Here is a 63,212-nt window from a genome sequence, read left to right on the forward strand (position 1 = left end):
ACAAACTGGGGGTGGTACCTCCCAAACTCACACTCGTCCACACTCCTAAAGTGACACTCTCCTCTAAAGTTCACTCCTGCATTAAAAGCAGCGATGACATTTGGAAAGGTGTCATTTGGGAGGCCTGAGCTGTTAGGGGCAGGGCCACGTCTCTGGAGGCGACACAGTGCGCCCCCCCACCCCACTCTCTCTCTCCCTCTGTCCGCTAAGTCTGACCTTAATTTAATATGCGACTACATTTCAGTCCATGACAGGAAGCCTTATTTCCCGGAGAGGCTTTAGCAGTGTTTTAGGCCTTCCTGCAGTAGCTACCATAAAACAACCTGTTTAAAGGAGCAAATTGCTATTAGACAGCTGTGCGTGCCCAGAATGCTAAGCGGAGGGTCAGTTTTGCCGGTATCGTCACAGACACAGATGACATAATGAGGGTGGTTAATGCAACCAGTAGCAGTGGCAGCGCTCAGTATACAGAACTAAACTGCAGCTCCATTTAAATATAGGCAATACGAATCCAGGAACAGCTAACAGTCTAATCATTTCAAACCATATATAGATGTAGCAGTAACGCATGATTTATGTTGAATATGCAAAACAGCATGCAGACATGGTATGTACAACGATATTAAAAAACCCTGTGGAATGCAGCTGGTTTGTGATTGATGTCGACAAGTCCTGTAACATGGCATGCCTCTGGAACAGCAGGAGTGAGATAAGAATCAAACCGGCCTTTGTGTTTGGCGTGCAGATTCATTCAACCCTAGATATTGGGGACACACTTTCATTATTTCATCAGTAATGGCTGGAGTGGAAACTCATCTGGAATGCCAGATTCCTGGTATTTTCCATTCTCACCACAATGCTCGATGGTTGGGCTTCACTCCTCCAGGCTAGACACTCTGGAGCCACAGGTCAGATGATTCAAACAGAAAACAGAGCAGCTAAATCAAATACTACCAAAAACAAAAAACAGCACCTATAAAATAAATCTGTAGTCTACATTTGAATGTAGCTAAAACTTAATGTAAATTATGCACAGCAAAATATGTTGTAACTACATTAAAAGTTACTTTCTTTGATATCTGATTCTTTGTAAATTCCTACCGGGGCTGATAACTTTTATTGACAAGTTCTTGTCCTCTTGACAACACCTCAGTATGCGTCTAGTCAGTAGGACAGGAATTACCGTAAACTCTTTCACCTGTGATGCGCCAACTTTTTGTAATCCCTCAGTAAACCTCCCTGGGCTGCACATTTCAAGCCACAGCGCAAAAGTCCGATTCTTTAGTCACAGTTATGGGCAAAATACTCTCGTGACATAATCTGGGCCGTCAGCAATTAAGAGCGAAAGAAAGGGAATAAAAGCACTGCTGGCAGAACGTTTGATCAAGGCTGCGCTGTGAAATGAAGCTGACTTTGGAGACGCTCCTGTGATGCCAAACTACAAACCCTGTGAAGGGTAATTACCTCGAAGTGGGTAGCATGGACACACACACACACACACACACATTTTGAAAGAGGTTATGATTTTCCTCCCAAAGTCAGCTTGTGCCCACATATTGTGCAAAGATGCAATGAAGCAGTTATACATACAAGGCAAAAATATCATTATTTTTTTAAAAATGAACCTAATATACTGGTTCCTTAACTAGCACTCTCTAAACTGGTCCCGCCCATTATTACCTGATGTCTTCAAATCAAGTTTCAAGAAATATTACTAATTAAAATGAAGATTTTTTTTTTTTTTCTGAAACAGGAACTTTTGACTTTCTTGAATGTTTAGTTTTTACAGACCAACACTAAGACAACCAAGAAGGGGAAAGAAAAGCTGAAGGAACAAGATTTGCAGACGTGGGAATAGAAAAGGAGAACCTGAAATGAAAGTGGCCCAGGGGGCAAAGTCAGACAAACCTGCTACAGTATTTAAATCAATATTTAGCTTTTATTCTCCTGTACCGCAACGTTCTCAGATTAAATCTTATCTGTAAAAAAAAACAAAACCAAAACAAAGAATGAATTACAGCTCCAGAAATGACTCCCCTCTCTTATTCCTCTTTGCCCACCCCCTCAGGTATATGCTGTAGAGGTGAAGGTAGTCATGACCCAGGCATGTACGAGCAAGAAACGGCCCACCCTCCATAAAGATGCCGCCCTCTCCTGTGTGATCCATAACCTGACCGATAAAAACTCTCCACTCTCTTTGTGCAGTCACTCCCAGCTCGATCGCTAAGAAAGCGCAGGGATCTCGGACTACCGACGCCACAGCACACTGAACAGGTGATTCGGGTTTTGCGTCTTGGACTGGCATTCAAAAAGCCAACGCAGCAGCAAGCAGACGGGACCACACAGGTTTGGAGTGCTCAGAACCAAGCTGTCTGCCCAAACCCGATGCCATATTAATTCTTGATCAGTTCTGGTTTCAGCTGGGTTGAGATAAGGGTAGTGAAAGGTGGAGGATATGATTCATAAGCATGCATCTTATTATTCTATTAATTATATGAAATATGTTATTAAACAGGTTAATCCACTGGCATTTATTACTTAAATGCTTTTAGAGGGAGAGAAAGAGAGAGAGAGACAAGATGCAAACGTGTACTCTCTTTCTAATCATGGCTGCTCTGCCTACAGGACCAGGAGGTAAGGAGGACCTCATTTAAATTAAATGCATGTTTCCCTAATTAATCTTCTTTTCTGAAATTCCTCATGTTCCTTTTTCTGCTTTCATTCCTTCACTTTCAGTACACTGTTACAGTGTAACCGAGTCGTTAGATATAGTGCAATATACAGAGTAACACTGCACAACAAAGCAGTGATACACTCTCTCCTTAAATAATGGAAAACAAAGTATCAGTGTACACAGAGTAAGTACAGAGTGAGATCAATGTATCAAACCTGATACATGGTACATATTGTACTGTTATTAATAGCAGTTACACTGTAATAGTGTATTTGCACAGCTTTTTTATTTTCCTTACTCAGTATCAGTATCTGTTACATGCCCACAAAACAAACCCGAGTTCGGCGTAGACCGTGATGACCTTTGGAACTGCATTGCACATATAACTTAAGAGTCTCATTCAGACACTAGGTTTGGTCCGCTGTAGCTCCCAGCTGTGCTGAGGCAGATCTTAGGGACAGCGGATTACTGTTCAGTCCAGCGCTGAACAGTAATGGAGGACGTGTATTTCATTACTCTAAGTACAGATCTAGCTTCTGCATGTGAAGTATTTCAACTTCCAGAAGTACTTCCATTCTGAGAGACTTTTTACTCTGGCACCATTACATTTTAAAGTGAAATATCCTTCTTTCTGCAGAGTGTTATTATTTATTACTTTAAATTAGGAGAAAAGTGGACTGTGTAAAATACCCCAAATAATATTAAAACAAACTCAGAAGAATAAGAGTAAGATCAAAGTGAAGCAAGCCAATCCCTAACACACTAGTGCCCTGTCCTATTGGCTCATGTGTTTGGTCAGTTGGACCAAAAAAGATTTTAAAAAATTAATTGTAGCAATATGGCTACAACTTGAAGCATAAAAACATCAGACTGGTCTAATGCATTACCTGTGAGGATCAGGTCCCTGTAGAACATCCAACTTGAGTAATGTTGCATTACCTGTGAGGATCAGGTCCCTGTAGAACATCAGACTGGTCTAATGTTGCATTACCTGTGAGGATCAGGTCCCTACAGAACATCCGACTGGAGTAATGTTGCATTACCTGTGAGGATCAGGTCTCTGTAGAACATCAGACTGGAGTAATGTTGCATTACCTGTGAGGATCAGGTCTCTGTAGAACATAAGACTGGAGTAATGTTGCATTACCTGTGAGGATCAGGTCTCTGTAGAACATAAGACTGGAGTAATGTTGCATTACCTGTGAGGATCAGGTCCCTGTAGAACATCAGATTGGAGTAATGTTGCATCACCTGTGAGGATCAGGTCTCTGTAGAACATCAGACTGGAGTAATGTTGCATTACCTGTGAGGATCAGGTCCCTGTAGAACATTAGACTGGTCTAATGAACTCCCAGAACTTTTACTTTTGATGCTTAAATACATTTAAAAGCAAGCACACTGCTATTTTAAATCAGGTCAATCAGACATAAATAACTTCAACTTTTATTTAAGTTACATTTTACGGAGAGCAAGTCTACTTGCTTTTAAGTACAGTGTTTATGGGCATTGTCCAGTGCTGGAGGCAGATGAGTTGGCAGCAGTAGTGAAAGGAACCTGTTCTCGAACGAGAATCTCCCTCTCCGGCAAAAATGTGCCATTTCGGTTTGACAGCTAAGTCCTGGCTTTGGCCCTGATGTGCTCGAGTGTTTTCCCCTCCAGCTACAATTCAGGTGCACCAGCTAGTCAAGAAGCCCAAGCACTGCCACAGTGTGGCATCTCTGCTGTGTACAATCACAGAGCAGGAGAAGGAGTTCAGCATTGTGTCCATCGCCTGGATAAAGGACTCCGGAACTCTCTGCAAGGAACCAAACCAATACACCACAGCAACAGACCACCGCATCTACTGCCATTATGAGCCTTTCAAACACTTAAATCTGACCATAAATAACCTCACCGAGACCGACAACGGCTCATACACATGCAAGCTGATGTCCAACTCAAAACATATGATTAAGAACTTCACACTGAACCTCACAGGTGCGTATCAACCTGGAAACGCTAACCAATGAACCTCTGTGATAAGGAAGACTAGACCTAGGTCTAGTCTGTGATGTTCTTATGACCTCAGATGTTGAGTCTCCAGCACCATTTGATATTAAGGTTGGCGCAAGGAGCAGCTTTTAGCAGTTAAGACTTTTCTTATGGCATAATTCATGTGAAACATAGTGACATCATGTCAGGTATAAAATGTATATGAATTCTTTGTGAGATCAAGTTAAATGCTTTCCAGTACATTCGTGGCATCTCTGCCTGCTCTGTGATATAGCCTTAGACTTCCCTCTTCTTGCAGTGTGCTCTCCAGAAAACGAACCCAGAAAAGACCCCAGGAGAAACAAGGTCGCCACCTCAGGAGGAGGTTGGAGAACTGTTATTTTTTTATTAATGACGATATATGTCATACTTTGATCATTTTTTCCTGGACAGTACCAAAACCGATACTGCTACTGCTTGGAGTAAGATCAGATACGGATCGTTTAGACCTGCTGTTTGAACAGTGCAATCATGACTGTGTCCACGTGCTGCCGTGTTGCATGCGATGAAGACAACAAAATGACACAAGCAACATGCTGCCTTAAAACAAAAGATCTGAAGATAAAATTATTGTTTGCGGAAAGCAGCTAAATAATCTGAAATGCATTATTTTAAGTATTATTTTCAGCCAATTCTATGAATTGTAACATGACATTGGAAAATGTGTTGTAAACATGCGAGACTTTTGAGGAAGGCGATATCACACACACACACACACACATACACACACACAAACACACACACAAACACACACACACACACACACACACACACACACACACACACACACACACACCTTCTACATTATTAATCATAATAATCAGATGTGGGTGTAGCCTGTATTGGTTGGGTGTATATTTTTGGCATGTATTTGATTTAAGCATTACAGATTAACATCAATTAACAATAATTTCATTTAGAAAAATAAGATTGTATAGAATTTGTGGCCTTGCCATATGTATCTTAAACAAGTTTGTTTAAGTGACTAGAAATATAAGGTTGTATATATGTTTTGTCCTAGCGATATGTGTTATACATATTAAAGCTGTTTTTGTTATTTCTTTAAGGGATTTTAACCAGAGGATTTGCAGTTATGATTTCTGTTGTCAGATATCACAGTTGTTCAACACTGCCATCTAGTGTTGATATTCTTCCCCCTAGAAAACACAACCATGCAACAAAGCCATTGTACTCGATTGTAATCGATATTAGACATAGAGATAAATGGCTTGATTGAATATAACTCATAGCATTTTCAGTTCTTCATGCTGCTTTGTACTGTGCTATATACGAGTGAGATATTGTCCAGTTCTGCATCTGAATGTTTTATGTAGTTAGTATTAGGACATCTGATCTAAATTACGAGGACATAATCACAAAACTATATAATTACACTGTGTTCTCAGGACTGGAGTAGAAAACATCTATTACAGACAGCAAAGACTGTAATTGTTATAAAAATAACAACGCATGGACATTCAGAAATGCATGGACATTCAAGAGTTCACAGTGCCAATACTCACGTTTCTACTCCATGGGGTAATGGAGTGTTTATGAGCTAATCTTCTGCTTTTTAAAATAATATAAAATTCATGATGCTCCTCTATACAATCAGCTTGTTTCCATAGAGACAGGGGTCAGATGCTAACACTGTGTGCCAATGCTGTGAATCCATATAAACTGTTATTAATGCAAAAGTCCAGTGTGTGTTATTGGCATACGCTGATTACATGCATGGTGTATTGTGCTGTACTGTGTGGGGAGAAAAACAGATCGAATTATGGATGGTAATTGCTCATAGAGAACAATCCCGAAGTACGGATTTCTTTATTTCAAAAAAGCTCAACTCTGTGCACCTTAACCTCTTCAGACTGAACACACAGCGAGTGACTTCACTACATCAACCCGGCTTTGCCATATCACAATACTCCCTTAACGAGTAAAGTGAAATTTGCATAAGGATTTCGGAATTTTACACACATGCAGTGTGTGCACATTACACAATTCCCTTTTTGAATGGGAACAGTCCAGTGGCTCTGTCACTGCTCTCCCTGTTGTCCCAGCAAAACTCTGTCAGGAATTGCGTTTTCCTGATTGCTTGGCTCAGGTGTGCTGGAAAACGGAAACGAGCGTAATGGCAGACTGGCTGTGGGTCCCTGAAGTCTGGAGTGGAAAACTGCTCAAACGCCAAAAACACTACTCAAACATCAACATACGCTATATAATACAGACAGGCCATTGAAGACTCGTGTGTCTCTCAACTGTGCCGCACGTTCGTAACCGACACAGATATTTATATCGTCTCAAGATGGAAAAGCAGAATGAAACGTGTTTTTCTAGTTTTGCGTTTAGATTTGACTGCTGGCATTAAAACCTGAACGGCACAGGGCATGCCGTGCCATTTCCCCCGGCCAAGTCGCACCTGGTGTGGAATCAGACGGGTCGAGGGGGCGCAGGCATGACTGTTGCATGGCTGGACTTGCACAGAAAGCCTGCGAGTGTGAGAGCAGGCTCCCAGAATCCCTCAGCCCTCTCACATGAACAGAGAACACAGTAACAGCAGGGGCTTTCATTCCAGAGCACAGAGTGCTCCGATCACGTATTTTACGACTGACTAAGAGGCGGCTCTGACCCACATCAGAGGGAGGAAGCTGGAGGTATTCTGGAATCCCCCACAAATTCATAAACATGATAGGTTTTGGAAGGAGCTCTGACCAGTAACCCAATTCAACTTTTATTTAAGAGCTACTGCTCATTGCCTGCATATAGAGCGTAGTTGTTCATCTACTAACCACTTACCGAATTAGATAATCTCACATCACTTTGAACTGTACATCCCCGCAGCATGGATTTCTCTAAGGGGAAGTGGTTAGGGGAAGTCAGAGGAGGTGTGCACTCCTTCCTTACCCTACAGTTACTGCCAAACAGCTGCGTCCCACCTGAAGCTTTATCAGACAGTGCTGCTTTTAGGCCGCCCCCCCCCCCCCCCCCCCCCCCCCCACTCGTCTGATTAAGGAGGCTCGTTCACAGACTCTATACGTGATATGCAGTCCTGGGGGACTTTGACAACACCAAGCTTGGAAAGGTGTGGGTGATTTACAAGGTGCAAAGGTCCATGTGGAATTTCAATATTGCTCTTCAGTCCTCTGTCTACATCCTGCTCGATATGCCGCAACTACGTTCTGCACACTCAGAACTGGGTATCGGGAGCTGGAGAATTACTCCCTCGTTTATATGTTGTCATCATTGTGCCATCAATTGCCATTAAATACATAACATTTGCCTTTTAGTTCATAATTTTAGACAGCAGATTGTCTTGATGGTGATAACTGTGAGTAACATGAAACATGATGTAATTTTAAAATAAATTCAACAAAAATAAGAACGTAAGCCATGAAGTTATAATTTATATATATATATATACACACACACACACTCTAATATTTCATTGGACCACCTTTAGCAATGATTATGGAACGCATTCGCTGTGGCATAGTTTCCACAAGCTTCTGCAATGTCACAACATTTATTTCTGTCCAGAATTGCATTAATTTTTCCGCAAGATCTTGTAATGATGATTGGAGATTTGGACCATTGCGAAGAAGACCATTGTCTTCTCCAGCACATCTCAAAGATTCTCCATGGGGTTCAAGTCTGGACTCTGTGGTGGCCAATCCATGTGTTAAAATGATGTCTCATGCTCCCTGAGCCACTCTTTCACAATTTGAGCCCGCTGAATCCTGGCATTGTCATCTTGGAATATACCCATGCCATCAGGGAAGAAAAAATCCATTGATGGAATAACCTGGTCATTCAGTATATTCAGGTAGTCAGCTGACCTCATTCTTTGGGCACATAACATTGCTGAACCTAGACCTGACCAACTGCAGCAACCCCAGATCATAGCACTGCCCCCACAGGCTTGTACGGTAGGCTCTAGCCATGATGGGTGCATCACTTCAACTGCCTCTCTTCTTACCCTGATGCACCCATCACTCTGGAACAGGGTAAATCTGGACTCATCAGACCACATGACCTTCTTCCATTGCTCCAGAGTACAATCTTTATGCTCCAGTTAGCCTCACTGACAAGTAGTTTTCTTAAGGCAACACAGCCGTTTAGTCCCAATCTCTTGAGTTCCCTTCACATTGCGCGTGTGGAAATGCTCTTACTTTCACTATTAAACATATCCCAGAGTTCCACTGTTGTTTTTCTATTATTTGATTTCACCAGACGTTTAAGTGATCGCCGATCACGATCATTCAGGATTTTTTTCCAACTACATTCCATCCTCGAAGATGATGTTTCCCCACTGTCCTTCCACTTTTTAATAATGTGTTGGACAGTTCTTAGCCATTTTAGTAGTTTTAGAAATCTCCTTAGATGTTTTCTCTGCTTGATGCATGCCAATAAGTTAACCCTTCTGAAACAGATTAACATCTTTTCCATGATCACAGGATGTGTCTTTCGACATGGTTGTTTAACAAATGAGAAGCTACTCACTGCATCAGTTAGGGTTAAATCATTTGTTGCCAGCTGAAACATAATCACCCATCAGTAATTATCCAGTGGGAGGCTCTTACATATTTGCTTAGTTAAATCCAGGTGGTGACAGATATTATATATATATTAAAGGCTTAATTTGAAGTGAAGAAAGATTAATTTAAAAAATAATTGTATAATTTCACTAGAGGGCGCTCGTAACAAACAAGAGTACAGACAGTTTTCTCGGGAATGTGCTACCACCCAGGGCAAGCGTCACATGGTTGATTCGTCAGTTAAGATGGACGTCTCATCATCTCTAATTCCTCCTTGTTTATTTGCAGTAAATGAACCCCATAATTCAGATGTTCCTGCCCTAGCACAACACCACTCAGCGTCTTCAAGCGCCTTTGAACGTTAAAATAATCTGCATAGAATTAGGATTTGATGCCGGTTGTAAAAAGTAGCATGATATCCTGCGACTCTTCGAATTTACCGTTTCTGTCAGTGAAGATTTAAAAAAAAAGACTTTGGGGAGAAGCTTTTCTATACAGCAGTTATTCTTAAGACCTGCACGACGCATGCGCCGTGCTTTTGCATCGTTCTTGTATATCCAAAACAACTGTGTTCAGGTTAGATAATATCAGCACTGTGCACAAACCATATGCACACGCCACTTGATTACCCTTAACTGCGTTTCAGCCCTCTGGGTACCAGAGCTATTTATTGCTGTTGTAATTCTTGGTATGTATTATAAATTCTGATTTAATTACATTGGTGTTAACATGTTATTTTACATCCTCCGTGATTTATTAGACTTCGGAACAGGTCTTAAACGTCACCTCTTACCATAGAAAAACATAAAAGAGTGTGTTTTTATGTCAGCATACATAATGACAGCTGTAGCTGCTTTGCATAACTCCACTGGCAAAGAGTCATTTCAAAGAACCTCAATGAAGATATAGTTCCACGCCTGGACCAGTTCCCCACAACAAATAAATTGCTAAATCTTGAAGCATATCTGTCACTGCTAATAAGGTATTTGCATAAACAAGCCTTGTTTGCTTAATAAGGTGAAACTGTTAGCTTGTAAACCAACAGGGTCTTCTTGTTCACATTAAACAAAGCCTCCACACATTTAGAGGTTAATGGCACACCCACTCTCGGCAGATAGATAAGGGTTTGTAATAACTGGCACATTTACTGAATATCACCCACATTAAAGAAGGTGTGAGTCAGAAAAACAGCGACCTGGTTTATTTCACTTTTTTATTTAATTTTTGCAGTGTGTTTTCAAAAATTGGCTAAAGCAAGAGATTCTTAATGTGCATTAATGTTTTTTACAGGTAAAGATGATTCCATCTTAGACTGTAATACACCGTCAAAAAACATTGGCCAACTGAAAGAAACATTTTTGAAGGGCTTTTTTTTGTTATCTTAAGAGAAAATAAACTGGGTCACCACTTTGTTGACCTAAAATATCAGAGCACATCTTTGCAGGTCAGTTGGTAGGTGTGTCCAGACAGTGGGGTTAAGATAAGCATTTTATAAGATAAATCTGCACTACTCAAATGCCTTTGGTTTGACTCATGACATCACTTTCCTTGTTCGTTTTCCTCACACCTCACAACCTCCCAGTTGTGTGGGTTGTTATAAAATTTAAAAAAAAAAAAACTAAAAATAATGGTTATTATGTTCTCGTGAAAGTACAGGTGTCAAAAAGATCCAACTTAACTTTGAACACCTGGTTGTGAAATAAGGTCATATAGCTTGCCTGTGATTTTAAACCTGCCTACAAATACACCCACACCACTGACAAATGAGAGCAACTGTTGGCCCCTAACTCGCCTTTATCTGAGAGACGTCAGCCGCACCTTCATGCAACGTGGTGAGTGCAACACACCAAGCGCACGTTTACATGGACAACCCCGTCAGCACAAGGTTTAATTCCTTCAAACACTTTATTTCCAGACGTAAACGTGGGAAATCGTAGAAGAACTGGAGTGCAGTGCAACACGTATACAAATGAATTACTGCGACGGTTTACTGGCGAGTCGTAATCCATCACCGCCTTTCACTCAGGTGCAGTTATAAAATCCAAATCGTATTTGCTTAGTGCAGCTTGTTACCAAAACACCACTCCTTTGTCACTCTTGTGTCTTTTTTTATTTATTTATTTTGCTTTGAACAGACAAAGCGTGTCCGTCCATAAAGGTTTGCAAGCCTGGGCTTCAAAGCGGCCGGTTAGAGCACATCCCTCCAAACACGCGCTTCATATCTGGTTGCCATGACGGTTTCGTTCCGTGGAAAAGGACACGCTCGTCCCCGCGCTCTTCTCGGAAATCGAACCCCGTTGCCATGGGAAACCAGTCTTTCCCCCATTAGGGAAAAAAACAGGTTAACCAAACTGTGCCAGTGCACGTACCCGGACTGAGCGCGCATTTGTGGAAGATGCATCTTAACCTCCCAGAACCGCGAGCCACCATATTTACGGCGGTTCCCCTTCCCCATCCTGCTCGGGCCGTGTCTGCACGTGCAGTAAAATATTGGCTTTTATGAGATTCAGTAAAATACACAAAAATACACAGGCATCAATTACGCAAGAGACAAACGTCCTGGAATCTGACAAAAGGAAAATTCTCTAGTGCCTGCGGAACCCTTTAAGATACTGCCGATAATATGATATATGCCCTGGTTGACTGAGTTAGGCCTTATTTTTAACGTTAAAAACCCGTCCACGCAGATCTTCTGGTTGCATAGTGCCAAAGCTGGTACAGATGCTATTGTTTTGTGTATATGTGCGTTTGTGGCTAGGAGCGTGTTTGCACATCTGTGTTTAGGGATCAGCAGGGATTTTGATAATCTCACCGCAACGCTGACCGTCTATAAACTCCCTCCTGATCTCTCGTGCTTTGGCTTTAATCCGTTTGATTAGCGTCTATAAGGCTCTTTTTTCTCTTTGTGCGCGATTCAGATATGCATATTTAGATAAACATACTTGCATGTTTGAAGGAAATATACCAACCTCCCAGATAAACTGCTTCTCCGTCGCGTGGAGGACCGTCTCTCAACTTGCTTTCTAACCTTATCACGTGCGCTTTGGGAAGGGTTGTAGTGCTAATCAAGTACCAAGGTTACAGGTCGCTTTTATTTGCTTGTTTGTTTGTTTTTTAATTGTTTATAATGAGGGGATTTTTTGTGTAGATAGATAGATAGATAGATAGATAGATAGATAGATAGATAGATAGATAGATAGATAGATAGATAGATAGATAGATAGATAGATAGATAGATAGATATAGATATTGATGTGTGTGTGTGCGTGCATGCGTGCGTGCATTCATTTTCTCTATTACTCACCTGACTGATTCATTGTAGAAGCCCAGCATATGAATCTCACAAAAGCATTGGAATAGGTTGCTCAAATTTGCACAGAATTTGAGTTGAACAAATGAACTCAGATATAGTTTGCATTGCACAGTTTGTAAAGCCACATTTAATTACATGAACTTTAAAATGTGCTGTCTTTAAAATCGATGCATTTGAAATGTACGCCAACCTGTGTGGATTTCACCACAGATTTAATGTAAAAATGAGTTTTCCAGTCTCTGAAAGTGCCTTTAAGCAAAGCAGCTTGTTTAAGTAGGAACCAGTCTGCATAAAATTGTTATTATTGTAGGATAATTACCGCAATCATAGTCTATTAAAAATATAATTCACCCATAAACACAGTATTAGGCACCTAACACCTCATGACTTTATTCTAAATAATGTATTCACATGCACATGCAGTGGTGTTTCATAATTGTTGAGCGCAAAGGCATTCACACACCAAAACCAATCAGTCTGTTGTTCTGCTGGAATAACTTTGATTACCGTTCCGCAGTGTGGTTCAATATTGCAGGCTCTCACATGTTCCTGCTTGGTGGAGCTCTGCAGAGAGAGATGGATATTTCCTTAATTAAGCAAGCACACAGCCAGAGTATGACATGCACAAGCACCAAGCCCTGCCCCCCCCCCATTTCTCCCCATCAAAATCAAAGTCAATAATAACAGCATAATCTGTTTCCTTTTGTAACAACTGGCAACCCATCTCCCATCCCTTCCCGCAGAGCTCCGTATGTTTGGACTGATTGTGTCTCTATCCTTTCTAGGTGACAGTGTCCTGGACATGTTCCTCGACCAAAATGAAAACAACCCTTATGTTTAAGGTAGAGTGCCATACGTTTCTAACAGTCGCATGGATGTAACGGAATGCAGGCCCAAAGAAAGCCACTCTCATATCTGCCTGTCTGCAGCTTGAAGGCACATAGCGGACAGACTTTAGCAGAATCTTAGCAGATTCGAGGCTTTTCCTGGGTCTCGAGCTCAGCCTCCTGACAGGTTTCCTCCACACAGCTCCACCACGTAATGGCTGTGGTTGTAGTGTTCACTAGAAAACGCAAGATGGCTGCCATGTGATCAGACAAGTGAGGTGAAATCATTAGTAATGTATGAGAATGACACAATGCAAATGGTGCTTTCGAATTCCAGGATGATTTGAGTGCAAATGCAATACCTGAATTCTCAATCAGCTGCATGAAGGTGGAAGTTTAGATATCGGTAGAAATGGGTCTCTGAGCCATCTAAAGGGGATGTTTGCTCTCGTGTGTAACATCTTATCTGGCCTTGTCACACTGTGCAAACAAAGAGATAAAGTGACAGAGTGAGCGAGAGATACACAGGGTGAGAGAGAGAGAGAGAGAGAGAGAGAGAGAGAGAGAGAGAGAGAGGAGCATTGACCATGGGTAAGTGATCCTGTGTTCAAACAAGATAAAGGAGAGTGAAACACATATATCCAGCACACCAGGGTTAACATGCCAAGACAAAATATAAAGTATGAGGATATCATCTGTTAAAGAGCCTGATTTCTGTCCTTAAGTCTTTCTGGGTTGGTATTTTAACATTAAAATGATCTACACTGGATTGAGTTTAAAGCCTCACATTAAACTCTTACCGTGACTCCCACAGAGCTTAATTAGATCTTATTCAGAGTCTTCATGTGTGCGAAGGATGGCCAGTGTGAGGGTGAGGGGAAGGGGGTGAGAGAGGGGTATGTGCACAGCTCTGGACTGCTGATGTGTTTCAAAAGGTCACATAAGTATCAGTATATGTGTGCATGCCTCAGGACTGTGTGTATGTGTGCATGAGGTGTGTGTGTGTGTGTGTGTGTGTGTGTGTGTGTGTGTGTGTGTGCATGTGTTGTAATTGCAACTCTGTCCACTGTCACCTTAACTCAAGGTGAGATGATGAACTGTGGGCAGTGGGCGTCCAGATAGTACAGATATGGCCATTCTACCCAATGCAGTGTATTGTACACACGCAGTACCATATATCATACACACCGAAACACAAACATAGTGGCAACACAGAACAGCCTGCAGATCTCCAGGAATTCTGGGAAAAAGTGTCCTTGCTGACCATACTCATTAGCACACTAAGAAGTGCTCATTACCATACTTAATATTGTTCATGACCATCCTGAACAATGTTCATTAACATACTGAATAATGCTCATTACCATCTATAATATCACTTATTACCATACTGAATAATGCTTTTTTCTGTTATCGTGCAAGTTCAAAGAAAAATAAAACTCTCCACAGTGCGACTGATATACTCAATTTGAAAACACAAAATCAAAGCATTCATCTGTTCAAATTCCAACCATCTCTAAGCCCTGTCCTGTTGGCAGAGGGTGAATTATGCAGTGTTTTCCATATCAAAAACTTACATCAGAAACTTCCATATCTGGCAACACATCTCCTGCAAGAGCATCTGGGATTGATTAGGCAGTGTGAAAGGCCTCTTCTGCTCAACACTTCTGTAGATGTTTTTCTCTCAAGCCTCCAGCAGAGATGCCAGTATACAGTGGAGAATCTAACTGGGTCAAACCTGGAACTCTGCAGGCTAAATATAGGGGATGAATCATATGCGTGCATCTTGAAAAGCTGCTGTGAATCAGGACGCGTGGGAAACCGGTTGCAAACGTCACGCGAGAGCCGTGGACTGATGTTAGTCTCCTTCCGAGGGCTCTCACCAACACTGAAGCAGCTTTGCAGAAGTCCATGCCACACTGGCACAGGTCGACATTAGGAGGACAACGAAAGCAACAGCAAAGTATAAGCGAAGGCCAGAGGGGCAGCAGAGGTGGGTCAGAGAGACTGTCAGAGAGACTGCACCACTGAGGGGCAGCGGGGGTGGGTCAGATAGACTGTACCACTGAGGGGCAGTGGGGTTGTGTCAGAGAGACTGTCAGAGAGACTGCACCACTACTCGCTGACAGGCAGTACAGAAGGGATACACTTCTGCTCCCTCTGCCCACCCACCTGTTAAAACAGTCACCACGGAAACAGGTGGCTAGATACAAGGGGGGGGAGGGCTAACTGCAGAGCAACGCAGAGGTGTGGTGCCAGAGGCCTGGCAGGGCTCCATCTTGAAGCACTAACCTCAGATCAGCTATTCCACATAAGTAATTAAAGGACTGGGAAATCCAGCATTTCCAAAAACTGACCCCAGATCTCTATTTTGCTTCATTCCTTCATTCACCTCTGCATGCACCACTGGCCTCAGGTCAGGTCAGGCCCACATCAGCTCTGCTATGTACTCAGTAAATTCTCACATTGAAACGTATCAGACACTGACTTGAGGTCAGCTATGAAATACTAGTAAGGCCCCTAAATCAATCAGCAGGTACAAAGAAGATTACATAAACAACAGCAAATCCCAATACTGTATAACAGAACCCAAAAAAACTAGCTCTGAGCTGAGATAAAATACTTTTTGTCTCCAAATAGAAGCTTTTAAGAGAATCCTTAATAATGACAATTGGAACCATTTTTCTAGGTTTCTGAACAGATAAAACCTTGTATAAGTTACTATATTGATTAACTAGTGTGCCTTGTAATTGTCTTTTATATTGAGCTACAACAATAACATCAAGAAGAAGAAGAAGAACAACAACAACAATAACAATAACAATAATAATAATAATAATAATGAATAAATAAATGAAATATCATATGTAGATAGACCTTTCCTTTAAAATCATGTGTCAGTGCTGAAATGTTTACAGGTGGATCCAATGAGACAATCTGGTCATAAAAGATAATGGTGCCACTCCGTGCAATGCAACTGTATCACTTCCTATACAACTGTGTGACATCATCCCTTTTCAGCTGTCCTGGTTGCCAAGTTCTCGTAAACACCTCATAAAAGGCAGTTAATCAGCTCAGGTGCAGAGAGCACAGAGGGCATTTGGGTATGGCCTCTCCTGGTGGGGAGGAGAAACATGTGGCAACAGAGGAGCCCCAGTAGCTCCAGTCTGGTGACCAGTAGCTCCAGTCTGGTGACCAGTAGCTCCAGTCTGGTGACCAGGCAGCTGCAGCTATCCTCATCTGTAGTACAAAAGCACTGCAATGGCTGTGTGATAACAATCAGAGCCAGATAAGCAGGATGGACAATACACACAAACATACACACACACACACACACACACACACACGGACACACACACACACACACACTCATACACACACGGACACACACAGACACACACACACACACACACACACACACACGGACACACACACACACACACACACACACACTCATACACACACGGACACACACACACACTCATACACACACGGACACACACACACACACACACTCTCATACACACACGGACACACACACACACACACACACACACTCTCATACACACACGGGGACACACACACACACACACACACTCTCATACACACACGGACACACACACACACACACACACACACTCATACACACACAGACACACACACACACTCATACACACACGGACACACACACACACACTCACACACACTCATACACACACGGACACACACACACACACACACTCTCATACACACACGGACACACACACACACACACTCATACACACACAGACACACACACACATATTCTCTAGTTGCAATCATTAATCTTTGTATAATAATGATTCTTATATTCTGATATTCTAAGAAAAATGGATCAACAGAAGTTGAAACACGACATTCTACGTTCAGCCACGCCAGGCTGCATGGAGAATATAGTCCCGCCATGGGAGAACAAATTCCTTGCAGTTTAGAGACTATATGTTATTACCATGCGCATCTTGTGTTAGTACCGTATTTGGCCAGTGTTCTGTTTCTAACCATAGCACCAGTGGCACCATATTATATTTCATAGTACGCACAATAACTGCAGAACCCCCCGTAACTAACATTACAAGAAAAATGATCAGCTTTCAAATGTTTTTGTGTCATAACATTGTGAGTAGACACAGCAGATGCAGCCAAAAAAACAGCATCTCATTCTACAGTATGATATTCAATAATAATTAAAAAAAAAAATTCAACTCCAAAAATCTGCTGTTAGATCATATTAAAAATCAATACAACCATAAGAAATGTATGCAGGGTACCTAGAGGATTACAGCTAGAGTACAGGACTGCTACTGAGTGCGTTCAAGCCCACACAGCAGCACAGAGCCTGATAAAGACAACCAGAATCATATACAAAAAGAACATCGGGGCTAAGAACAGGAGACGTGATTTTTGAACAACTCTGGCCTAAAGTTCTAATAACAAAATTTATTTGAAGGAGGAACTGTAAGATCTACGTCTCTGACCTCCATTCTAAATGGCAGCCGTGTCAATCGAACACAGATTTATCCATCCCCACTGGAAAGTATTCCAGCCATCCATGATAGAGTTCTCCTCCAAACCCTACACTGCTGGGGCCCCAAGATTCTGATAGTGTCCCACGTGTGCCCACTCGCCTGTCTGGAGGAAGAATAGCACAATAAAATCAGCAACACATAAGGTCTATGCTTTAAGCCTTCATAAAATATTTTTAAGGCGAGTATAACATGCAGCCACACACAGTGTTAGAGGAATTAATAATTATATTGTGGATTTCTGTGAAAATCAACATCCAATAGGAAGAAGAAAGATTATCAGAGGTGTGCTCTGATAATAGGAAAGGATTTTTTTCATTCAAAATACTGTTTAAGTGAAATAAAACAGTGGAAAGCAATCTAAACTTGCTATTTACACCAAAACCAAGCCATAAAAAAGCCTGTCTCTGTGTGTGTGTGTGTGTGTGTGTGTGTGTGTGTGTGTGTGTGTGTGTCAAGGTTATCAAGGTTATCAAAACCCCCTTCCTGAGAAACTATGGCAACCAGAGCAAGAAACAGTCCACTTTCCCGGTACAGGGTGTGTACATGTATGTGTGTGCGTGTTTGTATGTATGTGTTTTAACTCAAATCACAGCTGGTGCTGATAAGGTAATTGAGCGTGTCAGCTACAGGGGATAAAAGAGTTATATGTTTTTGTTTTTTCTGATGGGGAAAGGAGGACATTTCTTCATTAATAAATCAATAAACACTTTTTTTTGCACCCTGTCTATCTCACAAGCATTATGGGTTAGAAGACAAACAATATAAAACTATTTAATACACATACAAATCTTATCTGTGGTGTCTGAGGATTGTTTGTCCATTACAGGTTTACTGATTTGAAAGCCACGGGTGAAAAGCAAATCCATATTCCCTTAACCAGCTCTCAAAGGACAAGATGGATTAGGGGAAAGAGGTTGGAAAAGGGAGTGTGAATTCAAAGTGCTTTTGTTCTCCGGGGTGGGGCTGCAAGCAAATGGAGTTACACTACAATTGCTTTTAACTAGAAAGCCTCTAGTCATTAAAAGGAGGAAGGTTTTGGAGACCTGTGTTTGTAAAACAGTGCATTTCTATAATGTAACTGAGAGCTACTGAAAGAGTAGGTGCCAGTGTCGCATCCTAGTTTAGAGTCAATCTCAGTCATGCTAGATTGAGCACACAGCTGTTGAGTCTAGGTACACTGCTGTCATGGGCAAGATTTGCTCCGCACAGATCAAATCAAAACAGATGTTTGGAGATTTTCAGGAGACAGACTCCAGACTCCAAACAGACATCTCATTTAAAATGTTAGTGTGCAGAATACTAGGTATGATTGTCAGTGCACACTCTATATGTAGGAGTGCTCAAGAATGTTGCATATGAAGCACCCAGTGCAATGTGTTTATGTGCTGAGGGCACTTTGGATCCTTCTCTGAAAGGGGCTTAGAGATGGGTTCGGTGTGTGCTATTCTGATCCACTCCCACTGCTCCCCAGCTAAACACCCACTGCCCCAAAAGTAGTGTGACAGAAGCAGTTATCCTATACATTACCTGACACATCTGTCTATCTATCGATCTGTCTATATGACTACTTAGATAGATAGATAGATAGATAGATAGATAGATAGATAGATAGATAGATAGATAGATAGATAGATAGATAGATAGATAGATAGATAGATAGATAGATAGATAAACTTAGCTTGTGTACTACTTTACTGAAAATATACTATCTCTACTTACCTATACTACCCTGGAGCTACACTACACTGCTGTTACTGCATTTTTGTACACAGAGATATATATTGTAGTGTTACACTATATAGTTTCGTGTTTAAGGCAATCAGCCATCATGTAGTAGGTTTGATCCGTGGGTCAGACAGCAATCACTGCTAAAGCCAATAATAGTCCTTGGACACGAGTCCTAGAGAAAAAATGTAGAATAGTGTTGAATGAAAAGGTAAGTCTTTAACTGAGATATGAAAGATGTAACAGAAGATCTATCTAGTTCCAGAGGGCTAGAAGGTAACATGGGAAGGTAAACCAGCGTAGCTGATAAGGAACAGGAGAAATATGAGCAGATCTCCTGGTGTGTGTCAGTACTCTAGCGGCAGAGTTTGGAAAGTGCTGAATTCTGTTGAGATGTTTGGCAGAAAAGGCCTGCAAAGGGGGAGTCACAATACAATAGTCAATACGGGAGCTGATGGAGGCATGGACCAGGGTTTTAGCATCATTGATACCCAGAAAAAAGGTGAAGACAAGCAATACTTCTGAGATTAAGAAAGTAGATTTAGTGGGGGATGAGCTATGGAATGTAAGAGTGTAGAATCAGAAAGGACACCCACAGGTTTCTAACAACTTTTGTGGGTTTTGCAGTTACACCTTCAATTGTAGTATCAAAACCGGACAGTTTGGACACTTGGGATTTAGGGCTTACTAGCACAAGCTCAGATTTATCTGTGTTTAATTCTCACTCACTCGCACTCATCCAGAGTTTAAGAGCAGAGGTACATGCTGCCAACACGTTCCAGGGTGGCTGCGGCAGAAGAGTTGAGAATGACAGTGGATTTAGCACTTAGATATGAGCGTCATCTGTATAACAGTGAAAGTTTATCCATTGGGCAACATATAACTAATAAAGGACAGAGCTAAGAAATGATCACACCTTGAGTGATAGGGGCTGTCACGTTCGCCCCTCCCTGTAATCGCGGTTCCCACAGCATTGCTACCTGTTTTGTTTACTTCCAGGTTTTGTTCCCTTGTGCTTCCTTGTTTTGGTTCCATTCTGTTCCACCCCCATGTTTCTATCTCCACCTATCATTACGTTCACCTGTGTCTTGTTTCACCTGTGTCTTGTTAGCTACATGTGGATGTTACTTTTGTATATATATGGACTACATCTTTGGATAGCCGCTGCTCTCTGTTAAACCGCTATACTGCATTCGACTCCTCTGTTCACACCCTGAACCCGACAGGGGCCATGAATGACATGATGTTTCCATAAGGAGACAAACTGTTTTCTGTCAGAAAGACCTAACCCAATTTAAGACAACCTCTGTAATACAAAGAGAAGACATGTGGAAATGCAGTACACTGTGATTAACAGTATTGAAAGCCACACAGTATTTAAAGCAGGAAGAGAACATTTAGATGTCCAGCATCAAAAACAGTAAAAGGTCATTTAAAACTTTCAGGAGAGTAGTTTCAGTACGATGATGAGTGCAACTGAAAAGGCTCATAGAGATTAAATTCTAGGAGGAAATGTCTATGATGGATGGCCATCAGTTTTTCTATACCTTTTACTATGAAAAGCAGGTTGAATATAGGTCTACAGCTACTAAGAGAAGTGGGGCTAAGGCTGGGTTTCTTCAAAATAGGTGTAACAGCTGCAATCTTGAGAGCAGAAGAAACAAAACCAGAAGACACACTCTTGTTTATCAAGTGAGCAATTGGAACAGAGATGGCATACACACATGGGAAGAGAGGTGCAGGCAGGGTCTAGCTGACAGGATGTAGAGCTAGATTGTTAATACGTTTAGAGACAGAGCTATGTTGAGGAACTATGGCAATTTGATGGCAAGTGGGCTACATAACTGGAACAAAACATAGATGGACGAGGTTTGACAACATGGATCTAATGGAAAGCTATTATGGAAACAAATCCAATTTAATAGGCTATTTGAAGTGCATGAGGGACTTATCAAAGGCCTTCACTCAGAGACCAGCAATTAGTTACCCAGTGCTCAATCATTGTGAAACTCTTATTACCAATGGAGATCAACAAAAAAGGTAATTATGACTGCCCAAACAGAACACCTACACCAACTGAGAAAAAAACAGAATGTAACTGGAATGCTGCAGTACCAGAATGTGATGTGGACATGTGTGGTATAGCTGTGAACATACAGAAGATGATCATGACTAAGCTAACTACTGTCGGCAACGACAACCAGTGCTGAAACTAACAAACTGATATTTGCCACTGCAGTAGTCATGCCTGAGACCCCAGGCTACAAAATACAAGCCACAGGCCACTCCCACTGTCCTCTACAGAAAGTCAATTCAGATAGAAGAGCTGCAGAATGGGACTGACTACAGAAGGAACACAATGGTCAGCCCAGAAGTGATGCTATAGAGGATACACAAAGGTCAACAGCACAGACATCCAGACTTCAGAAAAGTAGCAGTGGTCAAAAAAGTAAATGCCCTCATTGCCAATGAAGCAACCAAAGTACGTTCAGTGCAAAAGAACCCTGACTGTGGATCCACCCACAGCTGAAACAGAACAGTACTGGAAGAACATATGGGAGAATGAATCATCGAGTGCTCAGTGACTGAGAGATCTCAAACTAGAGCCTCTCAGTCTCCCAAAGCAGGAACGAGCAGAATCAGTATTATAACAGTAGAGATTCAAGACTTGGCCAGAATCATGAAGAATTTGACAGCCTTTATATAATTAATTCCTTCTAGCTAAAGAAACTAACATCTCTGCATGACCAGCCGGTACAACAAATGAACCAGCTGAAACTACCATCTCCCATCCAGGCTGGCTAACAGAAAGTAGAACAGTTCTGATCATAAAGGACCCAAACAAGGGCCAAACACCATCCAAGTACAGACCAATAGCCTGCCTGTCCACAACATGGAAGCCCCAGTCAGAAATACTGTCCACTAACCTGAATGCAGTACATGAGCACTGCAGATGTGTACATGTGTAACAACACCAGAGGCTCAAAGCACCACCTACCCCTGTCACCACAAACACACCAACCTAAGTGTTGCCTGATTTCTCTATAAGAAAGCATACAGCAACACCACACACCCGGATACTTGAATGCTTAGCCCTGTATAAAGTCAATAAGACCATAAGGGCCTTCATCCACAGTGGAACACTGGAGGACAACACTAAAAGCCAACTCGAAGACAACTGTCCAGGTGACCATAAAATGTGGTACAAGGAGATGCTCTGTCCCCATTGCTGTTCTGCTTAGGCATGGATCATCTCGGCCAGATCATCAAAAAGAGTGGATACAGATGCATTCTGGAGTGGAACTACTATCATCCACCTACTGTATATGGATGACATCAAGCTGCACGCTAAGATGGAAAGGGACATTGACTCAGTAATCCATCTGACCCAGATCCTCAGCAGTGACAAAGGAATGTCATCTGGGCTGGAGAAGTGTGGTCATTTAATAGTAAAAAGAGGAAAAGTGATCAGGAGAAAGAGAATCAAACTTTCACGAGGCCATAAAACAGACCTGGACAGCTACAAGTATTTGGGGATTCTCCAATCACATCGGAACCATGAGGCAAAAACGAGAAGGAGAACATCCACATACTTGCATAAGGTGAGGCCTCGAGTCCTCAAAAATCAGTTGAATGAGCACAATAGGATTATAGTCATAATCATGCCCAGCAAGCACGTTCAAGAGAATAACAGGAAGCTGTTGACATCAAGACCAAACAACTCCTCACAATGCATGGAGAACTCCATCCAAGATACAACACCCAAAGGTTGTACACCAGCCAGAAGGAGTGGGGAAGGGGCCTAAGATGCACTGTCCAGGGTGAGGCATGAAACCTTCATGAATCCAAGCAATGTCCCCCAAGGATGAGCTGTTGAGGGAGTCCCTCGGACAAATGGGGGATGTGGTCGGCATGGAAGCAGAGGAGGGGAGATGGCAGGATTCCCTCTGTGGAATGTACCATCAAGAGATAGCAGAGGTAAGACAATCCTACCAATGGCTGGAAAAGGCAGGACTGAAGGACAGCACAGAGTCACTAATCATGGCGGCACAAGAGCAAGCACTAAGCACTGGATCGATCAAACCAGAGTCCTTCTCGTTTCTGCCGCCTAGAAAAGGCCACAACATTTTTTTTGTAACAGAGGAAGAAAGAAAAAAATGAGAAAACAAAAAGAGTGAGGAAGGATAGAAAAACAGAATTATTCCCCTGTATGAAAACTGCACAGTCATGTCAGAATATTGTGAACACCTACCTAATAGGATAGGATGACACTAGGAAGATATCATGGCATGAACTGTATTAGATAACGGACGGTATCCAGAGGCGCTCGTGCCCATTCCAGCTGAGGCAGAGCACCCTCAAATTGCGTACTAGTGGGTCAGCATGGTGAACCTGGCAACCAAAGTGTTCCCAGACGTAGTGGAACACTGCCTCAGCGCATTGAGATCGGGTGAGCTGGCAGGCCGGGGAAGGACACCAAAGTCACAGTCGTGCTCCTGAAGCTACTCATGATCTGCTGTGATCGCCAAGCACCCGGTCGAATTCAGAGGTTCATGCAGTGTTATTAGCGGTCCAAGATCATGCCGTGAAAACATCAACCAGACATGTACACTGCCGCCACCACTGTTTGGCCCACAGTTGGGCCAAACAGTGGCGGCGGCAGTGTATATGTCTGGTCTCTTGGAGGCCATTCTCATGTGTTTTGCAGCATATATGCCACCGTACATCCGCTTTATGCAGCACGAACCTGGATTAGTCAGAGAAGGCAATGCTATTCCAATTTTCCAATGTCCAATTATGGTACTCCTGTGAAACTGGAGGTGACGAGCCTTAGTTAACACTGACATTACAATGTTCGCCCATTGGTGATCCCTGATGCTTTCCTCGTTGCTCCTGCGTTCATTACAGAGGTTAACTGGTCCACTGTCCTGTGTCGATGGCTTTGTACCACTTACCGGAGTCATCGTTCCCCTCAATACTTTTGATCTATAAATTGGTTTGCTAACCTGTCCCAATGTCTCATCTATAATGAAGGGAAAAACCCCTGATCCTGTAGAAAGGTCAGGATTTTCTTCACCCCAGCCAGAGCTCAATCACATCAGAGCCCAATCACAACAGAGCCCAATCACAACAGAGCCCAGTCACAACAGAGCCCAGTCACAACAGAGCCCAATCACAACAGAGCCCAATCTCAACAGAGTCCAATCACAACAGAGCCCAATCACAACAGAGCCCAATCTCTCTCTCTCTCTCTCTCTCTCTCTCTCTCTCTCTCTCTCTCTCTCTCTCTCTCTCTCTCTCTCTCTCACTTTCTCTTTCTTTCCATCTCTAGGTGCAAAACAGTAATAAAATTGTTGTCAGTCAGAGACCCATAAGAAGGAAACAGTATTAACAATACACACATAACTGTATGATACATTAATCGCATGTACAATATATTAAACAACACCAACAGATTAATAAATCCTATATATGTCATCTTGGGCTTTCCTATAAATGTTTTCAGTTATTTTCTGGACTAAATTGAATCGTTGTTGCTCAAACTATGCAGCTCATGTTTTATGAGTGTGTACAAATCAAAACATTCCACTAATCCAAATGCCAGGCATCTAATCCAGTGAACCAGTTTTCTAATCTAGAGAAGCAGCTCTGGGAGTGTTCATTTGGTTCCAGCAGCATGGCTTTGGTCTGTGTCTTAAAATGGCTCCTTCTGTTTGCCGTACACGTCCAGTACATGATACATACACATGACCTATGGCCTTAGGGTTCTAATCTGGAAGAACATTCTATAATGAGAAAGTCCAATGCGCTTCCACACACACACATGCACACGTGCGCAAACACACACTGACAGTAGCCTGTAGCTTTCATTAGAGTTCTCAACAAAGAACAGCTCCTCACAGCCCTACAGCAGAGGTTTAATTAACCAGTGTCTCATTCACAGAGCTGACTGATGCAGTGAAGGATAACAACCAGGCCAACAGCACACATATCGAGATCCCACTCCACGCAGTAACAAGGATTCGAAACCCTCTTTAACCGCTGTATTAAAAACCTGCTTCTGGATTAGGGACCATCTTCTCTGAATTGGAATCCCAGTTCTCTAGATTAAAGAGCAGATTCTCTGGGTTAGGCATCTGGCAGAACAGGTTGTGGAGAGTCCAAGAGCAATTTGAGGATTCTACTGAGGCAAAGGAACAACAGATCTTGTTTAGAAGTGGGGGAGACAGAGAGAGAGAGCATGAAGGGAGAGAGAGAGTGTGAGTGAAGGAGAATCTAAGCGATTAGGGATGTCTCCTTAGGTTCAGGAATAACAGCGGCTAGAGAAATGCAAAAAGAGTGACAGATGGTCGGAGGTAGATAAGCAGACAGACAGAGGCAGATAGACAAACAGATTGAGACAGAGAAAGAGAAGCATTACTGTCCAGAGCAATAAAAGGTCAAGTTCCCTTACACCTTGGACAGTCAAGCGTCCAAAGTGTCCACAACCTGTCCACCACAGCTGTGGAACAACTGGACCTGGATCAGGGAGGCTAAGGGCAGTGAATTCTCCGTGTGCAGCACGCATGAAACGGTGTCAACGTGACCGGACACGCACTCGAGCAGCAAGACACGCATCCCTGCAACATGATGCTGTTGCTGTAGCTACTCAGACATTACGTCCATCCACAACACGCACATACACACACATATACACACACACACACACACACACACACACACAAAGAGACACATCAAGGCTGCATGTTTGCAGTGCCTGATACAAAGTTAGTGTGATTTTCCTTATAGAAACCTGCAACTTTCGGGCACTCACGTCACTCTGAGCCAGCCCTTCAGTCCCTGGGTGTGTCCTGCTGGTCTTATGATGAAAAAATTTGACTGGAACAGCTGTTCCTAGAATTCTTTGCCATGGCAAGAAGGAATGAAAAGAATGCAGAACGAAAGAAATGGCAAAGAAAGCAGGAGAAGGAAAGAAGAGTTCAGATGCAAGGCCAGGTTATTGCCTTGTGCGTGCTTTCTGCGACGCCCTGTTCCAACAACCATGCTCCGAATCAGACGGGCTAGACAGCAATGATGTCAGCATCCAGCAATCAGATTTAAGTCATGGCTGCAGTCCCTAATGTGGCAATCTGTAAATACTTCCATGATATTACAGATGGATAAATATCGATTTTATCGACTGGAAAAAAATCACTACGCTAATTATGAGGGGAAAAAAAAGACAAAGCCCAACACACAAACACACACACAACACATGTCTGCAGAGGAATTAGCAGCCAATAGGTGTCACTGCACACTGGAACTTTAATTTGGAGTAGATTATTTCTGCATGCAGGTTAAGATAACAGATTAATTTTAAGATGAAAAGACTGATTCCCCACTTGATTTCCTCTGAACTCTATGACCCCTGGGATCTTACAAACAGCCATTCCAGCACATTCAGATGTTTTCATCTCATGTACTCTGCCATTATCCCCTGTGTACCCGCGTTCCTTAAGAGCCTGAATCTGACGCATCCTGCTTGCACTGCTGGGAGGGGCAGCTTGGTCTGGTACTTACCTGCTCACCACACGAGGACAACGTCGTGTTGTCATGTTGTCACGCTGTGAGCAGATACAAAGTGTCCCCCCTCAGACTAATGGGATGTTTACCCGTGGGTTGTTTAATTGGAAGCTACCGTGCTGTAGATGGACCTGTGTGTGTGTGTGTGTGTGTGTGTGTGTGTGTGTGTGTGTGTGTGTGTGTGTGTGTGTGTGTGTGTGTGTGTACATGTGTGTGTGTGTGTGTGTGTGTGTGTGTGTGTGTACCTAGGATACCACTTGGGATATTTTTCCGTAACCGTAAAAAAAGTTCTTGATGACAGCAGAATGGATAAATATTAATTTATCCATTAATTAATGGATAAACATTTAAAATGTAGACCACATCCAGACACCACACCTACCCCCGAGGGGCACCTGTATTGTACCTGAATTCAATGATTTTTTTTCTCAATTATTAAGAGAGGTCATTTAAATGTGCAGGTGTGCAAAATTAATTTGATTAATTTTGTGATTTTATAAGGAATCCTGGACAATAGGAAAGTGAGTAAATATTGTAAACCAATATTATGAACATTATGATTGCCTTTCCCTTCGCTTTCATGATACATGATCCCCTTTCTTAAAAGTCAACACAGATATTGGCTCAATTTCTCAACAGGACGATAGACACAACAGTGATGAAGGTTGAAGTGGTTGGTTGCTGTTGACCCACTGTGGTGGGATGTGAGAACTCAGTCTTAGTGCTCTTATACGGGTTAACTGAAGAGACTCACTTCTCCATTTGTATAACACTGGTCTAGTGTTTTGAGCGTTGCAGGATAATCACACATGCACGCAAGCACACACGCACACACACACACACACACACACACATTCACAACGTGACTGATATGCACACATACATATTTTCTCATTCACTTTCTATCTCTCTCTGTCTCTTACTCTATCTTTCAGGCACACACTGCAACTGATAACATATTCTTCATGTACTTTCTAAAAATAATTTATTGCTCAATACTCTGTATTTGACTCACCAGACCTTCGAAACAGTGCAACATCCTACGATTTGATTTCCCTGTCAGAATAATGGAGTTATAATAACACTCAGCCTGGCCCTCACTGTAAGTGCCAGCTAAAACAGGCTTGATGAAAAACCTTCAGGGAAGGGACCGAGGGAAGAATCGTTGTCTGGGTGAGGAATCCTTCCTACATCAGAAGGAAACGTAAAGCCTTTTAGTTTACTCTCCTGTCTCATGGAAAGGGGGGGAACTTTATCAAATACAAAACCAAGTCCTTTCAATCTATGCAGATTTCAAACACTCTCTAACACCCACAGTGCCCAAAACCTTCCCAATGTCGGCCATTCCACACATACACACCATTAAGGAGGGATCTCATTTGTGTGACATTCTAGAACTTGTAAAAAAGGTTCCAGTTCTAGAACTGTACAGGTTCTTTTTTAAAAAAAAAAACTTCATTTATTTATCAATTTTGCAAGGGTACAGAGGACAAAGCCATTATTGCATCACAAACAGAATTCTCTGTTATGTGTCAAATCAGCCACACCTGTTGTACTCCTAAAGGAGATAACATGTGTAAACACTGTATAATATGATGTATGTGGCCAAAGCTAGTTGAGTACTACCTTTAGTAGTAACATCATACATGAATATTATACATGAATATTAAATGTATCACCATGCACCATGTACTAAAAAATCCTATTGGGACTTAAAATTACATTTCCAGACCCTTTTAAGTATGAAGGTCAGATTTGTCAAAAAAAAAAAAACAAAACACTACTGAATGGAAACTACGTAGTAGAGGGAGGACAATGAAAACAAGCACAAAACACCATTAGAACCCAACGCACAAATCTGACCAACGGCTATGAGGAGAAAAGAATACTGTGTGATAGAGCTAGTGCCATAGTGAAGTACGAGGAGGTACTTTTTCACAGCGAGCTAAATGACCGCCAGCTCGTACAAACGTCCCTGTCACGGAATGCTCCCCCCCCCCCCCCTTGATCCTGCTAGTGCCTGAAGTTGGGGCTCTCTGAGAGGATCTTCACATTACAAATCAAAAGTCGGCAGAGAGAGAGAGAGAGCAATAGCTCAATAAATGGGGGAAGGTGAGTGATTGGTGAGAATTACTGGGTTCTGAGCTGACGTCCTTCTGTGTCACAGCAAGGCAGCTCACAGATTACAGATCAGGGCGTGGCCTCTGGCATTCAGGACACTGATCTTGGATCAGACATCCCACACACCTGTACTGCGCTGCTAACAGTACATTGCAAAACAATGCAGGCCCAGAAACAAACAGCTGAGGCAAAAAGCCTCAATCTGTTCTGGAATCAGTGGTTATAAAGTTCCTACTCGCTTACTTAAAGAACTACTGCCCATTAGCACAGAACATGTGCTTAAGGTAATTAACTCTTATTTTGGGATATATTCCCAAATCACTAAAACTTGTAATTATTAAACCATTAATTAAAAAACTAGCATTAATCCCTATGAGTTTTCCAATTATGCACCAATTCCAAATCTGCCCTTTATTTCCAAAGAACTAGAAAAGGCTGTTTTGTTGTAATTATGCACTTATTTGATGATAAATAATGTCTATGAATTATTTCAGTCTGGATTTAGACCTTATTATAGTGCTGAACCACACCATCACAGTTAGCAATAATGCAGCTCTAAATAGTCTGGCCCCACAGTGTCTGAGTCAACTTATTGACTACTGTAACCCATCTCGCCCACAGCACTCTCACCAGTAAGCTTACAGCTGGGGGGAGAGCCTTCTATAAAGCCCCTCAGTTATGGAACAGCCTTCCAGCTTTAATTCTGAACTCAGATAACCTCCTCATTTTATATCTGGGTTAAAGACGTATGTGATTAAGACTTTGGAAAGCCTCCTGTGTATAAAGGTACAGAGCGTGGGGTTCCCCGGTCATGGAGTTTTCCGGTAAACCGAGGTGTTGACACTTTCCGCAGGCCTCTTCGTGCATTCAAAGGGTTTTTGATGGTGATGTAAGTGGAATTCAGTAGTGTAGAGAACCCTCAGGACTGTGGAACTAGCTACTCGAGTTGTATATAATGTAGTTTAATATGGACTGTTCATTAGCTGGGCCGCCCAAAAAGGTCCGGACACTCTTGAGTCTTGGTCCTCCCAAAGTTTAATCTGTCCAGGGAGTTTTTCCTCAACACTGTCACCACCGGCTTGCTCAATGGGAATGTAGACCCAACCGTTTGTACGGCTGCTTTGACAAGTGCTATATAAATACATTTGACTTGGACTTAAGATGGAGCTGCTCAGAGCTCATCTTCTCTGTCCATACTGCTGCTTGATGGTGTTTGAGCTTTGATGACCTACTGTCCACAGAAAATTTTAAAATCAGGATTGGGTTTCAACGGCCTGGCAAACAGTTTGAATGACTAGTCCGAATGACTCGCCATTTCAACCTCAAGGAAAAGTCCAGACAGTGTTGCAGCATTGACATTTTCTGAATCACTCTATATAGCATTCAGTCACACTCATATCTGCTCTCTCTGGTAGGCCTGAAAGAGCAGAGAATTATAATCAGATGACCTGAAGTTTGTACCGAGCAGTCGCACTCCCACAGTGCAAAAGTGACCCAAAATCCATCTTTGTTCTTGCTCTGATTGCACCCAAATTAATTTAACCCTTGCAAGGTGACCTTCAAATGTCACAGAGATAGTCTGGCATTGTGTGACGGCAGTATCTGTCGGACTGAGCAAACCCAAGCCAACAGTAAGTGTAGTAATTAGCATTATTTAGGTCAGTGTGTCACTGGAGGTGAGAGGCAGCTCTACTGGGTAGGTTGCCACAGATGGGGTGGCTGAGCTGTTAAAGCTGAGAGGTTCTGGAGGGCGATTCACCGATCTGATCCGCGCAGGACTGGCTTGTTTTCAGCGACAGGAGGAGGTGGATTAATATGTAGGGCAGGCAGTGTGGCGTGGATTACACAAATACGCCTGCGGAGAGATCTATTCTAACACGCGTCTAATCGCACCACCTCTCACCAAGAGACGTTAGTCATGTAACAACTCATAGACACACACAAACAAATAAACCTCTCAAACACTAAACCCAAATATGAACACCCGTGTTTAACGCAACTAACAAAAAGATGGGATTATTTTACTCCAGAGGGAAGTATCTTTGATAGAAAAATATCAGATTAGGATGTGAAGTTCAGTTGGTAAAATTAGTGTGCTAAAAAAAGCCAGAAAGTAAAGTATACCTACACATTGCAAATTCAATTTTTGCTTCATGCATCTGATCCCTGATTTTCTAGACCATAACAGAATAACAGTTCCACTCTGCTTATTAGTCTGATGACTGTATGCAGGTAACTTGATGAAATGTACAAATTCTGTTCTGTTCAGCAGAACTGAACCCCATGGTCAGCTGTCTACCCCCTGCAGAGTGGAAAGGAATTTTGTTGTCTCCTTCATACATACACATATATTCCTGGCCAACATGAGAAACTTAACTGAGCAGAGGAATTCATTTCTTCCCCTCTCTCTCTCTCTCTCCCTCTCTCTCTCTCTCCATCTCATTCTCTTTCTCTCTCTCTCTCTCTCTCCATCTCATTCTCTCTCTCTCTCATTCTCTCTCTCTCCCTCCCTCCCTCTCTCTCTCTCTCCATCTCATTCTCTCTCTCTCATTCTCTCTCTCTCTCCTTCCCTCTCTCTCTCTCCATCTCATTCTCTTTCTCTCTCTCTTTCTCATTCTCTCTCTCACTTTCTCTCTCTCCATCTCATTCTCTCTCTCCCTCTCTCTCTCTCCATCTCATTCTCTCTCTCTCTCATTCTCTCTCTCTCATTCTCTCTCTTCCTCCCTCTCGCTCTCTCTCTCTCTCTCTCATTCTCTCTCTCTCCCTCCCTTGCTCTCCATCTCATTCTTTCTCTCTCCCTCCCTCTCTCTCCATCTCATTCTCTCTCTCTCTCATTCTCTATCTCTCATTCTCTCTCTCTCCCTCCCTCTCTCTCTCTCTCTCCCTCTCTCTCTCTCTTTCCATCTCATTCTCTCTCTCTCATTCTCTCTCTCTCATTCTCTCTCTTCCTCCCTCTCGCTCTCTCTCTCTCATTCGCTCTCTCTCTCATTCTCTCTCTCTCCCTCCCTCTCTCTCCCTCCCTCTCTCTCTCCCTCCCTCTCTCTCTCTCTCTCTCTCTCTCTCCCTCACTACCTCTCCTAATTCCTCCGGGTTTCTGTCTCCCTTTTTCTCCGTGTCAACTCTTCACAGAAGATGTAATACGACAGCTTGTCAGAGCTCTCGCTCACACCTCCTGCCATGCTGCCAAAGTTACAGTCCTCCTCCCTCACTAGTGCCAGAGCTGACCCTTCAGGCTTCTCCCTCTCTCTCTCTCTCTAAAGTAAACATTCTTCTAAACAGGGTGTCATCTGATCTGATGATCACTAAGGGCCCCTCAGTCGATGATTGCTCAGGTCTGTTAGTCAGGTTGTGCGCCGAAAGGTCACCCTAAAAACAATCGTCTTCCCAACATCAGGGGAAATATGATTATATTATAAAAATAATCATATCTGTCTTCCAGCACTGCTTAATCAGAATTAATGCATCACAATAAAACACAAAGCACTGAAGTACAAATTGAACAAATGGACAAATTGGTGTCATATTAAGGGTGGAAGGCATGTACATGGCAAACCTAATAAGTCTATATATATGATATTTTTTTAGGTCTCATGCATCAGTGATATTTCTTCCAAAGCCACCATGAATTTTAGGAGCCCCGAATGAGTAGGAGTTTAGAATATGCTATAAGTAACACAGTAAAGGAATATGGAAATACGAAAGCTGGAACTTCACCAGTCCTGATAAGCCTCTGTTGCCATCGTATTTAAAAAAAACACTTATTTGGGCTGATCTGCAGTGAAGTGGCCAAGCTGTGGCACAAACTTGGAGGAGGATCAGGCTCGCGTGATCTGGCAACCAGAATTCCAACATTTCTCCGCCTTAGACATTGTAGGAACAGCTAGCTAAAGTGAGGTTGTGACAACACAAGGTCATTGTCTCCATCCCGGACAGGATGAGAGCACGATGGTGGAGTCTGTGTGCTTGAAGGCCCAACGACGACAGGTTTGGTAAGGACTGAACGTGAACTGAACATAGATGATCGCTGCTCAGGGGAACAGAGGCGTCGCAACATGTCACTGTTCTACAATTAGAGGCCGAAAGTAAAACCCCATTAATTCCCTCAGGCTGGAAGTTAACACTGTATGAGAAAAAGGGGGAGGGGATGAGAGAGAGAGAGAGAGAGAGAGAGAGAGAGAGAGAGAGAGAGAGAGAGAGAAAGAGACAGAGAGAGAGAGACAGAGAGAGAGAGAGAGAGAAAGAGACAGAGAGAGAGAGAGAGAGAGAGAGAGAGAGAGAGAGAGAGAAAGAGACAGAGAGAGAGAGAGAGGGAGAGAGAGAGAGGGGGGGATATAACAGGACAGTCACACACATCAAAGGTAGATGATTAAATTGGTCATGTATGCAAGCATGATGGACAGAATTCACCCGTTACACATGGCCAGATACATGCACAGACAAGTTAACATGGATGGAGGAAGGGAGGATAGATTTGTGCAGGGATGTACTTCAGACACTTTAAAATACAGAACACTTTTCCACTTGGGTCAGATCAAAACACAAGTTTTGGGTTTTGGCTTCATCAAACATAAAATAAAATTAGTCACAGCTGGACCTGTGGAGGAAGTCTGTGCTGTTAGCTCTCCGAGCTAATCAAACATCCTGTCTGCGGGTTCCGTTGCCTGTTCCTCCTCGAGCCGATCGGATTCCCCCGGCAAGTAAAGCACTCGGCTTTGTTTGACATCCGACAAATGACTGCATTGCATCGTCAGTGCACACAGCATTTCCATATTCGAATTTCAGGAAGTGGCACAGGAGAGATAAGGACAGAAAAAGGAAGAGAGTGGATAGAGGAGTTCCCTGACCCGACCGGCGGGAGATTACAAGACAGGCCATTATAGCAGCTCATGACATTTCCATCTCAGCACATGCTGATATTGGAGGTGATAGGCTAAGCTGGAAACAGACTCCCTGAGAGAAAGTGTGTGCGTGCGTGCGTGCGTGTGTGTGTGTGTGTGCATGTTGGGGTGTGGTAAAGGTGTAAACGTGTTCAAATATTTGAGTCTTTTCTTGGAAGATTTCATGTCCTGTAGCAAGATACAACAAGGTTTTCATAAATGACAAAACCATAGACAAAGATCCCTGCTTACGAGGAGCAGCCAATAGGGGCTTGCGTGCGAGACGCCGCACATCGCACACCTAACACATGAGAAACATGAAAATCAAGAGGCTAGATTCATACTTTTAGTGTCACGAGCAATTATCATTCTATAGTGCTCCGTCTAGTCTTATAGAGAGAACATGCTCAGTCTGACATTTATCATGAGTTCAATCTGACACTTATAGCACAATTTCTGCCACTTTGTCTGCTTTTACTTCTCTCTGTGCATTCCAGTCTGTCACTACCTGTGTTCTTCTCTCTCTCTCTCTCTCTCTCTTTCTCTCTCTCTCTCTCTCTCTCTCTCTCTCTCTCAACCATTACATTTGCACCGATGCCAGAACAACACAGAGAGGCAAAGCACTACCTCATATTCCCATAAATGTTTACCGGTTCAAGATTACATGCATGAGCCAAACTACGGGGCTTTTTTGGAAAGCATTGCAATTGTGAACAAAGTGGGCTTTGCCGCACAGTCAAGTGAGTAGCCATGACAACCAGGAGCGGGGCTTCCACAGTCCACCTAATTGCCAGCCATCCAAATGGTTGTCTCAGCAATCATGTCTCACTGCATTATAAAGGACAATGGTAACCACTGCGGATTCTGCCTATGAGAGGAGACGCTTTCCATTTGAGAGCATCTCCACGTTTAATGTTCTTCTCACACTTCATCAGCTCACACTTGACTCGACAGAGCGCAGGTTGGATGAATCAGCTGAGAATGTCCAGGGCCAGAAACGCAGTCGAGTGACTTAAGACAGCAGGAAGTGACTTAACAGCTCGAGTGACTTAAGACACCAGGAAGTGACTTAACAGCTCAAGTGACTTAAGACACAGCTAAGGCTACAAGTAAACAGGCAGGTGTTGCAGTATTGCAGCGTCAGGTTTCAAAAGCTCAGTGTCTTCCACATGCATCGACGTTCACACGTGTTCTTGACAATGATCAAGCATTTTCAAGGTAAACAGTTGGAGTCTGACTGACAGTGACTAAATACACGTTGCAGTGAAGGAGAGATTTCAGTTTGTCATTCTGCACTGATCTTTTTAACTGGTTGAATGAGTCCTTGATGATCAGTGCGGTTTAACTGTACATATTTTAGGGAGATCTAAGAATTAAAATAACCCAGAGGCATCGGAATATTTCAAGACCAAGCCTGTCCTTGTCAGTTAATTTTGCTTACATTTGAATTCAGTTTTAAAAATGTTTCTATTGGAATTGCAGCACTCTCCTCTCAATGGAAATAGATGTAGTCATCTATGTGTTAGAATTTGCTCTTTCAAAATGTTTACATTTAATCTTTGCTGGGTAATATGCAGAGTGCAAATATTTAACTTTTGATGAAGCGATCAAGGGAGGGGGAGAGAGAGGGAAAAAAGAGAGAAAGAAAGAGAGATAGAAAGGCCAAGTGAGGGAGCAGACAAGAAATAGACAAGACAGGTCAATCCAGGAGTCAAAGATTTGACATTTCACAATGCAGCTCAGGCATAACTGTGTGGGGCCACGTAGGCCTCTGGGAAATAATTCAGGATCGTTCAGGTTCCGTGATGAGCTGAAGTCTCTGGCAGCTGTCAGGCTCACCTAAGCCCTGCCGGCCAATTCCGACAACACCGTTAATCCACCTTCCCTGCTAACGCTCAGACAGGACTGGGGGGAGGCAGCTAAGGCCAGACTGGTTCAGCGGTTAGGGCTGCGCATCTACATATATATAATTATGGTGAAGCACAGAGGGTTTCCAGAGAAGCAGGAAGTTTCGGACAGAGGCCTTTATCAGCTGTGCAAGCAAAGTGCTTCTTTTCTAGGAGAGGGAGCCAGTTTAAAGTTGTTGCTACGGCAGGAATGAAGTTAGGAAAATCAGAAAAAGACCCGATCTACACTCACAGAACTTTAGAGTCCCGTGAAATGAATGTTGAATGACTTAAACATCTCCTTTTTTAGTATACAGTGGTTCCTCTTTGTTTACACATCTCTGTTCTCTTTCCTGCCCGTCTGTTTGATATTTGCAGTTTTTCTCTCTCGCTCTCTCTCTCTCTCTCACATACACACACACACATTTTCTTTTACCTATGCTTGTTCTCTCACATGCTCACACATATTTTCTTCTTCTCCATTTTGTCCGTTTCACAATACACTGTGTATCTCACTGTTTGGTTTCATGCAACACACATACACACACACACACACACACAAATATTTGATCTCCTCTCTCCCAGTAGTATGTACCTCTCTGGTCTGTCACTGCTCAGGGATGGCTTTTGCAGGAACTGCACCCTGTAGTTTAATCTGCTGCTGTAACAGGAGTGAAAGCAGTCAGGCATTTATCAAGACATTACAGCAAGGGTCCGTAAGATCAGGACTGAGATTCGGTGACGACCCCCAACAGGTCATGCTGGGTCAAGTAGAACTTTACTGTCCTCCCAGCAGTGGAATAAAATAACCTTCCACCAACAGATGGTACCGTTAGTCACTAAAGCAGCCCGCGTCTGCCTGGAAGGAGGTTTTTCCGCATCTAGCCACCACGGCGTTGGCGTGTCTCGTGCTCAAGTTGCGGCGGGCCGATCCGGCGAGCCCTGCTGGATCGAGACTTTGTCGGCTGGGAGCGCGGTCGTAAAAAGGGCCGAGAGGGGTCAGCCCGGCTCACCAGCCGGCGAGCTTGGGGAGGTTCTGCGTGCCAGTGCTTAGACAGCACTAAGGCTACCAGGAGTCATTTCATCTAAATCATGGCCAGAAATGAATTCTTCGATGAATCTCTGATGGTGGTGGGGGTGGGACATGCTACTCATCCGCGTTGCGTCATTTCTGATGACCACATGCACTAAGAAGAGTGATGAGAGTGATGACAGCTGGGGGCAGAGTCCTATTTTCTGCTAGCATCCCCTTAATGTAAAATTCAACACAGACAGGTCGGCTTGCAGGGTAAAGCGTTTGTCATGAGCAGAAGGCAGTACCCAGCAAATGCAGCTATTTTTCTATGATTGAGTGGACACACACTCAGTCTCAGGCAAATGCATACTCCAGCCTTTCAGAACACATTCTGTGAGTCATTTGCATGAGTCTCACTGATTGGTCTCTCAGACTGCTTGAATATGCCTTGCTGTTCACCGATTCGTTGAGGGGAGCCAGAGGGCAGGGCTTTAGAGGCAGTAAAGTACATATAAAATGGGAGGCAGCACCTGCTATGAGACTCAGAGATTCGTGAGCTGTTTCACAACCACTGTCTCCAAGAAGACCACAGCTTGTAGCACAGTAAACAAGGGAACAGGAAAAGTTGCTGTTTCAAAGACAAGGAGACCGACGCTGCCAGACGGAGCTGCTTCTGCAGACTAGGTGTGGAAGATTGCACCGAAGTGCCCAAGTGCACCCACCACGCCGCGCAAGCAGAAACTCAAAGAGTAGGGCATCTCTCGCATCGATCCGACGGACGCCATGTCTCTGGACGTGAAGGACAAGACGCAGGTGCGGCTGGTGTTCATGGGAGCCGCTGGCGTGGGCAAGACGGCGCTGATCCATCGCTTCCTGCAGGACACGTTTGAACCCAAGCACAGGCGCACCGTGGAGGAGCTTCACAGCAAGGACTACGAGATCGCCGGCGTGAAGGTCACCGTGGAGATCATGGACACCAGCGGCAGCTACCCATTCCCGGCCATGCGCAAGCTCTCCATCCAGAACGGCGACGCGTTCGCCCTCGTCTACGCCATCGATGACGCAGAATCCGTGGAGGTGGTCAAGAGCCTCCGGGACGAGATCCTGGAGATCAAGCAGGACAAGTTCACCCCCGTCGTGGTGATCGGCAACAAGGCAGACCTGGATGAATGCCGGCGGGTGCCCGCCGCCGACGTGCTGTCCACGGTGGAGCTGGACTGGAGCAACACCTTCCTGGAAGCCTCCGCAAAGGAGAACAAGAACGTGGTGGAGGTGTTCAGGGAGCTGCTCCAGCAAGCCAACCTGCCCAGCCGCCTGAGCCCGGCTCTGAGGCGCCGCAGGGAGACCTTCCCTAAAGACACCAGCTTCCGGCCTCCCATGAACAAGACCAACAGCTGTACCGTGTCCTAACGGTGCACATGGAAGGACGAGAAGGGAATTCCAGAACTGGCGCAGGAGGGCAGCTATTGGTGTAAGGTGGGGGGGAGGGGTGTTCCGTGACTCTGAAGGAAGTCGCATCAGCAGAGGGCGACACAGCTGGACATTACAACTGGACATTCTGATTCCATAACTCCCTCGATGACATCACTGGGCTTCACACTGCTTTACTACTGCAGCAACAGGCACAGAGCAACACGTGTTGCTGAGCAGGGTGGGAAAAAAGACCCAACGGCTGAACACAGAGGAGACGAAGGCAAATACTACCACACACAGAATTCCTAAAAAAAATAAATAAATTCCGTTCCATCTGCTTCGGAATGGCATGTGCAAATGTGTCAGTGAGGGAAATAAGAACAGAAATAAATACATTTAAATCTGAAACACTAACAGTGAAGATCAGTTCTTCTACTGTTTTTGTGTACATGCAAGTGATGATCAAGGTGTTTATTAATAACTCTTTATTCTTTATTATTTGTTACAAAAGTACACTGTTCCATATTGTTAAAAGTGTTTATATGTATGTACTGAAAATGGCTTTATATTATGTGATCTTTATCACTTTGATATCAGACTGTATGGAAATCTAATTATGTTTACAAAATAGTGACCTGTAAAATATAAATGAATCCAACATTGTTAAATAATCATAAACCCATGTAACATCACCGTTTCGTTATTTTTTTATTATTCCTGTTTGTAATCTATGTTTGTAATGTACTTTCATGTCAAGTTTTGTACTTTTAAGTAGTTTTCATGAAGATGTAAAATAACCTTTTTTGTTATGTTATTTTTACATGAACTGTGCCGTGCATGGAGAGTGTTTACGGTAATAAAGCCATTCTTTGAAGTACTCTCGTGCTCCCGCGTATTCTTTAAAACGGGCTAAGGGGGGGTTGAGACAAACTAAACCCTCGAGACGGTCCTGCGCCACACGAGCCTTAACAAACACTTGGTTGCAAGGCCTAGCAGAGGAGCTTGGTTTCTAGACCGCAATCTTCATTTAGAGGTATTAATAAAAGAAGCCCCTGCTCTGGTCCTCCGCAGACTACTGGGCCCGAGGGTCAGAGAGCAGCTACACGAATCCAGCAGAAACGTGCAAGCGTTGTGACTAAGACGGGCAACTTTACCTGCGTGTGAGGCAGAAAGCACAACAGGTAATCACTGCCCTCCTCTGGTGACGCGCCGGCAATGCAGAATTCAGCGTGCGGTATAGGCAATTCCTAGCACCTCGCGTTCACGTGTGCCCAATAAATGCGACGAAACATTTCCTCTTTACACCCACCGCAGTTTTACATAGGGGTCTGTTTCTCAGACGACCTATTGCATTCACGCTCATTGTGTAAATCTAGGTGTTGGCATTGACTCCTGGGTCTAGCAGTTTCCTTGTTCGGTGGTATGTTGGACTGCAACCTGTGGCTAGTACGTACGAGTAAATGACAGCACCTTTGTAAGTCGCTCTGGATACGTTTCCGCAAAACGGAAACAACTCACTCAAACTATACATATCCTGACAAGTAGCAATATTAAAAATGGGAATTGAAAGTGACACGTTATGCTTACTAATTTTAGCAACACCTGTTACGCACTCATAGCTTGACCTCGCTGCTAACAGTAAGAAACCTGTTGCTTCTCTGCCTTTTCTAATTTATCTTAAGTACAGCCCAGTGGCGGTGACCATTTAAGTCTGCAAAAACTCTGATAAACCCTCAAACCATGAGAAACGCGCAGTTCAGACACACGCCTTTAGACGTTCTGCTGAAAAAAGTCAGCTATAATAATAAGGCCTACTACTGTTGCAAACATGTTCTGAATAAACAGACAACGCACACAGACACACGACTACAAAGGGCATTGTCGACTTTTAAACGATCACCTGACTGGACTATTTAAGGGCGGTTAGAAACTGCAGAGTAGAGGAAGTTCCTTCGTGTCAGCCGCACGTCCTTATATTTAGATGACACCGAACCAGTGGCACTGCTGCCTGTTGCTGTTTTTACAAGGTCCAATGTTACTGCTGAGCCAATAGCAGCCCATCACCCAAAAATACCCAGCCTGTGGCAGCCCTGACATCGGATGCTGACCGATCCAGAGTTAGACGACGGCTAACGCAACCTCTTCCCGGCCCTGGAAGGAAGGCTGTGGTCTCCAACTGCACACCTGGAAGACGTAGCCTCAGGGTAGCGGAATTACGATGAAGTGGTCAGGGAATACGTTAACAGAAATGATGTGCTGTTCTGTCGTTCAAGAAGCAGTCTCATGCATGTACAACACCTCATTTGCCGAATGTTGCCTTACATGGCACTCTTCTTTGAGCACACATACATACACACACACACACACACACACACAGCAGCCATGCCCACACACGGCTGGTTCTGTCCATGTGTTTCCCGTTTCCCCTGTCAGCCATAATAGGGGGAGCATTGTCTCACATGAGGAAGTGGCTGAGGGTCGGTTGCTAGTCCAGTTCCTCTTTGGCTCACGTTTATACACACACACACACACAAATATCTCCCTCACGGCGCACATCCTTTTGCTCGGCGCGCAGCGAAAGGGCCACTTCTGCTAGACTCGGCAGCGGGTAAGTGCTCCTGGGCAGCCACACCGAGATGGCGTTCAAAAGAAAGCTCCAGGCAGCGAACAGTAACGTATCTGCTGTTCGGTGTTGGGAGGATAGAGTGAGAAGACTCGCGCCTCCCGCACTTTGTGGCAGAGGGTCATTACTGGTCATTACTTGGTAGCTTTGATGGTGTTGATGGTGGATGGTCATCAAATACTGAAACATGAAGCTGAATTTGCCAGTGAACCTTTGATGTGTTTTTACCACTTTCGAAGATCAGCCGATCCTCGATGGGGTCGTTAAACTGCCTCGGGCTTTATTCCCTACCCTGCTTGTCTCGGAATAGCCCCCCCTCCCCCCCGAGGGCACACCTGAGCCCGAGGACTCCCTCGGCCCAGAGCGGGTGCCGGCTACAGCCAAGACCACCATAAGCCTGACTGCACCGTGCCGGAGGGAGGGGGGGAAGTTAACCTGCACCTCAGACGGTCAGCAAGCGCGGTCTTGGCGGCATCGCGACCGACTGACCAGACGGGACGAAACCTTCACCTTTCTGTGGCCGGCTATCGGGGCGCCGCACAAGCCGAGCATGGTAACATGCCGATGTCCACGGCAAGCCAGGAGCGCGACTCTACACTGTGAGAAGCCCACGAAATGGAGCGAGTGAGTTTAGCGTCTTAGTAAACGAGTGAATGAAGGAAATGTGGAGTAAGCCCTTCAGAGCAACAGTGAGTGAGTAAACAAATGAATAATCTAATATGTTGTTATTCATCACTTTCTTGCAATGTTACAGTCCTCCAAAGAACTCCAAACTGGTGGCTGTCTTCGCCTCTGGACTTGGTCAAAGCTCCACAGTGACTCATTTGATACCTGCGGAGTTTGGAACAAGTACAGGGTCTATGACATAATTTGTGAGACAATCGAGCAAACTGAGAGGAGGACAAGACACCCACATCAGGGCAACTCCTGGACTGCACTGTTCAGCTGATGGTCCTTCTGGACAGAAAACCCTGTGCAGTTCGACAGGACATGCAAAAACGGAGCCCTCCAATCGAGAACCAGTCAGGTGTCACTGTCCATTCTGTATTTACACTGTAAAATGGGATGTGCTTATATGAATTGTTTGAGGAAAACAGTTTTCTACGCGCCCCGTGATTTCCTCTTCATAAATTAGAGTAACTTCTGCAACTCTTCGGACTCGAAGCAGACAGGTTCCTTCAAATCAGAGAAAACTGAACTGAACTGAAAGTTTGGAGTGCAGACTAAATTTCATAAGCAGGTCAGTGTGTAAACAGGATCATAAATAAATATTACAAATATTCAAAATGTTTTATTACTAATAACAGTATTATTAGATGAAGTTGTTTTACTACATATAGGAATATACTTTTAGATTATGGTAATATGAGGAAAAAAAATTATCTATTTTCATGGTTTAGTGGTCAAATAAACACACAAACAGATGATAATACTGCTAAGAGGCAGCGTGTGGACATTTTGGTCTTGCGGCATGTGCGTACGCATGTGTGTACGTGTGCACGCACACGTGTGTTGCTCTGTCAGAGAGCAGGCGGAACAGTGCTCCCAGATCTCCCTGCATCCTGCAGTTCCTGTTGCACATCAGGGCTGATGCAAAGACAGGGGGACTCGTCACTGCCACGTCATGCTCTCTAACACACACACACACACACACACACACACACACACACACGATCTCCCCTCCCCCCACTCTAGGGCGGCTACTGTGATAATTGCATCTGTACTGAGTATGCCGTTGCAAGTATGCATTTCCTCAGGATCTAGATGTGAACAGGCCCGTGCTCTGGAGACAAGGCACTGCTGACGCTCTAACTGTTGTGTGCTTGTGGCTCTTGCGTGGTGCCCCGGGTGAGGCCTCCATCCTCCCAGTCCCCGACGCCCAAGCAGGTCTGTGAGCGACGCCAGGGGCTCGCCACGCGCCCGCCTAGTCGTCCACGGTGACGTTGCGGAAGAGGTAGGCCATGGACTCGCCGTTGTGGATGCGTCGGATGGCCTCGGCCAGGATCATGCTGACGTCCACCGTCTTGATCTTGGGACACTGTAGCTTCTGCAGCTCGTGGGGGACGGTGTTGGTCACCACCACCTGGGAAGGGAGATGGGCCAAATTTGAGGTAAACACGAGGCAAACGCCTGTGTGAGCTGTACACGAGAAGTGTGTGAGATTAACGCTAGACGAACGGGATGAAAGAGGACAGCGGAAGAGACCCATCGGTCAGGATGAGCAAAAATAGGGCGTACGTGTCGTTTTAGCATTTTGTAGCTAAGCTAACCCTTAAATGGAAAACCCTTATAACAGGCTTCCTTAGCTTGAGGGTAGTATTTAGCAATCTCATTTGCATAATGCAAATGTGCAGATGCTGCCACACACTTCTTTAACAGCAATGACACGGAACACTTGTAAAAGCCAGTGTGTTCAGCAATTTTGGACTGTAATGGTATATGCTCTTATAGTATATACTCCTCACTAATATACACCTGCTTTATTAGAAACACCTGGTGTACAGGTGAACGGCAGTACAGTCGGGATGCAGTTCACCATTGCATCACTGCCACTAACACCATGCCAGCATCACTGAATCGTCTGCTACCCCCCCCCCCCCCCCCCAATAATATCCGGTCATTATAATGGGATAATGGGAATACAGATGAACGGGATGAGAGCTGGTGGACAGAGCGCTCACAGTAAAATCCGTACTTGCGTCTCTTTCCTCACCTCGTCGATGTGCGACTCCTCTATGAGGTGCGGAGCCTCTGCTGAGAGTAGACCGTGGGTGGCCATGACGAAGATCTTGTACGCTCCTCTCTCCTTCAGGATCTCGGCCGCTGCTACGAAATCTTCCACGTCATCAATAATGTCATCCTGGGGGAAAAAAGAAAAAGACCAAATAAAAACTTACTGTAGGCCCATAGTTCTGCCTCTAGTACCTGTGAATCATGAAGCATGTGAACATGACAGGTATGTCAGGGTTGTCAGATCAGAACTGGAGCCAGTCTTGATTTTAATGGGGAATTACAGTGAGGAGGTATTTTACTGGCCTGCACACCTGCACATTCACACTTAGTTATCAAATAATTGGCAAATATTTCCCTTCAAGGTGCCTGTGCTCAGGTAAAACCTGTCCATGGTAGTGGATTTCAAGTAGTACCTCAGATCTATGGTTGCATGCTCCACCTAGTGGTGCTATGCTGCTATTACATAGACCGTTTACTTAAAAGGCCTGATAAAAATGAGACATACTTCGATCGAGATCAGAAGTTTGTTCACAAAAAAACAAACCTATCAAATTAAATGCATTAATTTATTTTCAACGCTGCTAAGCATTTCTGAAGTTTGTGTACTTTTTGAAGACTGGAAGTGTGTATGGGCCCCATCAATGTGTGAAAGTCACTTACAATAATTATGGCAATTCTTCCTCCAACGTCTCCAACAACTGTGATGGGAGGCTTCTCTTTGGCCATCATAACTGCACAGGGGCATTGAAATGGCAGTGAATATCAAGACCCCCACAGGCCCTGACATGCCCTCATCCCAAAGCTCAACCACACACCCTCAGTACTGCTCAACTCCAGAGTAACTTTCCAAAAGATGTTAAAATATCTAATAATAATAATAGTCAAATCTTTTAAAAAAGAATTTTAAAATCATTCCATCCTGTGTTTAACAGGGAAATAACATCATATTTCTGCTATGTGACAATATTTGCTGCACAAATCTGAGCCGAGCTGATCCGGACCAAGAGGCGTATGTCCTCAGTCATGGGTAGGGCTTTATCCTGGAACATCGAGCTATAGTGGAGATGTGGGCGTATGCGATGGTGCTACAACAGGACCCACTGCCACGCAACGTCACAGTATCGAAAAGCCGACCAAGCAAGGACCACCACCTCCAATCATGCCACGCAGACACCGCAAATCACACACCTCCATGCTCCCTGCCCAGAGGGCAGAGAACTTATGCAGGCTTACAAAGTCATTAGCAGAACTGGTTACACAATTTTTGCGTAAAAAGCAAAAAAAAACAAAAAACAAACCCACAACCTAAAACGCACATCCACTGATCTGTATGTATGACACATATCAGGTAGAGAGAGTGCCGAACCAGGTTTTGACTTTCCTGTATAATCGTACTTACCGCCAGTTTAGGAGGTGCTCGTAAAAACACCACCCGCACCCTGAAGGTGGCATACATACATGCTGTGTCCGTTAATCACACAAAACAGGTCAAGAAGCAGAAGCCTGCAATGCCATCGAGGTTTTTAAACCACTCGGGAGAATTCACCAAAAGAGCAGCCTTACCTCAACACCGGCAATCAGGAAGGTTGTGCAATCATGTTAAGGGCGTATAATTACTTTGCCATGATTAGTAGAATGTAGCTGCCGGAATTCAGATGTCACGGGTGGTTTGAAAAGATGACACCGAGGTGTAGCATGTTGCTTTCTTTTATCGTAACCAGTTTCTCCAGCACTTCTGCAACTTGCTCTGGGCAAGTCTGCCAAGCACTGTGAATGCAAATGGCATCGCAGCTGAGCTCCAAAAACATCTGCGATACTCAGACACTTTGGAATATGTGCAGGGGCGTGAGGCTTTCATTCTCCCATCAGCTAGCGCTGGGGAAATGAATCCCACCTCAAAACAGCCAATCTAAGATGCCCAGCTTCACAAGCAAGCCCTGCTCGTTAAAGGTGACAGGACGTCAGTTAGAGCAATCAGACAGGGCTGGGTGGGGTCTAAACGACCTGCAGGCACTGAGGTTCTCATGGAGGCAAGTGCTCCTGTGGAATACACCTATGCCGAAACGTCAAATCAGGTCTGGGTTGGTTTTTTTTTCACGTCGGTCTCTAAAATCAGTCTGATAAAGGCTGCTCTGGCTTCCATATCCAGACTCGGTCTGAGATGGGGCAGACTAGCTGAATTGAGCGTTAGACGCGAGAAGCCAGACTGCCCCGGCAGGCCCGGGGAAGGCAGGGCTCAGTGTATTTAGGGTCTGCACGCGTCTTGCTCGGGCACCCAGACAGAGGGACGCGAGGGCTTGCGAATGGAAGCTGAACAGCACGGCACAGGCGAGGACCCACGCAGGGGGCCTCCGCGAGCAGTACAGCAGGAGCGGCTACGTTACTTGGAAGCTCGATGCCGGGAAATGGTGCTTGGTGCTTCCCTGTATTGTGGACAGATAAAGGACCGGTTACAAAGACATGTCGAGACGGCAGTTTTGCTCAGCTCAGCGCTCCACTCTCGGACTGAAGAATCCAGATACGAAGCTTTAGATCTTTGGGTCAATGGTGCGCAGTTAGCGGAACTTTCTAGAACATCCAGTTAAGTTAAACCTGGGTCTCTGCAGTCCGACTGGTGCGCGGGGCACAGAGGCTTCGACTTGCCTGGTTATTTAACAGGCTTCAGCAAGCAAGTTAACAAGCAATGCAAACATGTACTTTAGTTGGGTTCCCCCAAACACAGAGGGATGTTCTTCTGACACAACCACGATGCATCTTCCCATAAAGCTTTGTCCTAACCAGCATTTGAAGTACCGGCTGTGACTGCAAGGAATCCATGTCCCTGTCAGCACATTAGCAGAACTAGGACTGCACCATCCGGCCCCCTCCTTCCCCTCCCTGCAGCGTATTACCAAAACCAAGCATGAATAATAATAATCCAACCCCATGAGAGACTAAACATCCACTAGAAAATGAAAAGGCAGTCTTGTATCTGCTGTATAACCTTCATTAGGCTGGTAATGTGAACATTTCAGCAAGTACAGAACTCTTCCGGCTTACTGTCACGCTGACCACAGTAAGTGTTGAGGAGAGAGATTCGTCTTCAAGCTCTGTAACCAAACATCCATTTCGCCCAGTAAAATGAAACAAGGCTCAAAGCTCAAACGCCATGTTTAATCAGAAACCAGTTTAATGGGCTCTTGCAAATGAACTTCTGTTGGCTTTCGAAGTCTCCCAGAAAAAGCTAACGTTGCTAAAAATAAACCGCGGCTTAGCAGCCAGCTAGCGTGCAAACAGCTAAGGGCTAACTGGGACACAGTAGTTATTCATGCGTTGTTAGCCACAGTGAATAATTATTCATGGTAACCTCTAGGTATTTCTTCAAAGTTTAAATGTAAATGTAATTCATGGTTGACAAGTAGTTTTTCATCAAAATTTGTAATGGCAAATTTGTGGGCTACCCCATTTCTTTCTAAGCCTGCACCCTGAGCTGTGACTCTAATCTTGACCAAATCTTACATCCATTTTGTGGTTGACAAAGGGTGTTATTTGTTTGCTAAGATCAGCATTCTATGGGTGAAAAAAAATCAACCGCTTTGTACATGTGGGCAGCTCAATGGCAGGGGGAGTCTTACAGGGGAGCTCCAGACCAGCAGGGCCACAGGAGGGTCGGAACGCTGGGGGAGAGTGGCGACCGTCGGCCATGTCGGACTCGGAACACTGGGCTTCCCCATGGATCACAGCCAGTCCGAGCCTCAGGCGCTCTGCATAAGCCTGAGCTCTGAAGGTTGGGGGGGGGGAGCGTACGAGCCGAGGAGAAAGGGAGATGTGATCAGAGAGAGAGAGGAAGAAAAATGGATGGGAAAGAGAGAAAGAGAGAGAGAGAGAGAGAGAGAGAGAGAAAGAGAGAGATAGAAAGACAGACACAGCAAGACAGAAAGACGCACAAAGTTACGGGCACACACAAACATGGTTCTTAAGGTTAAGAAATACAATTTAAAAACAAGGGTGGAAAAAAAAATCTTTCTGACATATGACATCTTTGGTTAGAATATGCACAACATTACAAAATCAAAGCAATCCTTCAACTCTACAGTCCCAAACACTTGCCAACCTTTGTTTTACCTCTTGGCAGCTGAAGGGGATTTTGCAACAATGATAGCGTTTCTGTAGTCAGGGATCTGAGGAGGAAACAGAACAATGAAGATTTCTCAGGTCAGAACGACCCAAATCAAACCACCAAAAAACCTCCTCTTTAGCTGACCTACAACCTTTCTCTCAGTATATGGCAGGTGGACTGAGGTGTTCACAAATGTCTGCCTTTCACAGCACCCCTGAGGTTGACGAGGATGCTCACGTGGTTACCAGTAAACAGAGCCAGTCACCCAAAGCAGCAATTTCAACATTCTTAGCTGAAGCTAAGCAATTCCAGACTACCAGATAGAATGACTGCCTCGGTCTCAGCCGCGTGCAGGCGTGCGTGCGTGCGCTACCTCCTCCTGTATGTACTGTAGCAGGAAAGGTGAGGCACGGAGGTTGTCAACAGGGAAGCTGAAGAAGCCCTGGATTTCCTTTTGGTGCAGATCCATAGTAATGATGTGGGTCAGGCCTGAGAAAGACATGCCCACACCAGGACATGCCCATTGGAGAGATAAATGGTTAATACACAAAGAATGCAAAAAAAAAATGTGGGTCACGACAACCTAGTTAAATACTCTATTCTCAGTAAAGATTACAACAATCACAAAATCAATTGAAATAATCACAACTATTTCTTGTGTCAAAAGCGTGCTGAGATTTTGGTAAACATGGGCGCATGACACTTGCTGCTAACCCTTACACAGAATAGACTCGTAGATATTTCAACCCTAACTGAACACATCTAGTTGATGTTGATCGAGACCTTCAGTAGTGCCTGTACAGAGCCACATTTGCTGGCTAGTATATATATCTTAGTTCTTCATACAAAGACACACACATTCTGTACAGTGATGTAGCAGGAATAGGTACGCTCTGTCTACCTGGAAATAAACTACACAACTCGCACACCTCAACCCTAGTCCGGCCTTACACTTCCCATCCGGATAGCGTCCGGGTAAACCTTTCGTTAAAACGGACCTCCGTTGGATCTAGCACTGCTGATCCAGGTCATGAAGGGCTCGGGGAGTTGAGGAGCTGGATCAAGAGGTTTGGGCTCAGGACACCAGCCGGGGAACCTGAGAGAAGGAGCTCCAAATCTGACCCCCTCTCGCCTGGGTGCTCACCTGCTTTGGCCAGCATAGAGGCCAGCAGCTTGCAGACGATGGAACCCCTTTTCCTCATCTTGCACTGCTTGCTGTAGGGGAAGTACGGGATCACGCCGATAATGTTCTTCGCACAGGACGTCTTCAGCGCGTACGCCATCACCAGGAGCTCCATGATCGCCGTGTTCACGTCCCTGGGCAGAAGCGGGAAGGCCAGGCGTGGTTGGACAGACAAAGTGCCGGTACTGTTAGTCTGCCCAATTAATATGCATTCTCATGACGTGACTCGTCTTACATTTAGAAACTTGAATTATTTTAGAATGCTACTTATTAAATACAACATGCGAGCGATGATTTGATTTATGCATTGACTTGTATACTTTTTTTTGTTCAAGAGACATGGTTGTAGCGTAGGCCGAGAGACCTGGGTGGCACAAACACCCTCGGAAGTACTATTCGAGCCAAGCATCATGCAGTCCATCACCTCGTTGCTAAGGAACCCTTATTTTCATTCATTTATACCACCTGCACCTGCCCAGGTCGTGACAAATCAGCTTACTACTGGCATTCAGCCTCACCAGCTTCAACGAGTTAGAACGCCACCAATACGGGCCGATTATCGGGTTGCGGTGGGTAACGGTGTAGCCCTGTTCCCCTTGGGCTCAGACTCCTTCAGCTGTCTCCACAAGACTGCAGAGCACACAACAAGTGCTACTGGGTAAATTCTCCCAAGCCGCTGCACAAGAACCACCCACGACAACACCTAATCATTATCATGTGCCTATTACACACTCAGCTGCATCTGAAACCTCTGCTCAACAACCAACATTACCTTTACAGTACAGACACTAGCCTCTGAAAAACAATTGGGTTACAAACATAATTACATAACTACTGGAATTATATTTGATTTAATCATTGAGTTAGAATACAGATTGACACACTTGATACTTTGCTGATCCCTTGGGGAAATTTGAGTGCTACAGTGATAAATTAGCACATTTTAAAACAAGCGCGATCGCACAATTACACCTACAGTTACTTATGGTAACTGATATTCATTCATAAGCAGCTGAAAGTTTCAGCACCACAAAAAGCTCCAGGATTGAACGGTTCAGGTTGATACCGGAGGCATCGTGGGCAGGTAATGGTTCAGTGGTCAAACACCACTCTGGTTACCATCTCACTTTACACACAGGAACAGCTGTAAGCGCACACACAGAAGCTGCAGACACCTCACGCACAGCCCCACCCCGGAAAAAAACCCTTCAAATATCCCACACACTTACAGATGGCGTCACAAACCGCGCAACTCACTTATGTATTATGAATAGAAAGAGAAAAACATACGAAGACGAATACACACGAAGGTGTGTATTCAGCAGTGTAACCATGTATCTTTCTTTCTGCAAACACACCAAATTTAACTCCAACTGTTTGAGAGGGCAACTGCCCTTATAGCAGTTCCCTCCAAATGATCCACAAAGCGCTTCACTTAGCCACTTGCAAGTCATTTGTGATTCCGGACTGTCTGTCTAGTTACTGGTCACATGACACAAGCCAAAAAACAGGACATAGCAACGACTAAATACCCAAACTAGCAAAGGCCATTTCGCCAGCTTAACGACCACCTTAAGCCTTCATATGTCTCATTATCATTAATATTATTTTTATATCTACATTTGATTTTTTTTTTTGTGCTCCTGTTAGTCCCCCGGTAGACCAGGCGAAGAAAGGTGCTATACTGGAAGGAGGCAGTAAGGAAAACGTCAACCCCGAGTCGTTTTCATCGTTTGGATTTGCAGTACATTATTACATGACTTTGCTTCAGCGCTGCCTGTGTGGTGCTCTGTGACCACAACTGGCAGGGGCACTACAGGGGAGGAGGAGCCATGCCCCATCTGGCGGGCCATTTTCTGCCAAGCGTTCGCGGAGGCGCGAGGTGGCCAAACGAAAAGGACTCGGCTCGCGTTTCAAACGTCCTCCCACACAAAACGGCAAGGCACATGGGAGGACTGCGCAGTGTCAGCCTGGAGATCAAGACTAACCTGTTCCAGTATGCAACCTCCCTGAGCTTTTTTTATGCTGGAATGTCAGAAAGGTGTGCAAAGCCATTACGTACGCTGCAAAGCTGCTGACGCACCGAGATCCGCCAGCGAAACACAAACAACCTAATGCTGGTGGCTGACTGTTGAATACACCCGAACAAAAAGAAACACAACAACAGAACACGAGGCTCTTACCTGGGCATGGTCTGGATGATGAAGATGTCCTGGCCCCTCACAGATTCCTTCACCTCCACTCTGGTCTCTGTGAAAGACGGGAAACGGCAGCAAATAACAGCCCTCAGAGGAGAAGCGTCCGAGGAGCGGCAGAAGACAGCAGGGCAACTGCTGTGTGTACGCTCAGCCGGGCGTTAAGTTGCCAAGTACCCATTCGGCAGGACTGAGGAGCATGGAGCGGTTTTGGGGGACGCACGGGTTGGGGGGGGGGGGGGTTGATACCGGAAAACTGTGAGGTAATATGTATCCAGGTTACCAACCACACTTTGGAAGAAAGAAAAGGGCATGAAAGCATAAGTGACAAACCTCTGTTGGCTTCCTGGTACACTGCAGATTTTCCCAACTCCACACCAAGACGTCTAGGAGCATGGAACAGTGACACCACACACACATACACACACACAGCATTGTTGAGAACCAGGTACTCAGCAAAGGCTATAGTGTGTCTGATCAATCCCAGCAGAGTGGCAGGTTTCACTAAATGACTCTCCTCTTTAGTAAGAATGAAAGTGCACAGTCGACTGTAGCGAGACCAGAACTGGATGCATGCACGAAGGCAAGCCAGTGTATCCACGAGCGGGATAACCAAGGGCGGTGTGCGCTCTCGAGGCTCCGTTTCTGAAGAAGTTCATTGCAGAAAGTAACCCAGGGTTCGAATTTTGGACCCAAAATCTCTGGGGCACGACAGCGGTGGCAACCACCGCCCACATTAAACAACGGACAGCGTCCGGAGAGGTTTCCCCCAGAAGCTGCGTTCCTGAAGGGCTACCCTCCTACAGAGATGCACCCCACCGACATGCAGCTAGGCTGCCCACTGCACTAGGCCTCGATTGGGCTGAGGTGTCAGACCAGCTGGACGAATAAATACAGAGCAGGCCTGCATGCATGCTGAGGAAGGAAAAAACCCAAACCATGGCCCATTAAGGCTTTGTAGACAAAAACAGTTAAAGAACAACAACAAAAAAGCAGTCCCAGCCCCACTCCCACCCGCACAGTGGAGAGACAAAACGTTCAGTCAGCATTTACCAAGTACACTCCAGTGACAATGGACTGAGTACACTCCAGTGACTGGCAAGTTTAGTGGCCCCCTAAGTGCCAAGGAAAAGGCTGGTTCATACTCCCAAATCCAAAAAATGGATTCTGTTGTTTATGCTGGTTTTCCCAGATGAACCAGACCACTATAGTCCCTTCATCTTGGGCCGTAATCAGGAAGCAGTGTACAGCGTTCGGAGACACGGGAAGACTAGACTCTGCTGCCTTTCCTTGTTTTGAATGAAAAGACACAGACTTTAATATAATATAATATGGTATAATATTAATTACAATAGAGCACTCAACACATGTAAATAAGTCACATTATAAGATTAATAACTTGTACTATAAAAGTAACATCACTTCTCTATGTTGTCTGTTTAAAAGACAAATGGCTTGTTTATGGTTTGTGAACACTGTATTATTGTGATTTTCAGTGAGACAGGACAGCAGTATAGTTCTCCATTCGTGGAATAAAAGACCTCGTGATTTATTAAGCACTTCTGTTTTGGACTGTTCAGATTGCTGTAGGCGTATTTTACTTCTTTCCATGGACAGAACCACAAACTTTTGATTTGCATTTTCAAACACATTTCACTCAAGATATTTCTTTGTCCAAGAAATCAAGATTTTTTTTCCCCTCAGTTAACACCATTTATGCCTAAAACCTTCTGCAGCATTTCAGTAGTGAATGCGCCCCGAGTCGCTTTACAGCTATAGAAATGGTTTTATAGTCAATGCAACTCAAAGGGCCCTCAAGTGACAGAGCTCTGGGGGGATATATAGCTATATGGTACCCTTCACAGCCAGTGATGTAGAGGTTTAAGGTAGAAAAACCCTAAACTTCAGAATGTGCCCAGACATGTAACTGTAAAGATGGACAGTGAAACACATAAACCAAGCATAGCTACACTGTTATTACCTCTGAGCTGCCCTCAGCTATCTCACAAGGTAACAGAATGTCACCTCTTTGGTTTAATATTTCATTTAATATTTTAAAAGGCAAGTAAAAGGTGTTTGTATGCGCTTTCCCTCTGCGACATGCCTGTTCACTGCTAACGTCCTCTCTGCTAAGTAGCATGTTGAGAAACCAGAGAGGAGATTCGATTCAATCTTCAGATGTAAGATTGTGTGTGTGTGTGTGTGTGTGTGTGTGTGTGTGTGTGTGTGTGTGTGTTCATTCAAAGAAACCCTTAATTTCTCATCACAAATCAGCAGCCCCAAATTAACTCCTACAGACCTCAGTGTAGAGCCGTGCTGCTCCATAGTAATTAAATCCACTCAGAGGGTTCTTACAGTGGACAATTACTGAAAATAAAGTTGCAAGCCCTCATCTGATCTGGAAACTCGTTCAAGATAAGATTCTCTCATCATACTCAAATGATCCTACATTAGTACTGCCGTGAAAAGTTTAACCAATTCTCACATGCATCAGAACACCTCAGAATAAGATTACTGAGCCAACATCCACTCCCTTCATCTTTCTTTTTTTTTCCAACCCCACTCATATGAAAGGAACACCCCAAGCCTCTCACCACCATGGCCTATAGGTGCATGTTGCTGTTCTGACAATAAGCCTTTATGATTCAATTGTCTTCCGTGTCTGCCAACTGTCTTCTTTTGATCTTTCCCATAAGTCCAGACAGGGGCTGAGCAGTTCGAACAGGGGACGGGATATGATGGAGGCTAATTGAGCCTCACTGTGCTCCAGCGTGGTATTAAATAGTGATGACAGTTCAACAACCGCAGCCTGGAAGAAAGGCAGCTTTGACCCAGCCGCGCGCCGCTTCCACGGGATCATCATGGCACGGTTTTATGTAACGACTATCGGATTTCCTAATGAGGCTTCCATTTTCTTCCCTCCTACGTTAACGTGCGTAAGGAAGCCGTTTCAATCACGGTCGGAGGTCAAACCACTCCGGAGTAGCAGGTGCGGCATACCGCAGCACCACCCGATCCCAGCAACACACCTTGCCCCAGCATCCTGCTGCCCTTTCTTCAGCATACCAGAGTCAGCTCCCAGCTCTGCTAATTCTGAATTATGTGTACAATACAAAAACTTTTTTTAAAAAACACCATGGCAATGCGCAGGGTTGTACATTGGGTGTGAATACAAACGGCCTCAAGACCGCTTCCATTTCAGATTGTTTTGGCAGGTGACAATTAGAGACAGTGAGGAGCAAGGCACGTGGCATGTGCACGCTGTGAGTCAGCACACAGCACTCAGATGGTCCCCTCCCCCTCTCCCCTAAGTCAACTATCAGATCTTCATGGCCCAGTTGAAGGAGAGTTTCAGGAGGCCTCCCATGTCTCCAGATGCTCTTAGCCCAAGTGGGTGTGTCTAGCACGAATATTTTTAGAATGGCCTTTGCCAAAAACAATCGTAGCATTTACTGGCCATGTATGTAATCGAAAAAGTTAAACTTTAGGCTGTTTGTGTTCAAAACGCACTTCCAGCATGCTCATTAAATGATATATCCTTACTCTCACTAAATGACTACACTCGGAGAAGCTAGCCATTTACACGCACACACACACACACACACACACACACACACACACACATATATATATATATATAATGTGTGTGTGTGTGTGTGTGTGTGTGTGTGTGTGTGTGTGTGTGTATGTGTGTATTAGTGGTGTATTAGTGTATTAGTGTATTTTATATATATATATATATATATATATATATATATATATATATATATATATATATATATATATATATATATATATATATTTATTTATTTTATTTTATTTATTTTTTTCACACACATATATACATATAATATATATATCAATTGTGAAAAAAAAAAGAATTTTGATAAAACTGAACTGAAAACTTGTATGGACCAATATGGTCCATACAGTTAGGACCAACACATTTTCCATCTGACAGTTAAAGTCAGCCATGTTCATGAAGGGCTACCCTCCTACAGAGATGCACCCCACCGACATGCAGCTAGGCTGCCCACTGCACTAGGCCTCGATTGGGCTGAGGTGTCAGACCAGCTGGACGAATAAATACAGAGCAGGCCTGCATGCATGCTGAGGAAGGAAAAAACCCAAACCATGGCCCATTAAGGCTTTGTAGACAAAAACAGTTAAAGAACAACAACAAAAAAGCAGTCCCAGCCCCACTCCCACCCGCACAGTGGAGAGACAAAACGTTCAGTCAGCATTTACCAAGTACACTCCAGTGACAATGGACTGAGTACACTCCAGTGACTGGCAAGTTTAGTGGCCCCCTAAGTGCCAAGGAAAAGGCTGGTTCATACTCCCAAATCCAAAAAATGGATTCTGTTGTTTATGCTGGTTTTCCCAGATGAACCAGACCACTATAGTCCCTTCATCTTGGGTCGTAATCAGTGCACGGCAGTGCACGGCGTATATATAATTGTATAAAAGTTACGGTTAAAGTTAAACTCTGGGATTAAAACAGCATGTTCTGAACAGATATGCTAACAGACCCAGCAGGAGTCCAGGTGCTCGGCACTCTATGTGTCACTCAAGCGCCACTCAATCTCTTTTGGGTTCATTCCCCATTCTTTTACACCGAATCATTCCTGTTACAGTTCTAATGTACCTTTTGCAAACACGAGCGAAATAAAAAAGCTCGAAGAGACGGACACTTACTCAGTGATGATCTTGGCGAGCTCAGAGCACGCCGATGTGGAGTTGGCAGAGAAGACCCGATACCCACTTTTGCCGATGTTCATTTTCGAGCTATAACCATAAGACAGTTTCGGGGTTTGAGGATGAGAGAGAGAGAACTTGTGAGGTCCGGCGCGACCCTTTGGCATTTTTAGACTCGGGCTTTTTATTTTTGTTGTTCTGAGTTAAATGTGGACGTGTTCTTTTAGAGAGAAGTATTTTTCCGCGTTAAATTTAAACGGTTTCCCGCCACAGGCAACAAAATATAGCGAAGCAAATAATTGTATCAAATCTTAGGGACGACAACCCAACCTTGGTTCAAAACTAACCTGCAAAAGTACAAAAAAACTTCTTATTCACGCATCAGACGAGCTTACCTATGCGTCCAAAGTGAAAGCCCCAAGCGCCCAACTCCCTGCCCTGCCCTGCTCTGCCCTGCCCTGCCCTGCCCTGCCCTGCTCTGCCCACACCGGTGAAGCGTCGCTACGAGCTTCTTTAGAGGCTACGTTCGCGTATTCCGAGATAATAGCAACAGCAGAAAACAATAGGGGCCATTTAAAAATGAAGGGTTATGTACGTGTCGCCCGCTGTAGGAGCGATCGGGGGTTTGCTTTTCATGCACGTGAGCATGTGAGCCGCTGATCAATTTGACGACAAAACGCGTACACGCGAGTACCGGCGAGAAAATCGAAAAGGTTTAAGGTTGGTCGTGCAGACGGCACCCGCGCGAGGACGGGTCTCGGTAAAGCAATAAAGCACCGGTCCGCGCGCGGCTGGGAATGGTTGCATCTGGACTTCAGTCGCTCTCGAGACACGGGCTTCGCTGGACTGGACGGAGCCCAGAAAAAAAATCTTATCCGGTCATGAAAGTCATGCACAACAACAAAGCGATAAAACTGTCACACGACAGTCGAAATATTTGTAATGCTGGAAACTTTGTAGCAACGCGGTCGGAAAGAGGCGACCATGCCACGAGCACGTTCATTGGATGCCCGTATCGTGATTGTCATTTCAACCGGCCAATGGAATGTACGCTAGTAGAGGAAGCGGGAGGTGCTCTGGGATTTTCAACTAATCGCGTCTATCTCATTCATATTAGTATCGGTCATGGTTCCGGATGCACAAAAAAACCAAAGCGGGATATAATTGAAAATAAAGCAGCTTTGAAACGGTTTATAAAGACTTTTAGGTTGTTTTCGCCCATTTTACCTGTAAGCAAAACGTGAAATATAATTCATTATTCATTAATTATAAAATGCATATAAATAAACGATTACACAGCAGGTCAAAAACTGTTTATAGTTTTTGTTTGCAGTTTATAAACTCTTTATTACAATCATTTCCTCCAGTACGACCGACTATTAATAACACTAAGAATTCAAAAATATCCATTTAAAAGTTTTATTCACAATATAAAGCTATGTAGTCCAATGTGTAGTCCATGTTTATATTTCAGTAGGCAATGCATTTACAGAATTTTCATTTTGTAAAAAAATATTTAAATAAAAGTTCTTGGTTATTATTATTATTATTATTATTATTATTATTATCCTTTTTAACTAGTTTAGTCACTTGCACTCAGTGAGTACAAGGTAGATGCTTCAAAAATGACAGTATGAAATAAGTACAAACATACCATAAACAAACAATCGTTCTCATCTTAAACTAAAACACATACACAGTGTTCATTCTAGCTACATCAGTTCACAGCAAAGACAGCACTACCGAGAATCTTCTATATGCAGCTTCCTAAGCAAATCCAAGTAGTCTGGCAGGGCCACAGGACTGCTCTAACATGACTGCTTTAACTCAGGCTGAGTTGGAAAAATAAAGGGTTTGACTTAACATGAAAATAGGGTGAAACAGAATAATTAAAATACTGAAAATACTGGTGCATTAATGCTGTTTATCAGGAGTGACACTAGTGCCTAAATTACAGCATTAAACAACTGCCTACAGCAGTGGCTAAGTCTCTGTCCGTTATTCTATGGGACGGACATCAAAAGCAGTTTCAGATCCGAAGGAAAATCAGGAACGTTGTTACCAGCTGAAAAGTGTACCGAGTTGGCTGACAGTGCAGGACAGTCTGTGGGAGAAGAGTGTTACAAGCTGACATGATCAGTCAGAATTCCAGGTTGTAGTCCGAATCACTGACAGTCTCCACTGGAACAGCATTTGGAGTTGAGCCGATAAGTCAACACTCGAGGTTCTTCTCACTCTTGAGCACCTTCTCCTTGAGGAGGTCCAGGATCACCTGCCGTTCCTGGCTCTCCAGCTCGAACCTCCGCTCACGCTCCTTCCTCTCGGCTCCCAGCCGCTCACGCTCCAGGGCGATCTTGTTCCTCTGAATCTCCAGCTCCTCCCTGCGGAGTGCCATCTCCTCCTCCCGAAGGTGCTGCTCCGCTTCCGAGCGCTTCTCCAGGAAGCTCAGGATCTCCGAGTACGTCTGACAGCAGCACTGACACGGGCGCTTGGCTGTGGGCGGCGCCAGGTCGCCCAGGTCTTCCTGCTCCTCGGGCTCCAGCGACCCGGGCACTGCCAGACAGACAGCAAACACGGGATGCAGGGACTTCTTCATGAAACGTCTACTCAAGCTCTTTTGAATGTAAGCTCTTTCAAACACCAAAGACTGGCAGGAAACAGGACTAGAGTGAGCAGGAAACGTTTGACTGTTGACATATTCCAAGTGTGAGATAGCAAGGAATAGACATAGAAACATATGTTGCTAAACTAAAATAAATCACAGCGTTTGTGATATTTCCCCCTCACCTGTAGGTGGTGCTGTTGTGACTGGGAGTACAGTGGGTTTGTCAGGTTCAGGAAGTGCCAGCTCTTCCAGCGCTCTCTTCTTCAGCTCTTCATCCTGGTATTTTCCTTCACCACTGGCCAGGAGGTTCTTCTCAGCCTCTAACTCAAGAACCTCATGCAGTAGGTCCTCCTTCTGTGCATACAGTCTCTCAGTCCCAAACCTCAACACAGTTACAATATTTCCTTTAGCAATTTCATTCAAAGCGACTAAATTTAGCCAAGCACAGGAAGTGAAGATTAGTGCTGGAGGAGCATGTGGAGTTAAAGGAACATCTCAAGCAAGCCTGCTAATGTTAGCATTGTTAGCATTTTTCACCTGAAATATTCCTTTAAGTGCCTTTTTAAAGGATACTGTTGCAGCAGCTGGGAAAACATACTGCAGCTGTTGCCAAAAACCACTGATAACATATGCGGAATTTACTATCCAAAATCCTCAAATAGCAAATATGGTGTGAGACACTCTGTTTATAATTATGTCTGTCACTAAACTTGCAGCATTTCCTTTTATCCAAAACAACTTACAATTATGACTGAGTACAACTTGAGCAATTGAGGGTTAAGGGTCTTGCTCAGGGGCCCAACAGAGGCAACTTGGCAGTGGTGGGACTTGAACCGGCACCTTCCAATTACTAATCAAGTAATTACTAATTACTAATTACCAATTACTAATACCTTAACCACTGAGACCCCACTGCCCCACTGGCACTAGCTCACATGTAAAGTGAAAAAGCGGCATTGCTCTAACATAACTGTTCCTTAAACCCGACTTAAGACAGCATAAACCCTGTCACACTAACCTGCGCAGGCTGGCGAAGTCCTGCTTCTTATAGTAATCCAGCAGCAGCATGGTTCTTTCTCTGCATCGCCGCCCGTCCACCTCAAAGTTCTCGTCCTGCAGAGCAGCGGTGATGATCTCGCCTACACGGGCCCAGATCCGGCCCGACTCTTTGGAGGTAAAGGGGTTCTGGGCGATGACCTCACGGAGCAGCAGGATGTCATGGCGGGCAGAAAAACGCACCTGCCTCTTCCGTGGAGTCGTGGAGGGGCCAGCCAGGGAGAAACCTAGAGAGAGGGAGAAACAGAGGGTGTGGAGAAGTTTACCTCCTTTATACGGAAGGATACAGCACATAAGCATGAATGATGTAAGAAAAATAAAAACTAAATCTGAAGAGTTATTTAAAAGTTCAGCTAATTGCATTCATGAGCAGTCTAAGATCTGGGTGCCCTTATGAACAAAATGATATTTTTAACCTAATGAATAGCTCATAATAAAGTGTGCAAAACAAAAGCACTCACAGAACAAACTATTAGACTGTTATTAGACATGACCGACCAATAATTCAATATAATGACTAAACGTAAAGCTGTCGAATCCTTTAGTCGTTCATTCTGTAACCGTTTTGTGCATAAGGGATTTTGACCGCTGAATATATAACGTCCGACATCACTGGTTATGGCTATGGTCACCCGGTTCGTTCTGTGTCCCTTCTATCCGTTCGGGGACTTGACGGCGATTAGTAATCGCAGTACAGAGCACAAGTGGCTACTTGCCACGAACAACGTTACATGAGCGACCGTCTGCGCATAGACGGCATACAAGCGCACCGACACCTTCAGGAGGGATAAAAACCTAAGACAGTCTGTGGTTTTTTGTAGGCTACGAACGTCTCGGTCGTCGCGGTTTGTTTTTAAAGTAGGTCTTACCGTCGTTGTCCGGCATTTCCAGCACACGTTCCATATCCTCCGGTGTGCGCGGTCAGCTGATGCGCAAAAACTGCTGAGGTCATTGTACACGTCCGCTCACCAGTACAGGTTGCACTCTGACGTGTAACTCAACTTCTCGGGCGATCTGGCAAAACTGGAGAAGCGAGTGGGTGCAGGTTGAGGGACTGGCCACGAGATGGCAGACGAGGGGCGTCAAGGCTTGGTACGCGCAGCACGACCGCAGAAAATTCGCCTTTGCAGACACTGCATTTAAAAGACCTTGGTCTGCCCGAAAGCACCTGTGAATGCACCTACATATACTATATTCGTTTTATGCACCTTAAATATTTGTAATTCTATGTCACATTTCTAATAATGGCTGGGTTTTTTTTTGTTGTTGTTTTTAAAACATTCCCAGGGTGCTCAAGATTAAAATAGCCTAATTATTATAGTAATTATTAATTTCATGAACATGCAAACATGCGTCCGAAAGTGATCCAATTCCTGATATACAGTCGTGCTTTTATTGAAATTGCTCAGCCAGCCCGCAGGCTGAAACCGAAGGGATTCTGAAACGAGCAGTTCGACCGTGCGGGGGGCGCATTTTAACGGGCTCGACCCTCACCGCCCGGGGTGCGGTGCTCCGGTTGGTATGATGGCACGCGGTTAAACGCGCGACGGAACGTTTCAAATTTTTGTTTTTGAGAGGCACGGAACACATAATCGCGCGAGGGGATGGCACACATGGACGTGAGCTGAATGGCTAAACCAAGTAAAACAAAATCGCCCTTCTCTCACGGGGTTTCGCTAGACGGCATGCTTAGGATAGGCATCTTGGAATATTCATATGTTGTAATTGTTGTAATCTGTTATTTCCGGTGGTCCAGAAAAACAACTCACCGGCCAGTGATGTAGGTGAGCTGTAGGCTCATTGTATGTAACTCGTTTCCTTATTCCTTCGAGTAACATGTAAACATCTACAGCGCCTATGGAGATACAACAGATCATGTATGGTTGAGAAGTCGAAGAAAATTTGCACACTGAGTAAATGCCCTCGTACCGTTGTCACGAAGCAGGAGAATGCTGAATGCATGCAAATGGATTCCCTTCCATGACACGCATACACACCACAAGAAACACACAAATACAGTAACAGAAGTGTACACATACAGAAACACATGCACATGGATATATAAATTACATGTGCAGACTCATGTATCCACAGACACAGAAATTAAAAATGCCCTTGGAGTCTGTCCGGCTGTTGGACTGCTGTTGCTGTGAACTAATCTAATAATAAAATGCCAGGCTAACCCAAGCCAGGATAACCCATGCCATGCTAACCCATTCTGATGTACCAGAGATACCGGAGAATATCTTATGTGATCAACACGTTCAAAAATAAACACTTTCCCAGGATTTTCACAGGAATGCGGTGTGTAAAGACGAATGTAAACTTCAACAAGACTTTTCTGGCCACTACTGAAAGCCTAAAGTGTAAATTTATGTGTTAACTGCTACTTCAGGTTGTATCTGTGCCAAGCACAACGGTTAGCCTGTGTAAACCAGCTCATATGGAGACAGCCAGCAACAGCACTGATCCTTTCATTAGTGTGTTTGTGTGTGTGTGTGTGTGTGTGTGTGTGTGTGTGTATGTGTGTACGTGCGCGCGTGTGCAGGCAAGCACGTGCAAAACAACCAGGTGCATAGCAGCACTAGCCAGACAGACTGTCAGTTCCGATTTCTTTGCTCTTGCCACATCACCTTGACAACCCTGTAGTCACAACAGAAAAGAGGATGGAGGATCAGAGGCTTGTAAGACACCTTCATGCTGCCTGTGTGTGTGTGTGTGTGCGCGCACGTGTGTGCGAGTGTGTGCTATCTTTAGGCCGATTAAATAATAGTACCAAATATTGAGTTGATTTAAATCAGTGACAGTATTAAAACAGTATTTACTGAGGAACCACATATGATTCAAAACCATATGATTCAAATATGTTTCAAAACTACATATGATTCAAAACCAACATAGTGTTGTTGTTTTTTCTTCAAAATTAAGATTCGCTATCTTTTCATTCTGCATCTCTCACTGAGATGCTTCAGTCCACGTACTTGGCCGCTAAGAGAAAAGGCCCAATAATACTCACACGGGGCACTTCTGAACACAATTTGCAAAGTGATAATATCGCGTAGCACTATCATTCTATACTGACTCTCCATCGGCTAGACTGATGGAGAGAACCTCTCACAACTGTGACGAAACGGTGATTTTTACAAAACGGTGAAACACGAGCACATTCTTCTCGGTGCCTCCAGAGATAGGTGGGCCAGGAGCCTGAGATACGTTCACTTGCTTTACACTAGTTCATATCAGGCTTTGCGAAAGGCACCCATGTTTTGTTGAGCTTCAACGGTTTCTTTTTTACACTTAAACATATCTGCCAGCTTGCGGTACAGTTGTTCTTTAGAACAAATCAGTAATGGAATGCATGTTGTGTTTTGTTTCAACATACTCTCTTGCTAAAAGGAATAATGTGTGCACTAACTTTGACAGCTGCGAGAATTTTTTTTTACCTCGTTATGTGGAAGGCTGAGGATTTGTG

The 63,212-nt window shown here is 44.2% G+C and overlaps 3 protein-coding genes across 7 annotated transcripts; 1 reads left to right on the top strand and 2 right to left on the bottom strand.

Moving 5' to 3' along the window:
* The first annotated feature begins 37,693 nt into the window (after positions 1–37,693).
* Positions 37,694–39,425, top strand: LOC113587795 (GTP-binding protein Rhes-like). Its single transcript, XM_035529724.1, has one exon. The coding sequence runs from the start codon at positions 37,919–37,921 to the stop codon at positions 38,543–38,545; it is 627 nt and encodes a 208-aa protein (XP_035385617.1). The 5' UTR covers positions 37,694–37,918; the 3' UTR covers positions 38,546–39,425.
* Positions 39,426–42,047: 2,622 nt separating this feature from the next.
* Positions 42,048–56,492, bottom strand: LOC113587789 (phosphoribosyl pyrophosphate synthase-associated protein 1-like). Of its 4 annotated transcripts, XM_027026655.2 has the most exons (12): positions 56,475–56,492; positions 56,080–56,169; positions 51,715–51,767; positions 51,370–51,436; positions 49,148–49,320; positions 48,377–48,492; positions 48,009–48,064; positions 47,519–47,664; positions 46,289–46,327; positions 44,565–44,635; positions 43,885–44,031; positions 42,048–43,254 (listed from the first exon to the last, which is right to left on the bottom strand). In XM_027026655.2, the coding sequence occupies exons 2-12, from the start codon at positions 56,160–56,162 to the stop codon at positions 43,096–43,098; spliced, it is 1,110 nt and encodes a 369-aa protein (XP_026882456.1). In that variant the 5' UTR covers positions 56,163–56,169; positions 56,475–56,492; the 3' UTR covers positions 42,048–43,095. The 4 variants fall into 4 exon arrangements, with proteins under 4 accessions (XP_026882456.1, XP_026882454.1, XP_026882455.1 ...); XM_027026653.2 differs by lacking the exon at positions 56,475–56,492 and having other exon boundaries at positions 56,080–56,468; XM_027026654.2 differs by lacking the exons at positions 46,289–46,327; positions 56,475–56,492 and having other exon boundaries at positions 56,080–56,468.
* Positions 56,493–57,489: 997 nt separating this feature from the next.
* Positions 57,490–60,686, bottom strand: si:dkey-45d16.4. 2 transcript variants are annotated; one of them, XM_027026662.2, is made up of 4 exons: positions 60,610–60,686; positions 59,703–59,967; positions 58,867–59,066; positions 57,490–58,632 (listed from the first exon to the last, which is right to left on the bottom strand). In XM_027026662.2, the coding sequence occupies exons 1-4, from the start codon at positions 60,641–60,643 to the stop codon at positions 58,292–58,294; spliced, it is 840 nt and encodes a 279-aa protein (XP_026882463.2). In that variant the 5' UTR covers positions 60,644–60,686; the 3' UTR covers positions 57,490–58,291. The 2 variants fall into 2 exon arrangements, with proteins under 2 accessions (XP_026882463.2, XP_026882462.2); XM_027026661.2 differs by lacking the exon at positions 60,610–60,686 and having other exon boundaries at positions 59,703–60,068.
* Positions 60,687–63,212: the final 2,526 nt, after the last annotated feature.

This window comes from Electrophorus electricus, chromosome 1, assembly GCF_013358815.1.
Source record: "Electrophorus electricus isolate fEleEle1 chromosome 1, fEleEle1.pri, whole genome shotgun sequence".
NCBI lineage: Eukaryota > Metazoa > Chordata > Actinopteri > Gymnotiformes > Gymnotidae > Electrophorus > Electrophorus electricus.

Bases quoted from the DNA above. Each gene is read 5' to 3' on its own strand.
- LOC113587789 (XM_027026653.2), bottom strand. From the start codon at position 56,246: ATGCCAAAGGGTCGCGCCGGACCTCACAAGTTCTCTCTCTCTCATCCT. The intron at 49,321-51,369 runs GTAAGAGCCTCG...GCTTCTGCCCAG, and splicing joins ATCATCCAGACCATGCCCAG to GGACGTGAACACGGCGATCA. The intron at 48,065-48,376 runs GTAGCGCACGCA...TTTCCTCCTCAG, and splicing joins TACAGTACATACAGGAGGAG to ATCCCTGACTACAGAAACGC.
- LOC113587795 (XM_035529724.1), top strand. From the start codon at position 37,919: ATGTCTCTGGACGTGAAGGACAAGACGCAGGTGCGGCTGGTGTTCATG.
- si:dkey-45d16.4 (XM_027026661.2), bottom strand. From the start codon at position 60,040: ATGCTTATGTGCTGTATCCTTCCGTATAAAGGAGGTAAACTTCTCCAC. The intron at 59,067-59,702 runs GTTAGTGTGACA...AACTGTGTTGAG, and splicing joins GACTTCGCCAGCCTGCGCAG to GTTTGGGACTGAGAGACTGT. The intron at 58,633-58,866 runs GTGAGGGGGAAA...TCTGTCTGGCAG, and splicing joins CACAACAGCACCACCTACAG to TGCCCGGGTCGCTGGAGCCC.